Source organism: Amaranthus tricolor, chromosome 13, assembly GCF_026212465.1.
Source record: "Amaranthus tricolor cultivar Red isolate AtriRed21 chromosome 13, ASM2621246v1, whole genome shotgun sequence".
NCBI lineage: Eukaryota > Viridiplantae > Streptophyta > Magnoliopsida > Caryophyllales > Amaranthaceae > Amaranthus > Amaranthus tricolor.
Genome location: NC_080059.1, coordinates 12,355,235 through 12,427,323, shown reverse-complemented (window position 1 = coordinate 12,427,323; position 72,089 = coordinate 12,355,235). Strand labels below are relative to the sequence as shown.

Genomic DNA, 72,089 nt, shown 5'->3' with positions numbered 1-72,089 from the left:
ATGTACTCATGTACATGATAAAGTAGATAGTATTTCTATTGGCATACAAAGACCCAACAAATATATGGTTACATCTAAAGCATAATTAGATGTCGTTTTATGCTCACTGTTGTGTTTGCTTGTTCAAAAATAAGAAAAAAGCTTCGCGGATCCTGATAGAATTTAACCTACTATAATAGTATATCCTTTTATTGTCTAAACCTTTAGAAATCATACAAGGATTTGATTACGAAAGGTGTTTCCTATATTAAGCTCATTTCGATTATTCCTCCTATTAGGTCTATACGAACAACCTCCCCATTATCACAAGCAAAAAAGCTGGTATACATCCCACTCCAATCCCGCCTAAATTGATGAAAGAGCACTATGTTCCAGGGTGCTTAGAAACAAAATCATGCTTGTAATTTATTTATTTTTTTGTTTTTTGAACATGAAAAATCTAAAATCACGTAATGGTCTAGCTGAAAAACAAATACAATTAACCTTGACAAGAAGTCAGTTGTCGGCCAATTCATTCATCTATCTTAATTGATCTTTATTTCATATTTTCTACTTAATTTGAATTTTTAATATATAGTCAAGTTCGCTGTTGTGTTGATTATACTCGTTATATGGTGGAAATATATCATGCTTTATTGACTTTGTTTCTTTAAATCCCTAGCACATGTTACATCTGAAATATATTTGTTAGTTTTTTATCTGCAGTTTTCCCTACCATGGTTTGCGTACATTGAAGTGGAAGAAAATGTTTTCCTAATAATGTTATTTTTGGTGTTGTCATACATGATCAATGATCATCCCAACCACAATTATACTGACTTATGACATAATAACCTCATCTAAAAACAATTTTCTAATTAGATGGTAATTTTATGTGTTTGAATTAGGATTCAATGATTTAGTACCTAATTCTTCCTAAATCTCCTAAAGAAAATAACATTAAATGTATGGCAGCAAAGAAACAATATTGCGTAAGTGTAATGTTATGCATGAAATGAAATGTTACTTATTTGATAAAGTAGATAAGCTTCCACAAATTGAAAAAAGGGAAACTTTACACAAAATGCACTAACCCACGCCCAACAGGAAGCTACCACGTCACAAAGCCCAACTGGCACTACTACTAAAGCAAATAAAAAGTTGTGGGATTGCAGAGGATAAACCAACGGTACACACAAAGGTTAATAAAGGCATTCATACTAATTAGGGTTTCCATTTGCTTGAAGTCAATCGTTTCATAAAATACTTAAAGAATCTCCGCCATCAAAGTACTTTACATTTTACTCTCTAACTCATTTATTGCTACTCAATATCAATTATTTGTGAACAAGCATTTAATGTTATTGCATTTATTCTTGCATTTAAGAATATTTATTAAAGCTTCGCGCCATAAATAAACCTTACCAAGTTCCTCCAAGTGAAAGATCATTGTGCATTTGAAATTTATTCATTTAGAGTGGTCTTACACCAAGATAGCAAAGACAAACCCCTCCCTAGCAACTCTCACTATACACCCTCATGAATCATGATCCTCTATCTTAATCTTTTGCTCTAACAAGCTTAGTAAACTCTTGATTATATTCTGTTCCAGATAGGAACAATTTTGACTGACTAATTGTAATCTAAAGCCAAAGGATGAATGTACTATCAGGAAAGAAGCACTAGATACCATTAAATTAGCTAGGGATCTTAAGTAAATTAAACTCCTGAATCATGAACATATCAGAAGCAATTAAAACAAAAAATTCAATTACTCTTATTTAACTAAACCATGTAATAAATTATCCAGTCAATAAATTCCCTTTTCTTCACAAGAGAACCAACAAATTAAGCAAAACTAAAATTAAAGATTTGAAAGAAAAAAAAAGAAAAAGGAAAAACTAACCTCATCCTCAAGATAATCAAATGAATTGAAAAGAACCCAATCAGCTAGATGGATATTCTTCATATGAGAAATGACCATCCGAATAATTGGATGAATGGATTTCTTGTTAGAATCAGAATCAGGATTGTTGACCTGAATATTGGGTAATCCTGTTTCAAGCTCCTCCGGTTTGGGCACCTTTATAGACAAATGATCCAAACAATTTCGATTAGCAGCAGCAATAACAGGATGATCAACATCATCCTTATACTCTTCCACAAACAATGGATAAAACGACGTCACATAAGCACAAGCTTGAGTAAAAAACGCAGCCGCCAATATCCCATATTGCTTAGCAATATCCAACGCCCATGGCAAATTAGCATCATACACCAACAAACTTGGGGTAGGATTAGTTAAAAGGACACGGGTCAGTTGATGGGTTGCTTCGGTTTCGAATTTTTTCATCCGAGTCAAGAAATTGAGTTGGGTATCATTAGTATCATCATAGATGATCTGTGTTGTTAAAAATTGTTCCATTTTTGTACCGGAAGTTGATTTGATCATCTTTTGAGATGTAGAAAGAGTAGTAGCGAGAGTTATGTGGATTGAACCATTGGCTTTCCAAGCTAAACGTTTGGCGAATTGGAGCATGGCGTTTAAGTGACCTTGCCCATGATAAGGCATTACTATTACCTCCATTTTTGTTTTTGCTTCATCTGGCTTCTGTTTTTGCTGCTCCTGCTGCGGGTTGTTTTCCATGCCTGGAATTTGAAAATTTGTTAGTTTTGATTCAATTTGATTGATTTGTGAAGTAATCTGATGATGTTCACTTGGAATTAACTTGTATTTCTATTTGGTCAAAAATATCCACCGATTCCCTTTCTCAATTTTACACGTGGAACTCGTGGGCAGAGTGGACCACTACTCCACAAGTAATGCTTTTACTCTAGGTTGCACTAAAACAGACACGGACACGGACACGACACGGGTACGGGAAAACGCCAACTTAAAAATGGCGGACACGGGGACACGAAAATGGTAATATAATAAATATATCAAATTAAAGATAATTTTACAATCTTTCATTTGATATTTGTAAATAAACACTTTAAAAATATAAAACTCACATAACATTCAAATAAGTACCAAATAAACAACAGGAGTATTTTAAATAGTCATCTCCAACTTCTTCAATGGCATCATTCAACAAACTAGCAATAAAGTCTTTATCCTTTACCTCTCCTGAGCAATCAACGGCCTTTAAGAATAGAGGACCAACTTCACAAGCTACCATGAGATTAATTAAAGATCTCCTTTGTGGATCACTCCACCCATCACTCACTATACTTACTCCTTTTTCCCTCCAAGTAGCCTTTGTTGGTTCTAAAAGCCTTTCAACATTTTCTTTCTCTCTCTCTAACAAAGTGGTTCTCATTTTATTGTAACCAGGAGGCTTGTAACCAGGAATATTATTTGTGGCAGCATAGTTGTATGAACTAACATAGTAAGGGTTTCGACAAAGGTTAAAAGGCAATCCTCCAGTAAAAAACATCCTTGCTATCTCAGCATCTAAGTTGTTTTGAGCTTGTATATCAAAAGCTTTGGTGATTGGGTTGTCAGATTTTCTTTTCTTGGCATATGAAGTTGGTGAAAGAGAAGTTTCGGAAGACAAAGAATGACTAGGAAGTGGTGGTCTTTTTCGTTGTCTAGATTCTTTATATTGCTCAACTTGTCTTTCTAAGTTTCTCATTTGCATTTTATCCTCATTTGTTACATTAGGACATTGACTAATTCCACCTTTTGCAACTCCCATCAAATGTGCTCTAACTCTAATATATGAACCACTCTTTATTTGTTTGCAAAATTTGCATTGCCAAGTATAATTACCCCCACCTCCACTCATTTTTCCCCTTTAACAACATATTTCCACAAAGGATAATAACAGAAATCACCCTCTTCATTTGTAGCATCACCACTTACATTGCACGAATCAGAGCCACTAGCCCCGCTACTAGACATGATTGAACTCTTCAAATTCAAACAACCACAATTAAAGATTTATAAATCAAGATTAACAAATAACACATTAACAATTTAACATTAACAAATAACATTAACAAACACATTAAAAAAATAAATTCAATCGTCTTTAAATTGAAATCAAATATCCATCACAGTAGGTCAGTAACTTCTTAATTTACAATACAATAGCTTTTCTTAATTTACGAATTCCATCACAGTCCTAAATCCAATAGACCACAATCAAAAAGAACCCACAATCAAGATTTAAAAATAAATGTTAAAACAACAACTCAACAAGATTAAAAATTTAAGATTAACACTAAGATTAAAGATTAGAACAAGATTAATATTAGGATTTAGGATAAAGAGTGAAAATACCTGAAACAAAATCAAAAATATCGATTTTTAGGGATTATTCGAACAACCCGGTGACCCACAGCACTCAGTGAAGCACCACAGCAGCCGTCGAGTGAAGCCGTAGAATTTGTCTGCAATAGAGGACCACTCAGTGAAACCGTCGGTAGCGGTGGCATGGTGGAGGAGCAGCCGTAGAATTTTTAGGGTTAGAGGTAGGGCTGCACACGGTCCGGTCTGGTCTGGTTTGACAGAAAAATCAGACCAGACCAGAAATTCCGGTCTGGAAATTTTTCAGACCAGACCAGACCAGTCAAGAGACCAGACCAGACCGTTCTAGAACAATCTGGTCTGGTCTAGTCTACGGTTTTTTTTAATTTTTTTATTTTTTTAATTGAGTGATACCAACAATCTATTTAGTCTACAAACGAGTAATACCAACATATTAACATTCAACATATCAAACGAGTAATACCAACATATTAACATTCAACATATCAAACGAGTAATACCAACATATTAACATTCAACATATCCAAATCATATATATATAATTTTGATGGAAGCATATAAAACACTTATTACACTATTTTACAAACAACCTAAGAATACCCACAAATATTTAACCTCATTTCACTATTTCATATAATGCTCATTGATCTTCACCATATCTTTCTTGCATATCAAACATTACATGATACATCTCACAATTAATCACACTGTTACATCAAAATTACAACACTTAATCAATATATGATAAGTCAAGATTCATAAACCAATAATCATCAAAACAGAAGATATCCAGTAAATTGTACAATACAAGTTGCAAACTTTATCAGTTGTGGTCATCAAAAAATTACACTTACCCAATATATAAAGACTCAAGATTCAACCAGATAATCATCAAAATAGCATTTATCTAATAAATTAACAATAAAAGATGCAAACTTCATAATTTATAATCATAAAAATTAACATTTATACAATATAAATTATAATTTGTACAAAGTGGGATTTCGATGAAGTCAACTTCCTAACTATTTGTCTGCGGGATTTTAAACAGAAAGGAGTTTGATGGGGTTTGATAGCCATAGGGACACTTATTTTAGTTATGTCGAAGAAGAAATGGAGGATGAAACAAAAACCCTAAAAATCAAAAACTGATAAAAAAAACCCTAAATATCAAAAAAATCAACCAATATACTTACATTACGAGATTCTACACTTGATTCCGTGGTGACTGGTGAGATTGGAGAATGAAGATTGGAGGAGGAGCGTCGAAGCCTCGAAGAACCACAGAAGCAGAGGCGTCTTTGAAGGAGGTCGTTTGTCGATTGGCGTCTGGCGTCTGTCGACTGTCGATGGGTTGAAGCTTGAAGAGTTGAAGCCTTGAAGGAGGCGAGGAAATAGAGAGGATGCGAGGAATCAGACTTCAGAGACTCAGACCTGGGCAGGAGGCGAGGAAGAGAGGAGAATGGGAGAAGGAAACAGCTTTTGCCTTTTCGTAATTTACGGCAGCAGGAATCAGGATAGCCCTAACCCCTAATATTAGAGTTTATTACGGTTTATTAGTCCGGTTTGGTCTACAAATTTAAAAACCGGGATCGGACCGTAAACCGTTTTAAAAATAAAAAACCCGGACCAGACCATTCAGACAATTCGCAAAATATGTACTAATTAAATAATAAAATTAAATCAAATTAATGACAAAAGAAACTAAATATAAATAATAAAAATAAATAAAAATAACTCATATAAAGAGAAAAAATAAAAAACTCACTAACCTCTTCTATTTCTTTAGCTTTCAAAATATACGATGCACAACAATTCGCAGCTTATTTATAGAACAAAATGGCGACAAGACGGCGATTACAAACCCATCGCCACTTTTGAATTCAAATTCAAAAACATGGCGACCAAATAGCTACGAAAGGATCTGTCGCCTACTTTTAAAAAAAATAAAACCAAAAATAAAACCAAACATGGCGACTAAGTGGCGACAAACAGAACCTGTCGCCATGCATCAAAATAAAAATTAAAAAAATTCCGTCTTCCTTGGCGACGAAATGTCGACATGAGAGTCCGTCGCCATGTAGAAAACAAAATTGAAAAATGGCAGTTGGCGACTTCTAGGCGACGACCTTACCCGTCGCCATAGTACTTTTTGCTTTCGCGACCAACTTTTCTCTCGCCTTGCCGTCGCCATGGGCGACGATCACTTCCCCTCACTATTTTTCCATTGCTAAATCAGTTGTTTTTTGTAGTGCCTAGACATCATACATTGAAGGTAAATTTAGCTTATTGTTTTTATTTTCAGTATTTTTTATTTGAATTTCCTTACGGTTATTATAAATAAGTGATGTAAAAGTTTGGAGGAACTAATTTTTAGAAATGGGGAATGGTATACTTTAGAAAGAAAAAAATTGCTTGATTTAGAAAAAGATTTGTAAGAAATTGGTATGTGCTCAACTATTATATGAAGTTTAATATTAAGAAAATCACTTGCAAGTTGCAACTAAAAGAAAAGAGTCACTAGGTGGATCCATTGTCGTTTAGTGAGATAATTATAAAAAAATAAATTATAGGTTTTAATGTAGAAAAAAAAAATTATAGATTTTAGCGAGAAATTTTAAGTGGAATTATGTCCAAAAAAAAACAAAATTCAGTAGAAAAGACTAAAATAGCATATGGGAAAAAGTCGAAGGCACGAAAAGAGTAAATTTTAACAATTGTAATTTTTTGTTGCACAAGATGGTAGGAATATTAGCAACATGTGTTGATGCCTTTGTAATAGTTCGAAATAAAGTGAACTGGATATTCACATGTAAATATGAGTTTCAAGTTACACGTCGGACATTTAAGTTAATTAAACCAGATTCTAGGACCGACAACTTTTTAGTGACAAAGAAATAAATAAATTAAAATTCATCAAAATCATAATAATACATTTAACACATCGGATTACTCAATTACAGGTTCTAGCGTACATGATAACTAATTATAAATCGTAATATGTATAAGTAATAAAAGTTATCTTTTGTAAACTTTCATCGACAATGACTCTAAATAATTAACTACTCCAAATACCATGGTGATAATATAAAACAAAAACTTATTGAGATAATGATTTATAAAACAAAGTAGATAATTAAAACAATAACTTGATAATTCTCTCTAGGCAACATTTTTAATGTCTTACCTTAGGCACGCAATGCTTCTTCTTAGTGCTTGGTAAAATAAGTCTAAGAGATATAAAAAGAGAATTGCTATAGCCTTTAGCCTTAGCCTTAGCCTTAGCCTTAGCCTTAGCCTTAGCCCTAATTTCTCAAACTTTGATGTTTTGCACAAAACAACACTTAATTATTATTTGCAAAATTTTTGAGTCTAGAAAGAATTATGTTTCTTGGTGTGAAATTGGTGATGCCACTCCACATAGTAGGATTTAGCGCTCTTATACAAGGGTATTGGCCCTTCAATACAAGGGAGTTGGCGCTTATTATACAAGGAAGCTAGTTAGGGGCGGACCCAAGATTTCAAGAATGAAATTTTACAATGTTTTTACGTATGTATTTTAAAATCCAATCAAACTAAAATTTAATTTTGTGTCATTCGATAAAGTATGAGATAGAATGATACATCTAAAACAGAAAAAAATAAATAAACTTCACTAACTTACTAGCCATTATCAAATCTCAAAATAAAGAAAGCATTTTGACTCTAAAAGGATTGTGAACGTGATTGTGTTATCAGCTAACTCGCAAAGTTGGAAGCTTGATTGTATTATTGACTTACAATCGTTATCATCAAGTATTAAGGAATCAATAAACAAACACATATACTTGCACACTTGCACGCTAACAACAAATTAAACTTGGAGTCTATCATAAAGAATTAATTAATGATCTTTTTAAAATTACAATTTACAAAATTAAATTATAAATTTCTAAAATTACGTTTCGATTCTAAATTGGGGGAGAAAGGTAAATGAGTAATGCAACTGGTATGGTGGTGGTTGTATCATAAAAGTCTTCAAGGTTGTTGGCCGCCGATATAGGTGCTATAGTGGTGTGGTGCAGGCGAATGGTGGTTAGATGAATATGGGCCAAAGTTGGTCGGAGTCGTGAGAGCCAATGATCAGTGAGTTAGGGTTCGAAATTTTGTTATTATGTCGATTGGATTGCAAGCGTTTCAATTGGGTTTTAATGCAATTAATAATTAATACATGTTATATGTGAAAAATAATATGAGACAGAAATTGGTAGAGAATTAGGGTTTTGTATTCTCTAATTTTCTGAATAATAAACTCAATGTACATAATGGGTTTATATAGTAGTACTGTTACTATATTTACATTACTGTATTCTAGGAATGAATAGTCCTATATATTTGTTTCCCTAATTACAATTATCTTAATAATCTCTAAATATACTCTTAATAATTCCTACACTCCCTCTCAAATTGAGTCGTAAGATCTTCTATACTCAACTTGCTTAATATTTCTGCAAATGGTTTGCTTGCTACTGCTTTTGTCAAGATATCTGCAAATTGATCTTCATATCGAACAAAGGGTTGACAAATTATTCCTACTTCTAGTTTTTCTTTGATAAAATGTCTATCGACCTCTACATGTTTGGTTTTGTTCAAGAGCTTGCATCTCAATTTGCCTTGTATTTGATGGTAAATACTCATCTGTATCCCACTGGTCTTTTCCCGGCTGGTAGTTGACATTTTTCCCATGTTTGATTTTGTTCAAGAGCTTGCATCTCAATTTGCATGGCTACCCTCCATTTTTTTTATCTCTCTGAGCTTCTTCTGGTATGTTGGGAATTCTTTTTGAGTAAACTGCTGCTTTAAAAGCTTGAGCTTTTGAAGAGAGCCTCCCCCTTGTCGAGGTTCATACTCAAGCTCATACCTCTTTGGAGCAACTCCCCTTGTGCTTCGAGGAGGTAATTTATATGATTCATGTGGCTGTTTCTCACTAATAATCTCCTCCTGTATTTCTGAGGCAGCTTCAGCACTGTTATCTTCTTGAACTTTAGGGTTAGTCTCATCATTATTTATAATAATATTCTGTGCACTAACAAAAGGACTAACCTCAAGAATTCGAGATGGAGAGGAAACCAGAGTGTCACCTTTCAAGTTAGACTACACATATGGAGAATTAGGCTCAGTTGGCTCGCCTGATAGCTCTTTTGAGGTACCAATATCAACTTTAGGTAGGATGGTAGCAAACGTAGTGTCAGTCGAGTTAGTATCAATCAATTATAGGGACATATTAACCAGCCTAGTGAGCTCATAGTGTTTTCCCACTGAACACAAGATTGGTGTTTTTAATAGAAATCGATTTTGCAAAAATTACAATCTATAGTGGTGTAGAGACGTGATGTATTAGGATCAAAACATCGAAAACCCTTCTGATGAATTCCATAGCCAACAAAGACACATTTGACAACACAAGAATCAAGTTTGGTTCTTTTTGTTTTAGGAACATGAACATATATTGTACACCCAAAAACCCGAGGTGAGAGATTCAGATTAGCTGGAAGGGTGTGATAACTAGAAAAGATATCAATGGGTGTTTGCAAGTTTAAATTTTTGTGAGAAGTCGATTGATCAAATAGGTGGCAGTAGCCACAACTTCAGGCCAAAAAGAATGCGGTACTTGAGATTCAAGCATAATGGCATGAGTAATGGCAAGAAGAGTTCTATTTTTCTTTCGGCTGTTCCATTTTATTGTGGGGTTATGGGACAAGTAGTCTGATGTATGATACCATATGTGTTGAAATAATTTTTCATATCATCATTGACATACTCACCACCATTTTTCAGATCTCAATATTTTTATGGTTTTATTGTAATGGTTATGAATAAGATTGCAAAAAGATTTGAATTTATCAAACACATCGAATTTCTTTTTTAAAAAATACACCCAAGTCATTCAAGAGCAGTCATCATTAGACAATAAGTAGGAAAAAACATTTTGACCCAATATTTGGTGCTGGACCCCATACATCAGTATGAACTAATAAAAAAAGACTATCAGTTCTAGATTGACAGGGCAAAAAAGATTATTTGTGACTCTTAGCAAGAATACATGTGTAACACCCGAATTTCCTTCCGTCCTTTACGGTTTTGGTTTCGTTGGGATCGGAAATTCGGGTGTTACAACATGTATTGAACTAAGAAAAAATTGGAAATGGTCGATCTAAATACCTTGGTGATGGGTGACCAAGACGACGATGCCACAACCAAAGTTGACGTTCTACTTCCCTGCGAGCTAGCATTGCACTGCCTTGATGAGTCACTTCATCCGCATAGTAGAGCCCTCCTCGTTTAGTGCCATGCCCAATTATTCACCCCGTCCAAACATCATTGAAACAGTTATAAAAGCGTCTTTGTTAAGAATTACTATTTTAATAAGTAAAATTAGTTTGTCATTTTAAAAGTAAAATTTAACTACGATTTTTAGATATCTGATTTATTATTTTTGGGGAAAAAAATAATTTATACGACGAAAAATACGGGAATATTAACCACCTCATATTTGATGAATATGTGTAGGAAGCCATATTACTCTTACTTTGCCACGCGCACCTTATGACTCACCCAAGTAAATTACTCATCATCTCACCTCCAAGATAAAAAAATAAAAAATAGAAATTAGGGTTTTTAAGGTTTTTATTTTTAAGTGAGACTACCTTGCCATACATTTTGGGAAAAACAAAAAACAAAAAAACGCACAAACCCTTCCCTCCTTCCCTTCTTCCCTCCTTTCTTTCCCTTGCCTATTGGACCATCTTCTGCCGGCTGCTGCGTCACCTAGACCACCGGCTGCCGACTGCTTGCTTCCTCCTCCTCCAGCCGCCAGCAGCCACGGCTGAGACAGCTGACTTGTGCAGCCATCAAGCACATCATCACCATGAATTTCACTTGTTTCTTCACCCTCTTCTAATTCCATCTCTATATTGTTGGGGTAGAAGAATCCAAGTAGTCATCACCATCTTTCATCCCTTTTGTGTTAAAGACTTGTTGGTAAATCTTCTTTTGGTGTTTGAAGCTGGATTTTGAATTTTTCCCCAACACACAAAATATTGACCAAACAAATATCACTATAAACCCACAAAAACATATTGCCTATATTAATCAACCTACAAAAAACTTTAACCAACCCAAAATTTCCACCAACCCATAAATTTTTTGGGTCAATCTCAAACCCAAATTAGGTTATCTTGTCATACTAATTCTAACAAACTGATCTCAACGAATATTATGATTTATGACATAAAAGAAATACAAGCTTTTACACCTATACAAAGAACTCATATTCAAACTGCTAATAGTAAAATTATTGATCTTAATAGTGCCGGGACTATTAAAGTGCTTAACCTCAATTTAACAAAAGTCCTCATGATTGCAAAATTATCTCCTCTTGTTTCTCTTAGATCCTTTATGTCTATCCCTCACATTCGCCTTCTACCACCGCGTATCTATAAATGCACATCGTATGTCTATCTATCAAATTAAATCGAAATAAATTAGAGCCTCGAGTTGTTAAGTGTGTTTTTGTTAGGTATGACAATAATTAAAAAGAATATAGATGTTTTGATCCAGTACCCATAATAAAATACTACATACACTACTATGACTTGTTATTTCTTTGAAAATTTCTATTATTATCACCATTTTCGATCTCATAGGGAAAATTCTAGTGATGGTCTGAATTCGATGACATATTTTGTGGAGTTTGTTCAGGATCCTCCAAAACAAATAGGCGACACCTCCGCAATTATCTCTGATAATATAGTACAGTCTTCTTCTCCTTGCCACCCAATTTCAATACCATCTGATGAGTATTCCAACATGGAGATTAAGAAGTAGAAGAGGTTAAATTAATTCCAGAAAATACTAAGAAAAAAGTTATTGAAACTACTAATAATTCAAAAATTCCAGATAATATTGAGGGAAAATTTATTGAAAATACAAAAGCAAGTTGATAATTGAACTTTTGTATCACATTAAAAAAAAAAAAGGGTTTGATTGTGATGCAATATTTTTAATACTTCATCAAAATGTCATCATTCTAAGAGTATTATTTTAATATTTTAATTTTAATTTATGATATTTTGTTATAAGTGTCACCAAATATTTTGATGACATTTGATAAATGACATAATCTTTATTTTTTTATTGTTGTTTCCAAATTTAGTTTCTCTTTTATTTTTACTCTCTTATTTATTTTTTATTTTTTATTTTTATGTTGGTTTGATTATTTCTCTTATTAGTTTGATTTGTTTAAAATACATATTGTGTTAGTATTAAAAAAAAAAACAAATTTGTGTTAAATTAGTTGTAGTAATGTTTAAGTAGAGTCTTTAAATAAGCTTTATAACCCCATTATGATGAAAGATAACTAACTTACAATCTTTTCCCTAATTCATGATTCATGACTCATGACCAAGGTCTAGGTTTTATTATCACTGAGTTGACCACAAAGAGAGGTGATTTAGTGAAGCTTAATGACTCCCGAGTAGTAATTTTGATAGGAATATCTCTTGATAAATTTAATGGTCATGTTTATTTTCCAACAATCTCACTTTGTTCACTAAAATCATTCCAATGCATTACCATTTGAGTAATGACATGATACATATCATAAAAATTTACACTATAAATCATTTTCATTGTCACTAATTAATAGTATTAATCAAACAGGCCGTTGTAATTATGTTTTAGTCATCATTACTTTTATCTTTTGTTCACTTTTGATCAACTCCTAATTGAAACCACTTAATTTACATTACAACATAATTTACTTTTAGTGAGATATATTTAACGATATTTAATTTAAATATAGCTATTTAAAATTTTTAATAGTATATATAGAGGATTTAGCGACATTTATTAAACCTTCTAGTATGATAATAAAAAAATCACACCAAAGCTTTTCGCGACATAGGATCTAGTGGCATTTAAGTGACATTTCTCATAAATGCCACTATACACTATGGTAACAATTATATATGCCACTAAAGACTAAATAAAGTGTCATTAAATCATTTTATAGTGGAACTTAAAAAAAACTAAAAATTATTACACTAAAAATATAAATCAGTGACATTTTTTTAATGCTACTAAATCCAATGTCACAAAAAGTTAAATTTGTCGTATCACATTTTTTTTCTTATTTTCTTCCTATATTTAATTCAATTCACACGACTTTAATATTTCAATCATTTTCTTAATATTTGTATACAAGTACATTGTGTAGTATACTCATGACTATAAATAGAATGAAGAGCTTGAAAACGATGAAAATTGAAAGGTGATCAAGAAAAGAATACTTAGTCTGTTCTAAAATATTTGTTACATTACGATTATTAATATTGTTTAAAATTTAAGCTTATTACTTTATATTGCGACTAATATGTAAGAAAAAATACAGTCAAGTAGAATCGTGTAATTGTATATTTTATATATCAACTCATTATTTAATATATAAATAATTAAAATAACATATTAAATTGTAAAAAAGTAAAATATGAACTGAATAAAGTATGAGATACCAACGACAAACTAGATTCCAAAGAGCACATTAATAACCCCTTAAACTCGTTTAACTAAAAGGACAGTCCATAAAAAAGTAGAGCAAGTAGCCCACACAACACAACTAAAGACGAAACGACTCCAGTATTGAAGCTCGCCTTTCAACCAATTCCACGTGATCTTCTGCCAGTTAATCCAGTCTCTGTCTCCCAACAACACTCTACTCAGATACTCTCTGACTCCCATTACTCCTTCCTTCATCCCCATTCCTTCCTTCCATTGTTCATCAATCACCATTAATGGAGTACTACTACTAAATACTACTCTTCTTACAATGGCTATCTCTACAACAATCCCATTCCTTTTAACACTTTTCTTCATTCCTTTCTTTCTCTCCTTTCATGGAGTCAAATCTTTAACCTCCCACCATAACCATAACCATCTACCTAATGATGCTGAATCTCTTTTAGCTTTTAAACTAAAAGCTGATTTACACAATAATCTCTTGTTTAATTCAACTTCTCATTGTAAATGGGTTGGTATTCAATGTTTTCAACACAGAGTTATTCGCCTTGTGATTGAGTCCCATAATCTTGGAGGCATTTTCACTCCTAACTCGTTAACTCGTTTGGACCAACTCCGAGTTCTGAGTCTACGTAATAACTCACTTACTGGGCCCATCCCAAATCTCTCTTCTCTTTTCAATCTTAAAGCTATTTTCCTTCATCACAATCATTTTTCTGGGTTTTTCCCACCTTCAATTATAACTCTTCATCGTATTAGAACTATTGATTTTTCTTACAATAATCTTACAGGTGAGTTACCAACTGGGTTAACTCGATTAGACCGGTTGTACTATCTTCGTCTTGAGTTTAACCGATTCACGGGAACGATTCCACCTCTTAATCAATCCACTCTTTTAGTGTTTAATGTTTCAAGTAACAATCTTAACGGTCCAATTCCTGTAACACCAATTTTATCTCAGTTTAACCCATCAATTTATTCTAGAAACCCAAATTTATGTGGTGAGATTCTACACAAAGAATGTAACAAAACCCGGTTTTTTGACCCTAATGCGGTTGCCCCTGCGTCCGCACCCGACCCGCAACAACCGCATTTGGTTGATGCAGGTGGGTTCGGGACACAAACAGCGCAACTCCATGGAGTTGCGCTGAATCAACCGACTCGAAAGAGTCATTCAAGTAATGTTATTATATTGGGTTTCACAATAGGGTTGATTGTTCTTATTGTATCAGTTACATGCTTTGCATTAGCTGTAAGAAAACAGAGAAGAGATGGTCATCTTATGGAAGGAACAATGGCGTCTGATTATTCAGCTACGCTTGATGCTGCTGCTGCTGTGATGAGAACAGAGGAGGAGAGGGAAGAGAAAGTTAAGAGTGCCCAACAAGAAGGAATCATGAAGGTATTACTCTTAAATCTGCTTAATTTTCAATTCCATTATATTATTACTACTAAAACGGCTGATAGCGGGATTACTGTAGCCGATTTGATTTGACCAATTGATTTTAACCCGATGTTTCATAGCAATAAGTTGTTCCAATCAGCTAATTTACCAAATATTAGCATTTGATAGTTTGACCCTCCATTTATATCAAAATAAGCCAAATTGCCTAATAACCTATTTGCCAAACATGCCCCTAGTTTTCTTGAAAGGTAATATTTACCCCACACACATAATAATATTTTAAACCTATTTATTCTATGTTTTACAATTTGAAGTCTTAAAACAAGTAATTAAAATATAAAAACGATGTATTCACTCCGTCCCATGAAGATTGCCCCATTGGTGATGGGTGAGGAAATAAAGAAAAGTGAAAAAAGTGGTATTGGAAAGTAAGAAAAATGTGGGGATGAGATGAAAAAGTAAGTTAAATGTGCCGATGAGAATCAAAGGAGCATGGGTCATTACCAAAGAAAAAAATAATGCCAATTTGGTGGGACGGACTAAAAAGAAACTAAGACAAATTTCATGGGATATAGAGTAACTAATATATGAGCCACTTATTGTGCCATTGGAGACCTTGAGCGAGCTTAGAATCACTCCTAATTTGCAGTATTGTATCTGATAGGTAGCCGCAGGAAAAAGTGGGAGTTTAGTATTTTGTGCAGGAGAAACGGAGCTGTATTCATTAGAGCAGCTAATGAGGGCTTCAGCAGAGTTGTTTGGAAGAGGCACGATTGGCACGACGTATAAGGCCGTGCTAGAGAATGGTCTGATCGTGTGTGTGAAAAGGCTGGATAATAGTAAGATCGGTGGAGCAGGGAAAGAGGTGTTTCAACGTCATATGGAATCAGTTGGTGCACTTAGACATCCTAATTTGGTTCCTTTAAGGTGTTATTTTCAAGCCAATGAAGAGAGGTTATTAGTGTATGATTATCAGCCTAATGGGAGTTTGTATTCTCTCATACACGGTTAGTTTTCTTATTCACCTTTGTTTTTATATTTCTCTACTTATGTCATTTGTTTTTGTCAAGTATTTCTAAAATCCTAACGATTTAAGCCATTCCGTTTTTTGCTTCACATGTACTCCTCAGATTGTTCACTTTCCTATTATGTGGTAGTTTTTTAGTAGAAATATACTAAAATGAATCAACACCTACTTCTTCAACATTGAAAGAATAAATTCTAAGTTGAGCTTTGTGTTATTGTTGCTCAATTCACCCTAGTAATTAATTGGTCAAGTAGGAACCTTTCCTATGCGGCTAGACTTCATCTTAGCGCCACAGAATTGCATTGCATAGAGCGACTATTGTGGCTCACCTTAGAGCATAATTAGCGATTGATACCAGGATTAAGTGCGCAGTTCTCTATATAGTTGTTCTTGCAACCTAGGAAGGGTTTGCCCATGAAAATCTTCTAGTACGGATATCTCCAATGTATATGCACTATCGTCCGTGTACATAACTCCAACAATACAAAAAAAAAAAAAACTCCATTTGAAAAATCACTTTTCTTGGCTAGGACCCTAAGATACACTATAAGTTCAGTCTAACTTCAAGACATGATATCCTATACAAGAGTAATTTAAACTTCAGAGTATATGGATATAATTGGCCGATGATTTCTTTGAAGGACTTCAAGTCAATAGAAGTTGTCTTTCAGGCTGTTTTATTTCGGGGCCTCTGTATCAAATTTATGTTACAGACCCTTACAATTTAAAGAAAAAACAAATCAAAATACTAATATATGATAAAATATCTCCATCGATTATGTTAATAATATTAGGCTCTTTATTACTTGGTTACTATCGTGTAAAATAGTATACATGTGTTTGCAGTAACTGAAACAATAAATTAAATAAGTATAAAAATGTATTTTTAGGGTCCCTCTGATAACGGGGCCTTGTGCGATAGACCACTTTGCACGTGCTAATCGACGGCCATGCTTTCAAATATGCATGGTCACATGTCCATGGCTGCCTTAACATCTAAGAAGTTGAATTATGTGTAATTTGAGCCAAATTCCGAAAATATGTTGGCTAAGGGAAAATATTTGACATTTAAAACGTCATATGAGGGAAGACTACGGTGTTGGTGTTCAGATCCCATACAGAGTGAGTTAAGTGTTTGTGATGCTGAATAATGCATCATTGAGACTCAGAGGGTTTGTATTAGTACATCAGCAGAACCTTTTTCATGTCTGATAGTCTCAAACAGAAATAGATTGAAAGGTATCCTTAGTCATTTACTTGGTTACCTTCCGCTCCTTGTTACTGGAATATCAATCCCAGATAAAAGAGAAGCATACATTTGAAAGACTCGTGCCTCTGATTTGTTCGATAGACTCGGTTATTAGTTGAAAAGATTTATTTCTATAGAATCTTCATGTGAAATCATAGTTAATTGTTACATGTTATGTTAGAGCGTGTTTTGGTCGAGATACTTGCAGACTTTTTAAAGACTACAAAGAACTTATTGCTAGATCATTGTTAAACGAGCCTGTCTTTTCTATATGGAGTACCGTGAATGCTTGCAGACCTTAACAGGGTGCCCAACTCTGGACGAAAATTTATGAAAATGCTATCTTTGTTGTTACAGTTTGATGTTATAATGCTTTAAGAGAGCTTGTAATCTCTTGGGATTAGTCCTACCCCCGGCCCTCGTATATGAAGCCTGCTAAAAAAATTTCCTTAAATGTTTATGTGTGTCTTGGGTGGGGGGTGGGGGTAAGGGGGAGCTATGAACTATTCGTCTTTCCTCATTTTGCTACACTGTTTTGGTAGATGATAAATTTTGGTTGGTTGTTACTTGTTTGTGAGAAAATAAGACAAAAGACAAGCAGATAAAAGAAAAGTGTGGACGAAATGGAGAGAGAAATCTAATTTGTAGACGAGATTAGGTCATTAGGAGAGAAGATCTGGATTTATGTCGACAAATAGAAAAGTTTTTTTTAAGTTTTTTTACTTTAATAGAATCCTAAAAGTCCTAGATCCAAGAATTGAAAGGGTCTTTTGAAAAAAGAAGTTTGTAATAGCATAACTTACATCCCCTCCACAAAAAGGCACATTTACTTGAAAAAAATTGGATTTGAACCTTCTGTGCTGTTGCCTTTGTAAGTTAAAAGATTGATAGTTGAATTGTATTAATTAGTTTTATTCTACATATGAAATAGGTTAAATGATCAGTGGACATCAGAAAATTTTAGTTGGATTTGCCAAATTCAGCTTTATTTGGTTAATATAGAAGTTTTAGAATCAGTAAAAGGATTTAACACCTGAGAAAATATGCTTAAGTAACCAAGTCTACATTTCCATGCAGTATTCTGCTCCTCAATATTTCATTCGAATTGATTGAGTCCATTGACTAATATCAGCTTCTCTTCAAGATCTGCACCTTGCTGAACGATTCGTTTTTGATAAAATTATAAAATTAATCTCACAAAGAGTGAAAGTAGAACTTTATCAAGTATACATATGCTGATGTGCAAGATTGGCTCATATAAAGGGGATGTTTAGTAAATAGCTTTCAGTTGGCATTTTTGTTGGCTTTTGGCAATTATCTTGATGTTTGGTTAAAAAGCGAAAAATAGCGTTTTGGTAAATGATAAAGCTAGTTTAACTTGTTTCACGGGCTTTTGGCTCGTTGGCCCACTTTTCGAGTCAGCTTAAGTCTCTGGACCCAAAACTCTTCAAGTTCCTTCACTCATTTCATCCGAGTTGCAGAATTGGTATTCAATGAATACCCCATACAAACCCAAATGCCTATCCATGAATACTAAGACTCAAGGTAGAACACTTTAACAATGTCCACCTTGACCTATGCCACAACTCTTTACCTACCATATCTCCAACCACACAACACAAAACTTCGAAACATCATCAAGAGCTAATATGGTGTATAACTCTCATATACATCAAAGGTGTGTATATCTCATACACTATTCTTCTTGAGATATTCACATTCTTCTTCATTGTACAAATCACATGCACTTCCTTAAAAAGTAACTCACATTATTCCACCTATGTCAAATCTCATGCACCTTCTTAAAGAGTCACTCACATACTCCACCTATGGACAACTCTCATGCACCTTCTCTCATGTAAATCGCATTCACAGCTAACACCTTTACTTAAGTAAATCACGTACTCATCTCCAACGTAACTTTCCAAGAGTATCAACGTCCAAAAGGTGAAAGTCTGACCAAGTCAACACAAAAGCTTAAACTTGTTGGTTGGCAAAGTCTTTGTCATCATACATACCGGATTTTCATCCATAGCTTTCTTCGCCTAATTCAATTATTCCATCTCATAACCATCCCGAATGAAGAGATATTTGATGGCAAGCTCTCAGGTTGCCTTTTTTAGTTGTGTTACTTCTCATTTGTTATTGTGTTGAAAAGTTTCATGGCTCTTATTGAAGCTATGCTTAGGATTATTAGCTTAGCTTGGCATTACCCATTTCTCCGTGTTTTGAAATGTCCGCATTTTAAAAGATATATCTCGACTCATGTTCAAAACACCCGCTCTATTGGATTTATTTCTTATGTTCTTTCCTAGTATTTGAGGAAGGCAACAGATATCAAATCATGTGTGGTCATTTGTGTTGAAGTGTATAGAATGCCCCAAATGGATGTTCGTTCTAATTGTCTCAGCTTGTGACCCGATAATGATTTAGTTAACAAAGTGTATTCTTTAAGCTATCCTTAGAAAGCAACATTTGTTCCACAGATTTTTTGTAAGAGAGATTTATTAATGTAAACAATTATCTTTAAATTGTTTATGTATTCTTATCAATGTATATTGATATTCAACGGCCCCTTGTGATTTTGCAATATAATTATCGCTTGATCATATTATTATCTACATTTCCTGTCCTCAATTAGTAGTCTAATGGTACTAGAATCATCATCATACACCAATGAAGTTCTTGGAGTCTGATAACTCAATGCTGCAATGATGCTAAGTGATGTGTACTTCTATAGTTGTAGCAGGAGGTACATTTAATCTAATATTTTAGTTTGATATTTGCATCGGTTCATTTCGGAATCATCATTAACGAAAAAAGTTTAATTATCCATACAGGAACTAAATCAGCTAGGGCGAAGCCTCTACACTGGACATCATGCTTGAAAATCGCGGAGGACGTAGCACAAGGCCTTTCTTATATTCATCAAGCTTGGAGATTAGTCCATGGCAATCTCAAGTCCTCGAATGTCCTTCTAGGATCCGACTTTGAGGCCTGTATTACAGACTATTGCTTAAGCGTCTTGACGGATTCCTCATTAGCCGAAGATGACCCTAGCTTGTGGGCATATAAAGCGCCAGAAATTCGTAAAGCAGATAGTGAAGCAACATCAAAATCAGACGTTTATGCGTTTGGAGTACTACTACTTGAGCTCTTGACAGGAAAACCGCCTTCTCAGCATCCGTATTTGACACCAAACGACATAGTACACTGGGTAAGATCGGCAAGAGATGTTACAGATGGTGGTAGCGATGAGAACAGGCTTGTGATGCTTCTCGAGGTGGCCATAGCTTGTAGTGTGGCGTCCCCTGAGCAGAGGCCGAACATGTGGCAAGTTTTGAAAATGTTGCAGGAAATAAAGGAGGCTGCTTTGATGGAAGAAGACGTTGAATTACATCCGGGTGAGAGAATGTCTTAGTCCTTGGAAACTAGGCTAATCGTTGTTGCGTTAGATATACGTCTATTAATCAGTTTTCTAGTACTCAGATTACGAAATACCAATTGAATGTATTGTAAATAAGATAGTTTTGGGGTATTTAGACGGTGCTCGCTCTTACTGGAGCACTCTCCTAAGATCGAAAACTAGCTAGAGATGGAGACTGGACAACGGGTGTGCTCCCTTTGGTGGGGAGTAGTGCTTGCTTTCATGCTCCGGTGGCTTCTCGGTTCCTGAACGTTTTTCATTTATTGCCCATTTATCTCATTCGATCGTTGAGTAACGTTCCATTTCAGATTAGCATGAGCTCATGAGTGATATGCATATAATTTCTGGTTTTATTGCTCATTATATTTGAGATTCATGATTTCATGAATAACAAAATCACGAACAGACCTATTAGAGAAGCTCTAAAAAGACTTTTCTTGCTCATCAAACACTTGCAATTTCTTCCTGATTTTTCTTTATATATCTCATCGCTTATACAAGAGTTGGGTTGTATATTAACCTTTGGGTTTTTCAAAGCAAGATTCCTTCTTGATGCAGTTGGGGGAACCTTTAGATTTCAAGGGCCTAGGGAAAAAAAAAATTATGGGCCCTAATTATAAAATACATATTTTTAATTACAAAAGCCATAATATTAATCTCAAAAAATAAAATAGAAAAGTCATAACATCAAAAAATTGTTACACTCCAGTAATAGAGCTTAATGTTATTCGCTTTTGTTTGATAATGGTGCATTTATAATTCTACAATCAATAAATAGTCAATAAGATAATAATTATCCTTAATAACACTTTAACTCGGTGGTTAGATGCACAATTTAATCACACAAACTCTCAAGATTGATGCATATAAAGACAAAATTTATGTACTTTTTTCAAGGGCTCTGGGCACAGTCCCTTCTTGCCCTTGCTTTGGGTGAACCCTAAATGCAGCAAGAGTCAATTGCATCTTTTGAATCTTCTTTGTTCTTCGATTTTCTTTATTTTTCTTAATTTTCAGTTTTGTCCATATTTGTTTGTAGCGGAATTCTTCATTCTTCATTGGAATCTATGTAGTTTAATCAAAAAATATTTACGTAGGATTATTAAAGGATCCCATGAGATAATTTCTTGTATTTAAGTATAGTAAAGGCATTATCAAGTAAGTCTCAGAAAAGAGTATATGTTTGAGGTATAAAGAAGTATATTAAAGATGTACATATGTAACACGTTTTACATGATAAGTTTTAGGTTCCTTTACATTTTACTCTATATTTTGATAATATATTTAGAAGGAAAGGAAAGAAAAGAAAGGAGATAAAAGGAAAGAGAAAGGACGAAAAGGGAACGAAGGGGAGAGGAGGGAATATAGGTAGATGTGTTTATGGGCGGATTTGAGTGGATAGCAGACCAGTCATCCTTATAAAAAATTTGTCTCTGGACTTGAATGTTCAAAAGTCTGCCCACCATAGCGGACCTAATTAATTTTTGTCGCTATTCGTCATTTTTCTTAGCAGGCGGGACCCGAGAGTAAACAGACATGACCAATATAAAAAATTAAAAATAAAATCTGAAAAATCCAAACAAATATTCTACTCAAGAAATATAATCACAATACAAATTCTAAAGCTAAGCCTTAAGATCAATGAAAATATAATCACAATCACAATTAATAAATTTTAAAAGAAGGAATAGTGCATATTAAAATTACACTAGTTTAAAATAAGCTAGTGCTTGGATTCATTGCTTTCATTTCTTTTTTTAAATCTTAGTTCTATATTTTCCATACCCAAGTTTCAAATTCATTTGTTGGGCAAAACTTCAAAATTTTAAATTCACAATTCCAATCATGAAATATGGATAATGGTGGTAGTCTACCGGCAGAAATATAGTATTTAGAAGGGGATAGGTATGAGATTCTTGAGGAATGAGTTGGAGAGCTAGGAATTCAAATGATGACTTATTAATATAAAATATATAAAAAATATAATATTATAATATGATACAAATATACATTATTGTAATCAAATTACCAATATGACTTTTTAAACCAAATAATAATTACTGTCATTTTTTCAAAATTATTTATCAGCTATATGATTTTTTTTTTCATTCATTCAAACATATTAAATTATCAATTAAGTAAATAGAATTGCTATAATAAATCATATAAATAATTTATCTAATTTATTTCTAATTTTAAACAAATAAATATCAGTATCTAATTTAGGTAAATAGAATTGCATATAATCAACAATCATCCACTAAAATAATTTTATTTGTCAAAGACTCTAAAAAGAGCTACATTTATCATTTTTCAATATTTTTATTAGTATGTATGATATGATTACTAGTGTTGCATCTACAACAAGAATAGCGTCAGAGTTTTATCCCAAAAGATTATATGCTCGACTATACAAACTAATATTTAAGTTCCAATTGTTGTTTACACGAATTCTCTATCTCCATTCATTTTGATTTCTACCATCTCAAATTCAAAAACTAAAATTTTATATCTTTTTCTACTCCTACCCTACACTTCATCTTCAGTCATTCTCACCCCTTGTTTTTAATCTTCTAAATTCCAACTTTCTACTTTTCAATCCTCTTTCAACTTATACCCTCAATAGTTGTGATATCTTCTTCTTTTTTTTTATGCCTTTGTCACTAATTATATCCCTCGAAACATATCCATTCATTCTTTTCATCATTTGCATTTTTGCTACTTGTACTTTCCTTCAATTACCGTTTCTAAAAACCCAATATTATGATCAATAACGTGATGTTTGTTTAATAGACATTCAATAAAACTTTAGGAACATACCTCAATCACATAGTGATTGCTCTCTATTATTTTTGCTATTTGCACTTAATATTATAGATCATATTCTCATAGATATCTCCACTATTATGAATATGAGCCCTATCAGAGCATATAACATAAAACGATTTCTTTCTCTTTAAGCTTTATAGTATCTCTTAATCCGTCATTTGTATAAAAATTAGTACATTTGGAATAATTCATCTTATTATTATATAATCAAATATATTTACCATATAAGTATCAGCTACTACAACCGTGTTTCAAATTATCATATTTTGAAACCTCATACAAACAATGATCCTTTAATTACTTACCCTAGACCCACACCAACCAAAGGAGAAAAGAAAGTTAAATTGATTCAAACGAAAAAGGAGGATATTTTACCAAACATTGGCCAAGGCATTAGTATTAGCAACAATGGGACCCTTTTTTAAGTTTTCAAAGACATCATAATGTTCTTGTGTATTGGGAACATGTGTCCCAAATTGATGTTATTTTCCTTTCATAGAATTCAATTTGTTTACTATTTTTTTAAAAAAATGTTGACTTAGTGGATTTATTGGTTGTGGGACTCATTGCATTATAAACTATTTATACAAGGAAAGGAAAGGAAGAAAATGGAAGAGGAGAATAAAGTGGAAGAGTGCACATTTTTTATTTAGAAGGGATGGAAAGGAAAAAGGAGGAAATAACTGTAGTCTCTTCATATATTTTTATTTTAAGAGATATTATATTTTTAACAAAGTTTGTATATGTTTTCCCTTTAAATTGCTTCCCTCACTCTTTTTATAATCCAAAAGGGATCATTCATCTTTCCAAATTCCTTCACTTTATTTCTTTTCTTTTCTCTCTATCCAAACACAGTGTAAGATTATCTTTTATAAATGTATTATGCTTCTAGGTAATAATGATAGATTGATTGTTTTTACAATAAATATAATACCTAATTCTAACCATACATATATAACTACTCTCTTCGTTCTTATTTGTTCTTCCCATTTTCCTGATTAGTGCAAATATTTGCACTTATTTATATCATTTTACACTCTTTAATGATGGTCGTTGTTAGTAATTTCGTGCTTATTTTAAAGATCTATACTATTTTACTCGTTTTTGGTTATTCATGTTGATTTTGAGTGGTTTTGATTGTTTTAAGCATAATTCTTATGGTTTTAATAATGACGAAGTTTAATAACGAGATTTTAGCTCGGGTGAAGATGTTCTACAAAGAAAATGAGCAAAAGAGTAGAAGAGTGTTTATAATGCAAAAGTTTTGAGGTGAAATTTAATACATGTCTACTCTTTTAGTTATAAATTTTGATAGGAAGATTGCATTAATGCAAGGTTTTCAGCATTAGAAACTAGACTTCAAGATCTTTCCAACGGTATATTATTGCCCAATTTCGATAACAAAGCAAGAAATGACGATCATTTGAAGTTTGTTGAAATTGTTAGCCAAAAAAGCTGACTCGGCTTCCTTGTTGTGGAGATGGCTGTCGACTAGGCTTTTTCTTTTGGATTTCGGGCAGCGTTTTTTCGTCACTTTAATTGTGTATTATTTTATTTTATCTTTAATTTAATTAACTTCTTAGGATTTATTTAGGGGTTGATGAGGAGCACTTAGGTTAAGCCTCCTTTAAGGAGCACAAGGAGGGAGACTAAAACCCTCTTCTCCTTCTTCCTACGTCATCTTCCTCTCCATTTGAACACCATTTTTAATACTTATAAGCTTTAAATTTTTTGCCTTTGATTTACTTTCTGATTATTAGTTTAATCTTTCTTTATCAAATTTGTATTAGTTTAATTGTTATACTTTAATTGTTTTCTTAGAAATTGTCATTTAATAAAAGTAGTATTGTTCTTCTTATTTTTGTCTCTTGGATCTTTAATTGTGTGTCTCATAGTTTAATTATTGTTTTTCCTTGCAAATTTCATTATTATCATCTTTTATCATGCTTATCTTCATTCTAGGGTTCGTGTTCATTGTTTCCACCACGAATCGTGAGTAGATCAATTTTCTAGGGTTAAGGTTTGAACCTATAATTCAAGTATGATTTTATTATTGAAAGTGTCTATGAAATTAGGATTAATGTGGTTAAATTGTGCTAATAACCCTAAATTAAATATGCTTTGTTGGACTAGTCAATAGAACTAGAGTGTGAGATTGGAATCAACTTTGCTTTAGGGTAAATTTTAGTTAAATTCTTATTAATTCATTCAATAAAACTAGCGTGTGAGAATCAAATTAGTAGGGTCTAAATCTAATAGTTAATCAACAAAGCGAGAGTATAAGATTAAGAAGATCATGTTTAACCACGTAATTCATCCAACATTTCATAGACACTAATGAGAGTTTGATCATACAAGAATTTTGGGGATTCTCGACACCCTAGATCTTTCATTATATAGCTTCAATCACATTTTCTTATTGCATTTTTAATTTGTTAGAAAACAACCAAACAAATATTTTTTTCTTAGAGCAATATAATTAATAGAAATTAGCAAGTTCCTTGTCCTAGCTTCCTTGTGTTTGACCCGCGACTACACGTACACTATGCGCTTGCGGTTAAATTAAATTTGCACATCATTTCCCCAAAAAGAAATTTCACAAATCTCTTTTCATTATGAATCTTTCTCTTTTGGGACATTTTTATGAATAAAAATAACCTCACGTGTCTAACACATTTTACTAAAGACCATCATATATTTACAATTTTTAACCTTAAAAAATCATTCGATTCTTTTATATTAATGATATCTTTCCCCTCATTATAACTCTCTCTTTTTACTAAAGATCTCACTCTTTTTTATGATTTGAAGTAATATTAATCATTATTTATTTCAATACATAATGACTTTTAATGGAGTAGTATCTTTCATTAGTACTCTACTTGATATCTTCTTACAAATAGAAAGAACAAAAAAAAGATTAGAAAGAGTATTTTTTTTAGTGGACTCCAAATTAAGTGAGATTGATACAATATTGTAAGATTTTGCACCTTATGAAGAAAAAAATAGACATCGATTCTAATATACTTTCTTTGTTATGTGCTATATATGTTGCTAAATATAGAAAAATTTCTATATGTAAATTAAAAGAAAATTATGGAATTAGGTTAAAAAAATCAAACTTACCGCATAAGTAGAAAAATCATATAAATAAGGTAAAATATAAAGGATAGTAAATAAAAAAAACCAAGAGGTGGAGTATTTAAGTATAAAACTTAAAAATAACAAAGTAAGCTTTATTAAATATAATACCATAATTAACAATAATTGAGTAAAGTTTTCCATTAGAAATATCCATGACAAATTAAACCTAAAAATACAAAAACAAAAAAAAACAAGCGAAATCAAGAACACCTATATCTACATAGACAGGCTTGTGTCAAGCCTTGTATCAGTTGGAGCATGTATTACTTTTTCCGAGGAAGCAGGATAAATTTAGGATTTGTTTGTCGTTGCCCCTATGCCCTATTCCTCACTTCCCCTCCCCTTATCCTACCTTTTACACATCGACGGTGATTACATTTATAATAAAAACCCAAAAAAATAAAAATATGTACATTAAAGAAAAACAAGCTATGATATGTAAGACTGAAATTTAAGGGAAGGGAGGCTTACAAGGAATGATTTTAAAGGTCTGAGAGAAAGGACAAATCCTTGGAAGTGCAAAAAAAGCAGTACACTCAAACACAGATCTTTGGAAAGGCAAACCAGGTATACAATTGTTACTCACATCCAAAACACCTTTCCTTATTAAGCTCCTACAAACTGGACCAACTTGTGTGAAATAATTATCAGACAAACTCAACCTTTCCAAATATGGTAACTGACAAATCATATCAGGAACCATTCCATAGAACAGATTATCTGATAGATCAAGCACAGCCACTGATTGTAAACAAGCCAATGAGAATGGTAAGGGCCCAGTCAAAAGATTATGACTAATATCAAACACATTAACTTTGTTAAGAAAACCAATTTCGTAAGGTAAACACCCAGTTAACTGATTGTTCATTAACAAAACTTGTGTTAATGCTGCTAATTCTTTGGCAATGTCGCGAGGAAGTGGACCGGTTAACTTGTTATCGGCTAAGGTTAGGTATAATATCCGGGTTTTTCCAAGTGATTCGGGTAAAGATGACACGAAATTGTTGTCATTTAGGAATAGGACATTCAGATTTAGGGTGAAAATCGCGGGTGGGATTGATCCGGTTAACAGATTAAATCGAATGTCTAAGAAACTTAAGCTGTCCATTCCTAGTACAGCTTGTGGGAATGGACCTGAAAATCTGTTATTACTAAGGTCTAATTCATAAAGGTAGCTAAGTTTGGCTATGTTTGAGGATATTGTGCCACTAAATAGGTTTGAATTGGCATGGAACAGAGCTAAATCAGGGAACTGATCTATGAACCCGTCTAGTGTTGGAGCGGAAAGTCCATACCCGTTAAAGTCTATGGATGCTACTACTATTGCACTCGTATTGTTTGGGGGTGTATCACAGAAGAACCCTTGGTAAGTACATATATCAGAACCTACCCATGTTTTGGTGATGCCTAATGGGTCTGATGTGATTGTTTTTTTGAAGTTTTGGATGATTGGGTAGACTAATGCGAGCCTTTGATCCGCGAACACAAGCTGAGTCGGGATTGAGGGTAGTGGTGGGACCGGAAGTAGGGAAGATGGCGGTGGTAGGATCGGAATTGGTGGTGGTTTAGTTGGTGTTTGAGGCTGAGAGCAGTGACTAAATGGCCAAAATGGTAAGCAAAAGTTGTGGTGGTTATGCCAAGGCCACATGTTTTTACTAGTGTTTAGTGAATTGTGATCATGATGATGACTTGATACTAAATTAAGGTGAAATCTTGGTGTTATTGTAAGGAGTAGAATGATTTTGAAGAATGATATTCTTAGCATTTTGAATTTGGTGAATGATTTTGAGTATTGAGATGATGGTTATTAGTGTTGATTTTGTAAGTTGAATGATGGAGATTGAAGACAAATAAGAATAAAGGTAGGTAGAAATTTTTTTAATGGAAAGCTAGTGTGCATTATAACTTATAATATGGTCCTGTCCTCAAGCACTACACTTAGGAGTGAGTATTCATTATGATTACAATTTTAAAGCCATTTAAAAGGGTTTCTTTTTAAGTATAAAGATTAGTGTTTTGACTTTACTTACCTCATGTATATTATAGATTAGATTTCAATGTATATGTAATTTATTTTGATAGGAATAGTTTTTGGTTTCGATATATAATAGACTATTTTTAATTAGATTATGTGCATTTCTTATTTACTTGAAATTACAGATGATATTTACTATAATTAGTCATTTGGAAACAACCTATTTGTTATCACTAACAAGTAGAGGCGTTCGTTTGGGTTATCGAGTTGATTTCAAGTCTTTTGTGTTGGATCGGTTCAAAATCGGGTCTTGTGTCTGATTCATATTGATTTTAACATAATTTTAAATTCATTTTAAAATCGGTTCAAAGTCAAGTTCGGTTATAATGTCGGATCATAAGGTTTGTTTTGTGCACCTCTTTATTATCACTAATAAGGATAAGGTTGTACATATTGACCTCCAAAGCCTGCTCTACTGTCTAGGTGAGACCTAATTAATAATATAGAAAATATAAAATATTGATGTAATTAATTATAATATTTTTTTGACAGAATTAATTATAATTTCTAAAAAGCTTGCTTAATATAATTACAAACTTTTTGGTACATCGCCAACCCATTTGTATTAAAATAGTGGTAGAAGTACTTCTTGGTTGTGTATTTTATCTATTGTCATAGTGGTTTTTACCTATAAACTATTTGTAATCCAAGTGTCACCGTTTGGAGGAAGATAAGTAATTGGACAGAATAATGAATGGAATATAATGGAAAAGGCAGAAGCCAATAAGAATACCGGAGAAGATGTTTATGGAAATATCATTTTGTAAGGCACGAGTCCGCAGTGTCAAACCCACTTACAAATTATCACCTACCACTGCCACTAATGGGAAATATTAAGGGGTGTTTGGCAATGTGGTAATTGGGAGGTGGGATTGGATTTTATAATCCTATTCATAAGAAATCTCATGTTTGGTTACAAGTCTTCGTTACGCTTATCGGATTAATTTTGGATAGATGTCATCGATTCGTATGAATTTTAGATCGGTCATTTTCAGTTACGTGTCATGACGGTCATAATTGGATCGAATTGGTTAGTTACGTGTTGATTCAAAACCAATTATTTGATTTATCGGGTTAGTACTTGTTCGATACCGGTTGAAGTTCACGTCGAATGTCTATCGGGCTCAAGTTGTCATTGATCAATCAATTATTTTGAGTCAGTAAGGACTACTATCATTTGGGTCTATTTCGAATTAAGTTGATAATCGATTTTCAACGTGATGTATGATTGAACTCTCTTCATTTAGCCAAAAAAAAGGTGGTCAAGGACATAATTAAGTTGATAATCGATTTTCAAAAAATAAAAATAATTGACTGGTATTAATTTTATAGATCAATTTTTAGGTTGTATTGCAAATTTATCAAGTGTACACAACTAGTACTCATATTCTCGCAGACGGTGACATCTTGTATTGTGAGATCTACCTCTTTTATCGACTAAAAGTTTTTTTAGATCACTTATTCAAATATAATATAGAAGGGGGTGTTGATTGGAGTAGATTTGTTTCTTAAATTTTTGCTATTGTTATGATCATTTGAATAAACTTGTCAAAATCTTTGCCCTCTCAAAATGTGTTGATTATCTTTAAATTAAAAGTGCCGAAATAAAGAAAACAGATTAAAAGCTTTTCCAATAAGCCTGCGTCTCCACCCATGAGTTCTCTAATCTCTTAGAATTTTTTCAAGTTTCGTTTTTTTAGGAAAAATTGTTTCTAAAAGCCAACTTTTTGACCATTTGCAAATAAAGGGTTAACGTTTCATTTATTCAATAAAAATACAACCTTTGTCTCATTTTTGCAAATAAAGAGATATTTTACTGGTAACCAGTTTAACATTTATTTCATATACCAACCCATTCATAGTTGTCTCTGTCATTACTTTATTTCAAAATTCACCATCTTCTTCAACTTTCATTTGCTAATACACGACAATTGAACTTCCTGCTTTAACCCAAATTTTTCGCACCATTCCACATTGCTCAATGGCTGAACAAATCGAATTTTAGGGCAAATATGATTTTCAGTAAAACATCACAACACAAGTAAGTTTTTAACTCTACGTTTTTACAATTGATGTCTCATTATTGATAATTGTTGAAATTTGCTTAGAAATTAGGTTTTACTCTTTTATGGTGGAATTTGGTTAAACACATTAGAAATTAGAATTTGTTTGTAATTTGTGAACATAATGAATGAAAATATGTCTATTAGAATTTGGTTTGGGGGTAAATTCAAGGAAGCCAAAGGTGGTATTAGTTATGTTGGAGGTTTTGGTAGAATAATGGAGGTAGATCCATATGATTTGTCCATGGATTACTTGATGAGTTTAGCTAATAAGTGCAATGGAGATAGAGGGATACAAGGGCTTTTTTACTTGCTTCTAGGTTACACTCTAAAGTATGGGTTAAGAAAGATAGATGGGGAAAATGTTGTTATTGAGTTACATAATGCAGTAATTCAGATGAGCATAGTGAATGTGAATGTGTATGTGCTTCATAAATATCCAACTCCAGCACTCCCTGTAACTGATCTTAATAAAGGACCACTTAAAAATGTAAGAACAACAACTAAATATACAAATATAATTAATTAACCAACTAGCGAATTTGGGCAAACATAGAATTTCCCTCCTGCGTTTGGTCCCTTATGAACAGTTTTCAATTTAGCTTCCAATTTGTGATACATTTAACATTACCTGAGTTTGCATTGTGCCCACGAGAAGAAGAACCACACTTACTCATTTGAGCTTCAAGGAATAGGGAGATTGGAGAGAGAGAGAGAGAAGTAGGGAAAGAGATTGAATGAAGATTACAGGTAAGATGAAAAATTTATTAGGTTAAGAAATTAAATTTTTTTTTAAATTACTAGAGTTAACCGGTCATTGTAGGTTTTCTTTGTCTGAAATCTCTTTATTTGCAAAAATAAGTCAAATGTTGTATTTTTATTGAATAAATGAAACGTTAACCCTTTATTTGCAGATGGCTAAAAAGTTAGCTTTTTAGAAATAATTTTTGTTTTATTTACTTTCTTTAGATCCTAAATTACAACCTATTTGGAAGAAGGTCAGAGTTATCTTTGAATAATAACCATAGCCAGCAATTGCCAATTCCTGACAAATCTAGCTAGCTAACTAAAATGGAAACTAAACCAACTCCAAATACTAAAAGGTATTTATATTACACTCTCTTGAATAACTTGTACTTTATAATTTAGCACAAGTGTCCTTACAATGTAAACTCAAGCAACTTATAATATTTTAGCCTTCAAATAACTTTTCAGGCCCGTCAACATAACATTATCATCATATCCAATGTTTCATTCGAAAGCAGGGTCTGATCCGACAACATAACAACAACACAATATTTCAATTATCCAATGCTATTAAGTAACTTTCATATATGTTGGGGTTTGAATAGACCGAATATATTCAATCTTACCCTTGTTTGTGATAACACTAATAAAAATATTTTGTTCAATTGACCCTTTGGTACCAAACATTATGTGACTAAATAATGAGTATATTACATAATTTAATAAATTAATTATAATATAATTTACTATAGCTAATTTACTATAGGTCAATTTATTACGGTCCATTATAATCGTCTCAAGATGGTGATAAATATGAAAAACAGTAGAGCCATAGAAAAGCATGAATGATTGTGAGGTAGAGATGGAATGACCAATCTTACTAATTTGCTAAATTAAAGCCCAATAATGACTTAAGCCAAAGATGCTGGTTGCTAACTATCAAACGATCTAACTAAGGTGATGTTGAAGTTTATGGCTTGATTTTTGGTATTCATGGATATGCATTTGGGTTTGTAAGAGAGATTGTTTGAGAATTAATTTAAATGCAAATAAATAAATAAATTTGGAGTGCTTTTGGGTACAGAGACTTAAGCCAAGTCATCTTTATTCAGAGGAGGGCCAAAAGTCAAATCGATTTGCTTTGTGTTGAAAAATATTTTACACAGAGGTTTAAGTCAATCCGACTTTTCTAGGAGACCTAAAGAAAGATGAATCTGCTTCATGTGCTAGACACGTTTTTCTCTTTCTCTATTTTTTATGAATAGGTAAATACCTTATTACAAAATAATTAGCCTTTTGAAAAAAAGGCATTCACTATTATGTCTTCTCTCTTTGTATTCCTCTCTCAACCACTCATTCTCTCTTCTCCAACTCTCTTTAAAATCTCCATTATAGTTCTCCATTGAAGCTTTAAAAAAGCATGTTCTTGACATTATTATAACACCTAAGCTAGGGATCGGAGGATATAACCCACATAAGGTGAACATCATTAATAAAAATAGGAAACCTAGACCCATAACTTGAAAATCCATAATGTAAAATATAACCTTATATTATAACAAAGGAAATTTTAAACAAGAATGCATTTTATACAGCAATATATTACAGGTAATCTGTCCTGATAAATCTTCATCTTTGTCCTAGCTAGGGAAGTTGGAATACTTCCCTAACTAACGACATATAAACTTGGTCTTTAACAGAATTGGATCTTAACATAAATTTTACAATGAATATTAGTAAAAATTATGAATCATCAATATAAACAGGAACATAGCAGTTCATAAGTTATGCATCATAAGAACATAGCAACTAGCTCATATGCTAATCAGACACTGATCAATCAAGTCCCAAGTGTGTTAAGCCCAATATGAACTTAAGAACTGCTCTTCCCGATTCCAGTAACTGCCCGATAAGATTTTGCAGGTGTGCGCCTCAGTGCGGGTATTCCGAGTGGATTATTCTTGCCCTGCACCATTCAATCAACACAGTCACACATGCATCAACAAGCATATATTGGCATGAACATATTCTCTGCTAATACAGAGTAAGAGTCATCAACCTAGTATCCAGCATAAGTCAGGGTCTGGGAGGAGGAGGGTAGTGAAAATATTCGTTAAATTGAGCTGGACTTATTGAGAATGCCAGCAAATAATCGGGAAAACACAAGGTGCATACACTTTATAAGTCAAGAAGATATATATATTATCCCAAAACCATATGACAATGAAAAGAACGGCTCTAATAATTATAAATTGTGTACACCATCTTTAAGTTGTCGATGTGGGATGAACCATCCTAACACTGGGATGGTTCATCCCACATCAAGATCATGTCCGCCACACTCTAAGTAAAGGACAAGGAGAAATACGCGGACTCTTAAAGTAGAAGTTCTCACCATCTGACAAGTACCCTGATAGATATTGCAAATAGGGTAATCATGAGGACAGCAACTGTAATGATCTTCACAACAAACAGCAGCTTCAAGAGGACAACAACCCCATGAAAAGCAGTAGTTACCAATATCATACACACAGCAGCAAGTTGTAGCTTCTGGGCATGAATAATAGCTATCACAAACAGATGGAGGCAGTACTGGTGAAGGAGGAGATGGCCCTGGATTGGGTGGATTCTTTCCCTTTTTAACTGGGTATGAAGCTTCCATTGCTATACCACATAGACCAGTTCTAGATTTCGTGTTTCGCTCCATTCTAATGTAGCCATCTTCTCCCCAAGATTCTCCCCATGAATTCTTCACAATCCAGTAATCTAGTCCATTTTCTGTCCCATATCCTATTGCTGTAACTCCATGGTCTAAAGATGTTCCACAATGACCGGTGAATATACCCTACACACAAATAAATAAGTGATAATCATAACCGTGGATTAGCAATGGGAAAGTGGGCTACCGGCTACCGCCCACAGCCTTAAATTTTTTAGGGTCCAAAAATTTTAGGTAGATATTAATTCAAACTAAATTTAGATATAATTTATATTTTTTGCTAAGTTATATGAGTTATTTGCGTTTTTTTGATAGATTAATTCAAATATCAACAATAAAAAAGAATGCAGTACTATATATTACGATTTAAGTATTTATGGGTCTTTTTATCTTTTCACTCTGAGGTTTAAAATGAACGGAACGCCCCTGGTGACTATCAAACTTAATTGAAGAAATTGTTACTTGCTTCCATTGAAACAAGATTGGAATCTCATTGTAATTTGTAGATGTGTAGAGATAATAGTCATGTTATAAATTACAAAAACTGTTGTACATGGAGGTTAAAATAAAGCATCTTACATACCGAATCATAAAATTGGAAGTCTCTACCACCACCTTCAATGGCAACACTTACTGGTTGAGTTGCCACGGCTATTTGCAACTCCTTCTCATCATTTACAGCCACATTCTTGTAGCTATCAATTGTCACCACCTTGGCATTTTTCTATACAAATAATATAAATTGAAATGAAAAACATTTTAATAATTAACTAAAAAAGAGAAAAGACTTGTTTACAAGAAAAAAAAATAAATACGAAATAAATTAGTTTTTTAAAATAAAAAATTATGAAGTACACGTGTTTTTTGAAACTATTACCAAAATAAGTATTTTCTTGTCCAAGCTTTTTATTAAGTCTTTTATATTTTTAATAATCAACGCCATTTTAAAGAGAAAAATAAAAATTAAAAAATTATGTACTTGTTCATTAATACCAATTGTGAACGCGTAATAAATAATTGTTATTTTTTTGACTTTTTTAGTAATCAGCGTCTTAATGTACGGATTATTAATATTAATTTTTTATAATTTTTAATTAAAAATAATCATAGATATCAATGGTTGAAATGGTGCTTCGACAAGTGTGAAAAAATAAATAAGACTACTAAGTTGAATAGAAGGGAATATATAATAAAGACTTGTTCATTATTGGTATTTGGTAATAACAAACAAAATTTTTCTTAAACTTTTTAACCAATTTTTCTCTTATTCACCTATAACAGCAAACAAGACATGACCTAAGTTTCAAATAAGAAGACACTTATTTATTTCAAATTTCGCCACTTTAGAACTAGACTTTCTTTGGGCCTATAAAAGGGGTTGTCCAAACCAAGTTCTTAAAATTGTAACATGATATCAGATCAACTTGATGTTGGACTTTTATTATTGTGTATTCAATCAAATCACTAGTTAAGGGAGTACTATTTAAGAAAATTTGAAATAGATAAGCTAAATTATTAAAAAAGATCATAAAATAAGATTGAAATCAACTTATTCTCAAAAGTAAGCGCCTAATTTCTAAACCTGAGGTATAGGTCTGCTCGCACTTACTAACTGCGAACAAAGGGTTTGATTCAAAAAAAAAAGCTACAGGAGTTGTTCGCACTTACTAACTGGGAACAGAGCTGTTGGCTTTTTTTTTACCAAATCAGTTGTTCGCAGTTACTAATTGCGAACACCTTGGTTGATTTTTTTGATCAGTTTGCCTCTGTTCGCAGTTAACAACACCGAACCTGAGGTGTGGGGCTAGAGGCGCTTACTTTTGGAAATAAGTTGATTTTGATCTTATTTTATGATTTTTTTTAATAATTTGGGTTATCCATTTCAAATTTTCACTATTTAATTGCATGTCTCAATCTCCTTTGGACTTGTAAGTGGTCAGCTTATATCATAGATAATACCTCACATGTATTTCTCAATTTCAACTTTTTGTTTTACTTTTATTTTGGTCCAATGGTTTTACACTATTTCTTTTACTAAAATAATTTCATTCTCGTTATTTTAATTTTATCCACAAATTTATATTCTCAATTCATTTATCTTAACCATATTTTTTCACCTATTTATTTTTTATCTCATTCTCCAACCTGACCTGTTGTGCGACAACAGAAGCAAGTTCATTGAATAATAATGAAACAATAAGAAAATTCAATGCAAAATAAGAAATTGACACGAGAGATTTGACGTGGTTCACTATCAATGTGATAGCTACATTCACTGGCACCAAAATCAAATAATTTCACTATGATCACAAAGAATTACAAAATAAATCTCAATCACACTCACAAATTAATGGCTCTCTTGTGATCTCTCTCAATTTTGTAAATCATCATATATTAATCCTAAAATGGGAGTTTATAAACTAATGCCCAATAAAAGGAAGTTATTACATAATAAGCACAAAGTAACCGTCCCAAAAGACACCTCCTGTGAAAAGAAATCGCCATTTCGCGAGCCGTGTACAACTACGCGAGCCGCGAAATGGAGACAGAACGCACTCCGCGCCCCGCGGACTGAGGCAGCAACTTCTCCGCGCCCCGCGGACCTCCTCTTTGATCCATACTCATCTTCTTCAATGGTGCTTGCTAGTTTGAGTCACCATTAACAACAATCTCCACCTTGACGAAAACTCGTATTCAGCAAACGATCTCATCAACACAAAGTGAACATATCTCAAACCAAAACCCGATGTAAAGCTCATGCGAAAGCCGTACATCCCGATAAGTCTTCAACCAAGACTCATCCCGACGAGTCTCCAACCAAGACCTATCACATACTTGTCACCAAGTATAACAACTCATAATGCTCCACCTGCATCACAAGGCCCGGGCAAGCTCCACCTTAAGGCCAACATGCCTACAACAGAAGCTCCCTAACACCGCCCCTAAGGGCCTACTACATCACATAGTAATCAATATTTAGCAAGTCTAAGCATTGTTTAAACTTACTAAATGGAACAGACTTAATAAAGAAATCATCTGGGTTGTCAGCGGTCCCAATCTTCTTTACCTTTACTCTCTTGTCAGTACGCAAGAAATGATACCTGACATAAATGTGCTTGGCCCGATCATGGTGTACTTGGTCTTTAGCTAAGCAAATGGCACTTAGACTATCACAATACACTGTAGCAAAATCCTGTGCAATACCGAGTTCACCTACTAGGCCTTTGAGCCATATGGACTCCTTAGTTGTAGAAGTTAAAGCCATGTACTCAGCTTCAGTAGTAGACAACGTAACCGAAGACTGCAATGCAGACTTCAAACTAAGCACAGAACCACCCAAAGTAAACACATACCCGGTCACCGACCTCCTGGTATCCACATCAGCTACATAATCAGAATCACTATATCCAGTTACCAAACACTCCTTACCATTCCCATACACAAGACCAATATCAGTTGTCCCTCTTAAATAACGAAAAATCCTTTTCACCCCCTGTCAGTGCTCTCTTCCAGGTCGAGCCATGAACCTACTCACAACACTAACAGCGTGCGCAATATTCGGCCTAGTACAGACCATAGCATACATCAAACAACCAACAGCGTTGGCATAAGGGACTCTAGACATATACGCCAACTTCTCCTCAGTTTGAGGTGACATAGACAAAGACAATTTGCAAGTCACAGATGTTGGTGTACTTATAGGCTTCGACTTCTCCATCCCAAAACGAGATAAAATCTTTTCGATGTAACTTATTTGAGTCAAGAAAAGCTTACCTCTAGCCCGATCCCTATAGTTCTCCATACCCAAAATCTTCTTAGCTGGACCCAAATCTTTCATGTCAAATTCCGAGCTAAGCAACTCTTTAAGTCTAGAAACATCCGATTTATTCTTTGTGGCAACAAGCATGTCATCAACATATAACAACAAATAAATCATGGAACTGTCATCCAACTTACTATGATACACACAGCAATCATACGTGTTCCTATCAAAACCATGCGAAACCATAAAAGAATCAAACCTCTTGTACCACTGCCGAGGGGATTTCTTAAGTCTATACAACGACTTTAGCAATCTGCATGCATAGTGCTCTTTCCCTGGGATCTCGAATCCCCTCGGGCTGCTTCATCAAAATCTCCTCCTCCAAATCGCCATGAAGGAAAGCCGTCTTAACATCCAGCTGCTCTAGTTCAAGGTCAAAATGTGCTACAATCGACAATAGCACACGAATAGAAGTATGTCGAACCACTGGTGAGAATATGTCCACGAAGTCAACCCCTTCTACCTGACTGAACCCCTTTGCAACTAGCCTAGCCTTAAAATGAACTTTCTCAGATTTAGATGATCCTTCTTTCTTCTTAAAAATACACTTGCACCCTACAAGCTTTCTCCCCTCTGGTACCATCACAAGTTCCCACACTCTGTTCTTGTAAAGAGACTGCATCTCTTCTCCCATTGCAGCAAGCCATGACTTACTACAACTAATTGCTTGTTTATACGTGGCGGGTTCATATGACTCTACATCATCAGCTACACTCAATGTATAACCTGTTAAATTCTCAACAAAGCAATTTCTTCTTTCCATCTCTTCAATCAACCTAACAGGCTTCTTGATAACTCGTCTAGGTCTCTCAAGAATGGTGTTAGATTGACTAGATGACCCGTGATTATACTGCTCCACCTCCTCCCTAAAGTTAGGAGAGGATGGAACAACCTCAGGTTCAGGAGTACTCGGCATTGTAGCCTCAACATCATCATCAATAAATTGCACTCGAGGTAAATTAGCAATGGATGACTGATGTACCTCAACACCCTTTCTTCGCTCGTGAATCCAGCTTACCCTCACTATCATGATAATAAGCAACACAAGCAATGATCTTCAAGTTAAGAGACATTAGGCAATTACCACTCCAAATCTCAAACGAAATTCCAAAATCAATTCCCGAATGCGGACCCCCATTGATGATATAACAAGCTGTCATCACAGCTTCACTCCAATACCTCCTCCAAAGCCCTGCATTAGAGAGCATGCATCGAACTCTCTCAAGCAGTGTCTGATTAACCCGCTCTGCTGTGGTGTCATCCTGACGGTATGATGCCGACAAATACCTTCATCTGCACAAAACTGATTAAACTCTTCTTTGCTAAACTCTAGCCCATTGTCTGTTCGTAGCTTCTTGATCCTTCTACCCTGTCGATTCTCCACCAAAGCTTTCCATTGCTTAAAAGCTTTGAAGGCCTCATCCTTTGACTTAAGCAACCTAAGCCATGTGTATCGAGATTTGTCATCTACAAATAACACAAAATAGCGGAAACCTCCCATACCTTCAACCCTAGATGGACCCCGGCAATCTGAATTGATATAATCGAGCACTTCATCAGTAATGTGAGCACCCTTGCTGAACTTTGACCTGTGTTTCTTCCCAAACACACAATGCTCACAAAATTCAAGGTTGGCAACCTTGATTCCGGATAGTAGACCCCTCTTAGACAATAGCTGCATCCCCTTCTCCCCTATATGACCAAGCCTCATGTGTCAAATCTTGGTCATCTCCTGGTGAGACGCCGATACCCTTAAGTACCAACTCCGAACCTCGGTAAATGGACAACTCCCCGTCCAAAAACACTCCATTGTACCCCAAATCATCCAAGGTACCTAATGAAATCAGATTCTTCCTCAAAGCGGGGACATCCCGCACTCTAGTCAATGTCATCTTTCACCCATCACTAGTTCTTAATCTCATGGACCAAATACCCGTAATCTTACAAGATGCATTGTTACCTACAATAACTTTACCCCTATTGCAAGACTCATACGTGTCAAACCAATCTCGACACGAGAGAAATCAAGTTCGTTGAACAATAATAAAACAATAAGAAAAATTCAATGCAAAATAAGAAATTGACACGAGAGATTTAACGTGGTTCACTATCAATGTGATAACTACATCCACTGGCACCAAGATCAAATAATTTCACTATGATTGCAAAGAATTACAGATGAATCTCAATCACACTCACAAATTAATGGCTCTCTTGTGATCTCTCTCAATTTTGTGAATCATCATATATTAATCCTAAAATGGGAGTTTATATACTAATGCCTAATGAAAGGAAGTTATTACATAATAAACACAAAGTAACAGTCCCAAAAGACACCTCTCGTGAAAAGAAACAGCCATTTCGCGAGCCGTGTACAACTACGCGAGCCGTGAAATGGAAACAGAATGCACTCCGCGCCCCGCGACCTCCTCTTTGACCCATACTCATCTTCTTCAATGGTGCTTGCTAGTTTGAGTCACCATTAACAACATGACCTTTCTAATACGTTAATCATTTGTAACTTGTGCAAGATAAAAGGGAAAGAGAGACTAAATACGTAGTGGACTCACCCTGTAAGTATCGCATCTGGAATCACGAGCCAAATAAGGATAATCTTCCTCAGAATCAATGCCACCATTTTCTATTATAAACTCAAAGGCATATTCCATAAGACCGCCGTTACATCCGTCATTATAAAAAGTGTCACAATCAACAAGCTCTTGCTCAGAAAGTGAGATTAACTCTCCAGTTACTATCTGGTTTATCCCTTCTACTGCTGCTATGGTTGAAAATGCCCAACAACTCCCTATTCAAATGTATAATTTTTTTTAAATCAAGTATTTGTAGATAAAAATCCTAATTATTACAACCAATGTTATATTTATTCAAATTAAATACATTAATAACAGAATATATAATATATTATAAAGTATAAATAAATATTTAAGTTGAAATTCAATCGCCCCAAATATCGCCCCGTAGTACACCATTATGGATTAGAATTGTGGTTGCAGTAAGTTTTTTGACGGTAAATTATTTAATTTTTTGCGTAAATCTAATAAAAAAAGTTAAAGGGTAAAAGACACTTCTAGTATTCCGCATAAGGCAGGGTCTGGGTGGGGAGTTTTCTTTTTCCTGAAAGATGCGAACAAATCATACTCGTTCCCCTAAAAAGGGAGTAAAGAGAGATGCGCGCAGTCAAAAAACCCTCCAATTAATACCTATGCCAAGTAGAAAACATTTTGCGTAAATCTAATAGGAAAAATTTTTACAAATTTTAATCTCGTATTACAAAGTAATAACGCTACAGTTTAAATGATAATTACAATTGTAGCTACGGTCGTGTTTGGCGACGGATCTTCACAAACTTAATCAAACTTCAAGAAATAAAAGATATTATATAGTGTTTGGGAATAAGTATTTCATTTCAAATTATGAATTTCAATAATAATTTCATAAATAAAGAATTTGAGAATGACAAAGTTTGGGTAGTCATTCTCAAATTCTCAGCTTTAACTGCTTTAAAAACAATGGTGAAATTTGATCCAAATTCAAATTTGAAAATTTTTTATTTGCCAATTCCAAATTTTCAAATAAAATCATCATTCCCAAATAGGGCATAAAAATTGTAGAAATGAAGTTCTGTTTAAATACAATTAAGTCAACTGGAAACTTGATATAGGTTAAAGGTGCTTGAACTTTTCTTTTATGTTATTTCTCTCATATAGATACTAGTATGTAATGTATATAGCAGACACAATTAATCTCATTACACTCTTAGTACTATAATTTAATCTGAATAATTTTATGTTCGAATAAATTAAGAAATTAGAAATACAGAGCAAAGAGATTGCATTTTTCATTCTTGTATTATGTGTATGAGAAGTCAAAACGAATGATTCTAATTCATAACCTCAAGGCTCGATAAATGCTTTTATATATAGAGAAATATATGTAACCATCCCCATCATACGTGCATAACATATGTACAAAGATAAAAAGTTGCATATGAAAGCCCATGTCTCTACTAAATAAAGTGTAACATCACGAATGGACGCACATGTTTGAATGGGCTTGAACATACACAACATCATAATTAATAATAAAAAATTTTACCACATAAAAAAAATTAGAGTTAGAATAAGCGGCCAGTGCTCGAGCGAGCATGTTGTGTGCTCGAATGAGCACTACACTCTTGCAGCTCTACTGCCTTGTTTCTTTTTTTTTTTATCTTGACTAAGCAAACTTTGAACTCTTAAATCTTAAGCTATCGTCTCACTATATTATAATTTCTCGAATAAAATTTAATTATCTTATTTGCTTTTTTAGCACTATTTATCATAATTCAGTCAATATTTAATTTTTAATTAATAAGTTAATACATAATCAAGTGAAATATTATTTGATTCATCAGACTAAAATACATCAAAGTGTAAAAAATAAATGTAAGAGTTAAAGTGGATGGGAGGGAATAATATTTAGGGATGTTCCTAATAAAACTTAGCTATAGAATTGAAAACTATCAAGTATCAAGTGTGTGAACATTTAATTAATTGGAATCTTGTGATAATGACATTTTCTTAAGAAATGTTATGAAAGAGATTATTCGATCAATAAGATTGAATACTACTTGTGGAAGCAAAAAGGAAAAATGAATCAATACTTTTATTTTATGTTGTTTGGATAATCCGTTCGTCACTTTCGAAACCCTTCTCGCATAGACGTATTCTTCTCTCACGTCATTCATTAAATAAGTATGATAATTTTGTCATTACTAAAACTTGCATGAGACTGTCTCATTTATGAGATGTATCTTATCAGGTCAGCCCAATTATAATATATTTTTTTACTAATTTTATAAATTAAAATGTCAATTTCAAGAGTTAAAATACCAACTTAAAGACTTAAACGACCAAATTCAAAGATTTGAAATTGACATTTTAAGTTATAGAATTTGAAAGTTGTAAGACTTAAAAGATCAATTTCAATACTTAAAAGATCAATTACAATACTTAAAAAATTAATTTTAAGACTTAAAAGATCAATTGCAGGACATTAAATTCTCACTTCAACTTTAAAATAAGATGACTTAAATATTAAAGTTGATATTAAAAACTTTTAAATTGACCTTTTAAGTCTTAAAATTTTAAGTCTTAAAATTGGATTTTTAAGTCTTAAAATTAGTCATCATCATCATATCCAGTGTATCTCGCCCATAGAAACTATGGTTAGGATTTGGGGAGGGAAAGAAGGCGGCAATTCATACCCGGTCTGGGTCAATTGCACGGCTAAGACTGTCTCACAGGAGAGTAACTGTTTTGTATAAAAAATACAAAGGTAAACTTTATATATTTTCTTTTATAAAACTCTCATATAATTTTGTTGTTTGTTTATAATTTACTAAATATTTTTTTATTTTATAATTTTTTTTATCATTTAAAGAAAATTTCAACTTTATTTTTTTTATTTATATTTTTTTCTTTGTTTTAATCCAACTTCATAAAAGTAAAAAAGAGTTAAAGCAAAATATTGAGAACGAAAGAATTTTAACACGAGGTGCAATCTAACATCAAATCATCAATGCACGATTATTTAGCCACAGATAACCGATATGTTTCTCCTTCCAATATTCAACTACCTTTATTTCTATGAGATTAGTAATTTTTTATAGGGTAATTTGCAAAGAAACACCTTTTAAAACTCTTTTTTTGTAAAGAAACACCTTTTATAATTTTTTTTTGTAAAAAAACACTTTTTAAGAGACTTTTTTTTTAAAAAAACACCTTAAATCAGTTTCCGGTGACTTTTGTCAACTTTCCGGCGTTGACTATGCCAGTCAACGCCGGAAAGTTGACAAAAGTCACCGGCAACTGATTTAAGGTGTTTTTTTTAAAAAAAGTCTCTTAAAAGGTGTTTTTTTACAAAAAAAATTATAAAAGTTGTTTCTTTACAAAATAAAATTTTAAAAAAATTATTATTTTTTTATTTTGTTTTTATTATTATTATTATTATTATTATTATTATTATTATTGTTAATTTTTTTAAAATTTTTTTTAAATTTCTTTTTATATAGTAATAAAAATAAAAAATTTTTTAAAAAATAATATTAATAATGAAAATAAAAATAAAAATAAAAATAAAAACAAAAATTTTAAAAATAGTTAAAAAAATTAAAAAAAATTAATAATAATAAAAAAAAATAAAAAGTATAAAAAATATAAAATAACAATAATAATAATTATAAAAAATAATAATAATAATAAAATTAAAAATAAATATAAAATTTAAAAAATATTTTTTTTTTAAAAAAAAGAATAAAAATATTTATTATTATTATTATTATTATTATTATTATTATTATTTTTTTTATAAAAAAAAAATTTTATTTTGTTTTTATTTTTAATTTTATTATTATTATTATTTTTTAATTATTATTATTGTTATTTTATATTTTTTTATACTTTTTATTTTTTTTATTATTATTAATTTTTTTTAATTTTTTTAACTTTTTTTAAAATTTTTGTTTTTATTTTTATTATTAATATTATTTTTTGAAAAATTTTTTTATTTTTATTATAATATAAAAAAAAATTTTTTTTAAAAATTAATAATAATAATAATAATAATAAAAACAAAAATAAAAAAAATAATAATTTAAAATTTTTTTTTTTATTATTTAAAAGAAACACCTTTTGAAACCCATTTTTTGTAAAGAAACACCTTTTATAATTTATTTCTTAAAAAAACACCTTTTAAGAGATTTTTTTTTAAAAAAAAAAAACACCTTAAATCAGTTTCCGGTGACTTTTGTCAACTTTCCGGCGTTGACTGGCATAGTCAACGCCGGAAAGTTGACAAAAGTCACCGGAAACTGATTTAAGGTGTTTTTTTTTTAAAAAAAGTCTCTTAAAAGGTGTTTTTTTACAAAAAAAATTATAAAAGGTGTTTCTTTACATAAAAGGGGTTTTAAAAGGTGTTTCTTTGCAAATTTCCCTTTTTTATATTTTTTTAAGATCTCTTAGAGGTTGCATGCTTTGTATAAATCGTTCATTGGCAAAAAAATAATTAAAAATTTTAAAATATTAATTAAGGATCAAATAAATGTGGTCCACCAATCATTAGTTAAGACTATGGAGAGTATTTCTACAAATTTTATCCACCAAAACATTCAATCCAATATATTAGTATTTCTGTTAAGTAAATTTATTTCTATTTACCTCACAATTTATTTGAATAAATATTTGGATTGAATACCCGAAATATCCAATGTCAATGAGTATTCATTAAAAAAATTCAAATTGGATATTCAAATATCCATTATCCAACTTCCAAATATATAGTCAAAATGATTATTATTTAAAAAAATTATTTACATTAATATTGATTATCCAAATTTAGTTATAATACGCATATATTCGATATCTAATTATTTGAAATCATGTCGGCTATCTGATATCCAAATCCAAATATTAAAAAATATAAGATATCTTAGAATTCCAATTAGCATTAGAAGATAATAAAAGCTTACCACAACTGCCTTGATCTTTAACAGGAACCACGGCACCTTTTTGTCGCCAATCAATACTCTTAGGTAGGTTATCACCTTCCAGCCTATACGCATAACGGCTACTCTTAGACCGGTTGGATCGGTGGCGATTTGTATTAAGCCGGGTTCCCAAGTACATAGACCTGTACTCTTGGTTTGTCAAATCAGCAAACCGGTTCAGCCCGAGCTTATAGCTCCGGTTTTCAGAGTTTTGTTGATCTATGAACCGCAGGTTATCTTTAAATACTTGAAACCGGCGCTCCTTTTCACCAATACCGTTATAGTTTTTACCGTATTTAACAAGCCACGACTCGTATAAATCCTTAACTTCATCTTCGGTTCGACCGGCCGGTTCATTAACATTCTTTTGTTGGTTTTTTGAAATTATGGACATATCCAAAGCTGATGCAAATACCAACAGCATGGATAATAGGAAGAATATTGATAAAGGAGAAAAGGCCATTTTTGGTTTTTTTTTTTATTACAATATTTGTTTAAGATTCTTGTAGTTAATTTTAAAATTTGGTGATGGAGTAATATGAGATGAGTTTGTGAAAAGAGTAGTAGAAAGGTGGAATTATATAAGCATGGTAACCAAGACTGAAGTGCAACGATCCAATGTGTTGTACTTGTTGGATTACCAAAGTCCACAGAGTGATACATGACGAGGAGTGTTCATTCGGGTGATCAAGTTAATTTCGCGCTAGTTTATAGGGTCTGTTTAAAATTGGTTTTTGTGTCCATATTGATTTTAACATAATTCTAAATTCAGTTTTGAGATCAAGTCAAAACGGATTTAGTTTTAAGATCGAGTATAAATCAGATAATCGAATTTGTTTTGAACATATCTAATAATAAGGGTCGTCATCATCATTATCATACTGAGTGTACCCCGCTCATAGAAATTCTATAAGCAGGGACTACAGGATCTTGGAAGGGTCTGAAGAAAAAAGAAAGCTGACAACCTATACCCAAAGGTAAAGCTACCAAAGAGTTTTTTTTACAAGTACCCGTAAACATACATCTTACATCATAAACTTGACCCAAAAAATAACTAACAAAAGAATCTAAACAAATATATATATAAATAAAAGTATACACAAGTATGGTGATAAGGGTAGTTGGCTAATATAAACAACTTGGAAAAGAGGCAGCAATTTTGGTATTAGACGACACTAGTAGGGTAATAAAGAAAATGAATTGCTACAAAACGATAACAAAAGTATATACAAGTCAATTTAGAATCCAACCTAAAATATCTAATCATATTTAATCGGATAGATTAGAGCTAAAGATATTTACTTCACTCAGTTTTTGTCTTAAACAAGGGTGAATGGTATTAGTGAAACTTATAATTTGAATCACGTTAGAGAAGAGTAATGTTTATTATATGTGTTCAAGTATCATTGTCCACGTATTTAAGTATAACTTTACTCAATATAATTCCTGAAGTTGAATGCAATTGAATATAGTTAAAGGTGTGATTAAAGACTTCAAATAGACCTTATTTGATTAAAATGTTTTGTAAGTAATTAGGGTTGTTGACTCTTCAGTAATATTTAAAATGACCAAATTTACTTTACAAATTGATAATTGATAAAACAGATTGATATCTGATTACTGAGCTTAGCTATTTCATTGATTACATTTGACTTGGCTTCATTGAGTCATAGAATTTCATTTACTAAGTTATTAGGACCAATTAATATTGATACTTTGGACCCAAAATACTAAACCTAAGCACATAGGGCATTGATGTAGAACAATAATTAACGAAATATGTGCGGAATTTTTATAATAAATAACCTCCAACAATTAATTATAACATTAGAGTGGATAACATTAACTTGAGAATTCGCAAGTTTTAAAATGATCAATTACAACTTTAAGACTTATAGTACTAAATTATAAGTCATCACATGTATAGTGGCCAATTATAACATATAATCTTAATTAAGTTCATTATAACGTTAAAAGCATTAATTATAAAATTTATAATCTTAAAGCGGTCATAAAGGCATCAATTTTTATTTAAAGGTATCAAGTATAACATTAAATTAATCAATTTAGTAATCATGTATAGTAAAAAAATAAAATTGGGCCGGTTGAGCTACTATTCTATATATATATATATATATATATATATATATATATATATATATATATATATATATATATATATATATATATATATATAGAAAGAGAATGGGTCGAACCTCAACAATGGTAAAATATGATGTAGAAGTTGAGTGAAAAACACAGCAATAAACAAGAAACACAACAAACAACAATGTGCTTATAAGGTATCAATGGATACCTCCCCTCAAATAAAGTATCTTATCATTAATATAATCACAATTACACTAATGACTCAACTTACAATAGTTAAGAGTTTACTCTTAACACATAAAGGTTTCACCTTTAATGGTGAAACTCCACAAATGGCACTAATACAAAGAGAATACTCTAATTGCCAATGACCTAGCTTCCCTAATGTATTTACCTCTCCTCTTTTCTCTAGTGATGTTCTAAGGTTGTCTTCTATAGCCTATCACATATTAGAAGCCTTAGGACTAATGGCTTAAAGTCCAAACAAATCACGCACAAAAACAGAATACACACCAGTTTTGGGCATGATGCTAGGTCGATCGAGCGCCTCCTACTTGACCAGTAGAGCGCCAAGACATAACCCACTGATCCTCTACTGATGAGCTGCTCGGCCGAGCCAACCCTGCTCGACCGGTCGAGCAACTCAGCTCATACCCTACTGCCTCGCTTTTGTTCTTCGTTGCACCTTCATCACGTCACCCCGAAGACCCTCCACATGAGAATGATTTGGCGCTTGCTTTAAAATATATATATATATATATATATATATATATATATATATATATATATATATATATATATATATATATATATATATATATATATATATGTATATATATATATATGTATATATGTATATATGTATATATGGAGCAAATTAGGAATGAAAGAACAAGTTGCAACTCTCTGAGGACTTGACAAGGGATAAAACTAGTTAGAAACGTATTTATGTCCTTGAAATTGAATAGTCACTTATGCCTACACATAAGTCATATATACCTTGTATGTATATTATTCCGGCCTTTAGAAGTACTTTTATATTTCTTTGATCATGTTATTAGCCATAATATTTATCTTGCATTACTTTGACGTATTTTTTTTATCTTGTCTTGTTTTTCTTTGTTTTCTTTTGCAGGTCTTTCTCAAATAGAGGAACTTCTTTTTTGCAGGTATAGTTTGTAGTTTTTCATTTCTCCTTAAGCGTTGATTATAATTTTTATGAGCGAAATAATATCCTCAATATGACATCTCACTGAATAGATATATAGATATTTCCCTCCAACTAAAAGAATAATAGTTTATTGTAATTTAGTTAAATTCCTTTTAAAATAAAAACAAAAAGAAAAGCAACATAGTTAGTAAAGCCGCAATATTTGACGTCACAACTCATTGAGAGAGACCTAAGGCTGAGGTTGTTTCTTGTGGGATACTACCACTGCCATTAGACTAATTCACTATCTCTAATCTCTTATCTTTTCACATGTCCAACAACACTACTCCATGTTTTAAATTGTAAATTCAAATTAAGTTCACTATCATATTTACTGTCATTCAGCTACATATTATTCAGCCCTTATTTGCTTAAATATATTTTTTAAATATGATAGAATTTTGAGTAATAAATTAATTTTTAACTATTTTTATATGAGACTATTTTACTATAAAATGAGTCCATATGATTAGTTAATTTTTCTAATTGATCACTTGAGTATTTTACTAGATATAGTGCCCGTGCCATGCACGATTTTCTTTAATTGTTTGACATATTCGTATAAACTAAAAAATTAAAGTTTATTGAAATAAATTTTACGTTATAATTATATTTCATTTCACTCTAAACAATTGTATACATTACCTACATTGTATGATATTTTGCATTGTGTGCGCAGGTGATTGCGAAAATTTAGTTCATGACAAATAAATTACGACAAAAGACAAAAAAAATATGTTTAAATCATCTCAAAATATCAAATACATCAAATAATAAATAAAGTTGAAAAGATTTTATAAACAATTGGAAAAAATAAAATAAAATATATGATTCTCTACACATTAAATAATGATATCTAGAAAATAAAAAATAAAAATTAGATTTTAGTAAGTCAAAGATATAAAAATAGTCATAATAACAATGACATCGTCATTGAAATTTAAATAGGAAACTTTTAATGAGAAAGTGACACGTAAGCAATTTCTTAAAATGATGATGTCAACAGTGTTTTGTTTTAGTAATAGTTATTGAAGTGATCACTTAAAAGTTAAAAGTTAAAAGTAATCACTCTAAAACTATAAAAATTAATAAAAACACTTTAAAACTGTAAGTGATCATTTTAAGACATTAAGTGTACATTGGATCTAGGGGCGGAGCAAATATTTTGAAGGCCCTATTTATTTTTACGATGTCTTTCAAAATGAGATCCTTCATTATATCAAAAGATTAAAAAATTTCCAATTCAAAAAAATTCAAGACAAAATGTATTTTAACATTATATTCTAAAATTACTTCAAATATAAAAAATTTACAAACAAATCACTTAAAATGTGTTGCTCAGAACCGAGCATGAATAGCACCATTTAATATTTGAGGGCCTTAAGCAGTCGTCTATCCCGTATATGATAAGATTAAGAACCAACCTTGATTAGGTCATTCCAATAAAAATGATCTTATCAAAAAATCTGTCACCTAAGAATTTGTTATGAACTTTTTAGTTGTGATTATAAAACAAATTATAAATTCAACGTTCTTTAAAATCTATATAGGATATTTAATGAAATAATATTTACCATAATGCATTAATACTAGAAGACCCTTTTTTTCAACTTCAAACCCTAATATTTAAATTTAAGCAAACTCACGTATGACACCATTTTATAGTAAAATATACTCATACAAGAAAGTTCAAATTAAAAAAATAAATGTTTTAATATTTTAAGTCTCAATTTTCTTTAAAATGGCAAATCAAACTTTAAACAATTAAAAGGAATTATTTATAGTAATAAAGAAATTATTTTAACTAATTTAATTGATTTATTTAGCCCAATTAAAAACTATCTCACAATTAACCGATCTAAATGAGAATTTGTACACTATGTTTATCTTTACTCTTGAATCCATAAAATAAAATTATACTATTATTTATACTCTTACACGTTAAATAACAAGTGGAGAGAGGATCCTTACAGGATTTTTGCTAAAATTATTATTCCTACTTAAGTAAAGTTAAAGAGTAAACTAGTAAAAGAAAATAAAATATAAAATAGTATAATTTATTTTTACATGTAATTAATTACAAATACGATTCAACATTTAAAATATTTTTTATTATTTAACTATTCAAATAATTGATTTATATTTCTTAAAAGAAAAAAGATTTATATCGTCATTAACAAACATCCCAAAGACGTTAGTTAGGATAATCCATATAACTTATCATATTACAAAGTAACAAAATAAAACTAATCTATATTTCATCAATTCATCATCATTTTTTATTTCGGTTAAAAAGACATCTATTTCATATAATTTTTTTAAAAAAATCGATACGTTTTATTAATAAAAAAAAGTCCCTAATTCTAATTCATATTATTAGTTTTATTAAAACGTCAAAACCAAGAAAACTAAATCGTTTTTCTGTAAAAGAAATTTGTAGTGATTTTTTTAATAATAATATTTCGAAAAATTCGGTATTTATTAGATAATTATGACGAACTGGAAAAACAATAATTTTCTCATAATCATTTCCATGTAGGTACCATATTGGTGTGGCTTGCTCAAATTGTCCACTTGTACAAGTATATGAATTGATAAAAGTAAAGAATAAGACATTCAACAAGATTCTATTTTCTAATTTGATTGATTATTGACATCGAAACATACCAAGATGCAAGATTACTACACAATCTCTTGTCACTAGAGATGGACGTGGGTCCAAAGATCCATTGGTGTAATCAGATTCAACTCTAATTTCAGGTTGGGACCCTTTTTTACCCAATGAATTAGACACGGACCTGACTCTTTCATGTTATGAATTGTGTTCGAGTTTGAGTTTAAGTTATGTAGACCAAAATTTAATCTAAATTCGATCTTAAACCCTGAACTAAAAAATGTATATATAATGAAATTGCAAATTACTCACATAATAACTTAATTGGTTGATCTTAATTTTATTACACAATTCAATATTTTGAAACCCAATTATTGGAAAGTAGTGTACCATTATTATTTATAAATATTTTATTATAATTGTTGTAAAAATATATGTGGATCCAAATTTAGATGTTGGATCCACCATGTCTATTATTATCCAATAGGTCGTAGGAGTATTTCTTATGTTCGGCCACTTTTTTTATTTTTTGGTTGTGGCTTTTTTTATAAAATTTTTTTTATTTTACTCATTTTCACCAAAAGCTCTCACATTTTATGAATTAAAAAGAATAATACACGAAATTATTAAAGAGAAGGAAATGTTCCTTAGCATATGAATCACTACATATACTTCATTTTCAGCTCCAGTTTAAATTGGAGATAAAAATAAATAATATATGATCTTATTATACATGTTTACGGTCAAAAATACGGTATTAAGTCCAAAAAACAATAGCATATAAGGTGTTTCTATCTCTCATGTGAGAATTCAGGGAGAGTTTAGGAATTTCTAAGAAATTAAGAGGTGATGGAGGAGCTCAATACTCTTACAATCCATTTGGTTAGTGGTATAAAATAATGGTAATGGGAATAATCTATAGTGTGAAATTTCATCAAAAGTTCCATATCATTCTCATGGTAATGAAACTTTAATCACAAAAGGTATTTTTGTGTACAAATCTCAATTACCATCTAATACTATCTCTCCTAATGATAATGCATTAAAATGAATTTTATGAAGAAAATGAGATGATTATGAAGAAATAAATAATGCAAAAAATGGGTTTTGAATACTGTCTGTATTAATTTGATTAAAGCTAATACATCCTCTATTTATACATAAAAAAAGCTATTCTAATAAGGTAACAAAATAAATTACAATAATCACATAATATTCAGTGAATAATTCACAGAGTAATATCAACCTAATTTTAGCACTTTCCTACAGTCCCCCTCAAGTTAGGTCGTATGGTTCACTAAGGCTTAACTTGCATATTGCGTTATCAAATGCTTCAGGTGTTACCGCCTTAGTGAGGATATCTGTCAACTGATCCTTTGATCGAACAAAAGAAAGGCTAATAATTTTCTTCTTGAGTTTTTCTCTTATGAAATGACGATCAATCTCGACATGTTTGGTTCGGTCATGCTGAACTGGATTCCCATAAATGCTGATTGTTGCTTTGTTATCACAATAAAGGTCGCATACCCCCTTTAGTGGGAAGTTCAATTCCCCTTGTAGTTTCCCAATCCACAAGATTTTTGTAATAATCTTGGCAATTCCTTGAAATTCAGCCTCAGCACTTCAGAGAGCTACAACTTTTTACTTCTTGCTTTTCCAAGTGACTAAATTACCCCCTACTAAAGTAAAGTATCGAGAAGTAGACTTTCTATCATCTCTATCTCTTTCCCAATCTGCATCTGTGTAGGCTAGAAGATCTATATTATCATTTTTCCCAAAGAGAAGTCTCTACTACTAGTACCCTTTAAATACCTCATAATTCTCATCACGGCTGTCATGTGTTATATCTGAGGCATATGCATGAATCTGCTTACTACACCAACAGCATACGCAATGTCTAGTCTTGTATGTGAGAGGTATATGAGTTTCCCTACCATTCTTCGATATTGATCTTTATCTGCCTGTTTTGCCCCGTCAATCGTCTGGAGCCCATGATTAGCCATGATAGGAGTTTCGTTTGGTTTACAGTCAAGCATGTTGGTCTTTGGTAAAAGATCAAGAATATACTTCCTCTGACTAATGAAGATTCCCTTTTTCGATCTCAAAACTTCGATGCCAATGAAATACTTAAGGTTGCCCAAATCTTTCATATCAAACTCCAGGGATAGTTTCTTCTTTAAATCACAAATCTCCTCTGCATCATTCTCATCAATAAAAATAATCAAGCATGCGATTCGATCCTTTCTCTTCTTGAGAAACAGTGTTGTCGGAGTTACTTTGCTCACAGCCGAACTTCTTCATAGCTGTAGTAAACCTTTCAAACCATGCTCTTGGAGATTGTTTCAGCCCGTATAGAGCATTCTTGAGCTTGCATCCTTCTCCTGAATTGTACTCTTCTGAGAAGTCAGGAGGTGCTTTCATATAGACCTCTTCCTCGATTTCACTATGCAAAAAGACATTTTTCACATCAAATTGGTGAAAAGGTCAATCTTTATTTGCAGCAATTGAGAACAGAACACAGATTGTATCGATCTTGGCTACTAGAGAGAAAGTTTTAGAGTAGTCTACTCCATAGGTCTGTGTGTAGCCTTTGGCCACAAGTCGAGCTTTGTAGCGCTCAATGGAACCATCTGCATGATATTTGATTGTGAATACCCATCTACACCCCCACAGTTTTCTTTTCTTTTCGTAGTTGACACGTCTCCCATGCTTCATTCTTCTTGAGGACGGATATTTTTTCCTCCATCGCTTTCCTCCAATTAGGATCCTAAAGTGCCTCTTCAGCATTTTTAGGCAAAGCATTAAAATATAAAGATGTATTAAAGGCCATGGCTATTCAAGATAATGATTTATTGTTGCTTTGGTTAATGGGATACCGAGATCGATGGGCCTCATATTCAGGATCATATCTTTTTGGTGGAACACCTCGTGTACTCCTCTGGGGTAACTCATATCTGCGAGGTAACTCAACACTAGAAACATCATTAGCAATACCAACCAAAGGTTCAGATTTTACGTCTTGTTCGGATTGTTTTCTGGATACTTCAGACAGGAAAGGAGTAGTCTGAGGAGGAGAAAGTAGTATATCTTCAGTGGCAACAGCTGTGGGATCACCGATTACCTACTTGCTCTGTAGGATCATGATTAATTATAGGATCTAGATTGATAAATGTAGGATGTATTAGCCAACTTAAGTCATCATCACTCACAGTCTCCCCCTAGGGACTAAGCTGGGGGTAGTAGTATGAATCCTCAAAGAAATCACAGTCCACGGTGGTATAGAGTTTGTTTTGGATTGGATCAAAATATCGATAGCCTTTTTTGAGTCACCCCATACCCAATAAAAACACATTTTACAGCACGAGGTTCAAGTTTGCTCCAAGCTTGTTTGGGAAGGTGAACATATTTAACACAACCAAATACTCGAGGAGGTAAGGAATGAGAAGATGAAATAGTAGTATGGGTTTGAAGTGTTTCCAAGTGAGTTTTGAAGTGGAGAGCTTTTGTGGGAAGACGATTAGTCAGGTAAGTGGCAGTGGCAACTGCTTCTAGCCAAAAATGATTTGGGACATGAGATTCAAATATAAGTACTCGGGTTATCTCAAGGAGTATGCGATTTTTTTGCTCAACAACCCCATTCTATTGTGGAGTGTTTGGGCAAGTGGTCTGATGAATTAAGCCATGAGTAGAAATGAATTTTTTCATGGCAAAGTTTATATATACCCCAGTGAAAGATGACCTAGACGTCGATGCCACATCCATAATTGATGATCAGGAGACCAATGAGCAAGCAAAGTGTGACCCTTGTGAGTTCATCCACAAAGTACAAGCCTCCCCTTTCAGTACCACGCCCAATGATCTTCCCTGTCCGAGCATCCTGCACAATACAATCAATAGAAGACATGAGAACAGTGCAATTAAGCTCTTTAGTCAATTGACTAACAGATAATAACTTATGAGATGGACTAGGAATGAGGAGACAATTTTTTAAATGCATCGATGAAGAAATATCAACAATGTCAGCCTTAGTTACACCAATACACTCCCCATTAGCACTTTGCATATGGGTACGTTTAATAGGAACAACGGAGATAAGATCAAAAGAGTCATTTTGTAATCACCGGAAGCTAACCCGCTGATTAAACAAGATTAATTTAAACTAATGCGAAAGCCTAACACTCATATCGGGCTATTACGTTGATAATATAATCAATTACTAAAATGATTATATTATCTACTAGACATCTATCAAGAATTTAAATATTAGCGTTTACAATCTTTGAAAGATGTAAAGAAATTAAATTATAAGAATCATTTAAAACAATTTAAAATATATAATTTTAGAAGAAAATCCGGCATAGTTCTGTTTGTAAATTAGATAATCCAAAATTTTTCTGTTGGCTTAAAGTCAACTTGCAATTTCAAAACCAACATTTCAAAATAGCAACCAGCCAATGGCACTTGCGCCAAACATTTCAAAATCACATCACCTCGTAAGGTGGAACCTTTTTTTTTCCAATGATCAAAATAAGTATTAAAATAATTTTAAAGAAATGATTTGCTTTACTTACACTCTTTTATATGATTGGTTGAAATTACTTTGTTGCTTACAAATCTTTACGCTTTCAGCTGCCGTTGACATCACCAATATCAATCTTCTCAATATCTGTCCCCCACCAGGGTAGGTTCAAAGAACAAAACTACATGGTCAGCTTATGCTGAGTACACATTTTACATAGCTTAATGTAATTTCTCTCACAACCCAGCCAAAATACTAATTATACATAAAACTATAACGGAAAGGAAATCTTGAAACTATTTACACAAAATGAGTGGACGTTGCTTTCGGACTATACTCCAACTTTAACCTTCATGTAGGTCATTTATCGGTATGTAGTATTGCCAAACATGTTGAATCAGATGTCATGTTATGAATCCAAATACATATGCAGGTAGGATACATTAATTACATCCTACAAATCATTTTCTTTTACAAACAAACTACTTTATCAATATCATATAAAATCTTTTTCTTATTTCTCTGTTTTTTTTTTAAAAAAAAAATCAAATACTTTTCTCATTTTTTTTGCTAAAACATTTCCTTCAAAATCTTAATTATCAATCTATAAAATGGATAGATCTTTCTTTTCTATTTTCTTTACTAAATCTTTCCTTTCAAAATCTTTAAATCATAAATCTATGAAATGGAACGAACTTTCTTTTCCATCAGACTAGCTAGGCCCTCCGGATAACTATTAGACAAAGATCTCTAGTGTGCACACCCTACAAATGGCCAAATCGTAGTAGAAGATCTAAGTCCTAGGTACTAATCAACATACCCCCAACTATTAAAAAGTGTCGAGATAATCCCGACGAAGTTCCAATTCCTTGAGATACCACAGAGGTAATCCCAACCGTTTCAAAATATCAACCATCTCTATTTTATTTCTATTACTATTCTATAATTTCAAGGTTCAAAAAAACAACTTTCTATATTAGGAAGAACATCTCTCTGTATTCAAACCAATCCCACCTAAAGGAAATGCATACCTTTATAATCTTTTCTCGTAACTATTAAAGGTTTGAGTAAAAAAATTTAACCTTTTCGATTAAGAAATCCAACCTTTTCGATTACAACAAGCCAACAAGCTTAGTCGATACAATTTCTCTATGATTTCAAAATCTTCTATGCTTAATAACTAACAATAAATTTAGCTGAACTAGCTAATGAACTTTTAACTTTGATTTTATGAAACAGCTATTTTTTTTTTCTGAAATTCATAATCACTTCACACTTGACCCTCATGTAATAATTTTTAATCAATTTACTCTACCTAATCTCAGGTCGAACTATTTTTTTTTTTTTTTGAGGACAAAAGAATATTTAAAAGTATAATAAGCTCATAGGACATGATTTCATACTCATTTATTCAAGCTATAAGTTATATTCACGCTTAATTATGAGTTCTTATCTCTAAATTACGCTCTAACTATTAATCCAAATTATAGAATCAATGCCAAAACCAACTTTGCAATCCAATTCACAAAATTCATTCATATTAAACTTGACACATTAAACCCATATTCCCTTCGACATAATCGATTCCCAATTCAAACTCGTGATCTCATTCCCATGCATAAAACTAATCGACATACTAACTTATATACTATAGTTCATACTCAAACTCCATATTCAATATCATGTCATCAAATTACACAATTGTATTATAATTCATACTTAATTACTCCGTCAAAATAAACATATCAAAACACATATTGTATATTATTTTCGCACTCCAATTCATTTTTACATCCACCCCTTAGCAAAGTCACCCAACTTTCTACTACATTCATAATCAACTTATTGAATATCAAATCCTATTCAAACATATGTTCATACTCTTAGCTAAAACTCAACTTATCAAGTATCACTTCTCATCCCAATTTATATCCATATAATCAATTTATACAATCTCAATTTCATATTAATATTCCCAATCAATATATCAACTACAACTCTCCTTTTCGACTCCTTTTCATATCTAAGACAAAACATAATCAAATATCTTTCGAAGTTCATACTCAAGTTCCACTTTTAATTTCATATATAGTTTATCCATATCAAGCTCACATTCACAACTCCAACTCATATACATAATAAATACATAGAACGAATTCACCCTATAATATGGCTTAATAATGCCAATACCAATATGCCTCAATTCATAATAATAATCTGAATGCAAAAATCTTCATTTACAGCTAAGTCAATTTAACACCAGGAAATAATATCCCATATCAGTATACCTAAACTTGAATTCTAATTCATCACAATCTCATAAACAACTAAATAAACATAACCGATCCTTAAATTTCGCCATCCTTTTCATTTTATCGCCACCCCCCTCCAAATGAAATTACGAATTTGCCCCTGATTTTTAAAAAATTACAATTTTGCCACTCATTTCAAATTTCTTATTTATAATAATAATAATAATAATAATAATAATAATAATAATAATATTATTATTATTATTATTATTATTATTATTATTATTATTAATAATAATATTAATAATAATAATAATAATAATAATATTATTATTATTATTATTATTATTATTAATATTAATAATAATAATAATAATAATAATAATAATTATTATTATTATTATTATTATTATTATTATTATTATAATTATTATTATTATTATTATTATATCAATAACAATAATAATAATAATTAACTTTTTTATATTCTTCAAAAAGAATATAAATAAAATTAATAATAATAATAATAATAATAATAATAATAATAATAACAACAATAATAAAATTAAATAATAATAACTATTATTCAAAAAAAAAAAATTTCAATCGCCCAAAACCGGGCGATTGGACCCCGGTTCAGTCGCCTAGAATCGGGCGATTGGACCCCGGTTCAGTCGCCCAGATCCGGGTGACTGGACCCCGGTTCAATCACCTAATTTTGGGTGATTCACTTTTTTTTTTCTTTTTGGAAAATTTATAATAATAATAATAATAATAATAATAATAATAATAATAATAATAATAATATTAATATTAATAACAACAATAATAATATTATTAACTTTTTTATATTCTTTTAAATAATAATAATAATAATAATAACCGTAATAATAATAATAATAATAATAATCATAATTTTAATAATAATAATATTAATAATAATAATCGTAATAATAATAATAATAATAATAATAATAATAATAATAATAAAAGTAATAATAATAATAATAATAATAATAATAATAATAATAATAATAATAATAATAATAATAATAATAATAATAATAATAACCGTGATAATAATAATAATAATAATAATAATAATAATAATAATAATAATAATAATAATAATAATAATAATAATAATAATAATAATAATAATAATAACCGTGATAATAATAATAATAATAATAATAATAATAACAATAATAATAATAATAATAATAATAATAATAATAAATAATCAATCAAAAACTTTAAAATTACCGTTTCATTCTCTTGATCTTCCATTTTTCTTTTTTTTCTTTTTGCTTTGATTTTTCACCACTAATTGTTGAAGATTGGATTATGTTGATATATATAATAAGAAAAGCTTGAGTTTCATGGAGAATTCCAACAACCCATTTATTAATTGAGCTTTTTTAAGCATTGTAAATGTAAATTAATTAATTATAATCAATTCACCATATGGGAAAACTAAAAGTCTTATTTGAATCTGCATGGAATTTTTAATCATTATTATTATTATTATTATTATTATTATTATTATTATTATTATTATTATTATTATTATTATTATTATTATTATTCTGTATTTTTAATCATTATTATTATTATTATTATTATTATTATTATTATTATTATTATTATTATTATTATTATTATTATTATTATTAGTTGAGCCTTTTTAAGCATTGTAAATGTAAATTAATTAATTGTAATCAATTCACCATATGGGAAAACTAAAAGTCTTAATTTGAATCTGCATGGATTTTTTAATCATTATTATTATTATTATTATTATTATTATTATAAATTTTCCAAAAAAAATAAAAAAAAAATGGAATCGCCCAAAAATGGGCGATTGGACCCCGGTTCAATCGCCTATTTTTGGGCGATTCAAATATATATATTTTTTTTTTGAAAAATTTATAATAATAATAATAACAACAACAACAATAACCGTCATAATAATAATAATAATAATAATAATTTATAGATTATTAAATAATGGCTTGTGCAGGTCTCGAACCTGTGACCTTCACATTATTAGTACAACGCTCTAACCAACTGAGCTAATAAGCCACATTAATCTATAAATTATTATTATTATTATTATTATTATTATTATTATCCAAAAAAAAAAAGTGAGTCGCCCAAAATTGGGCGATTGAACCATGGTTCAATCGCCCAATTTTGAGCGTCTCACCCACGGTTCAATCGCCTAATTCTGGGCGATTCAATTTTTTTTTTTTGAATAATAATTATTAATTTAAATTTTATTATTGTTGTTATTATTATTATTATTATTATTATTATTATTATTATTATTATTATTATTATTACTGTTATTATTATTAATTTTATTTATATTCTTTTTTAAGAATATAAAAAGTTAATTATTATTATTATTATTATTATTATTATTATTATTATTATTATTATAAATAAGAAATTTGTAAGGAGTGGCAATTTTGTAATTTTTTAAACTTCAGGGGCAAATACGTAATTTCGTAAGAGGGGGTGGCGATAAAATGAAAAGTTGTGGCGAAATTTAGTAAGTCCCTAAACATATTCACTCAAATATCAATTTCTCCTCTTTAGATTCAATTTACCAATTGCTAATTTAACTCATGTCTTCATCTTCAATCTAATCAACTAAAATCCAACAATTAATGATTAACCTAATTTTATAATTTCCACAAAATTCAAATATAAAACATAAAATTTCACTTATTAAAGATTTAAATCAAGCAATTGAATTTGTTTGAGTGGGAGTGTACCTTAAACATAAAACTATTTCAATTTCCATGACTAATTTCTTCACACCATCTTCTTCCTTTCATTCTATTCTCAAGAAACAAAAAAAATTAAAACCCAAATCCAAATAAATTAAACTAGATTGAAAATTCCATTTTAATGGGTATACCTTATTAATGGAGAAGAGGACCAACATTTGTGTGTTGGTCGAGTAAGGAAGCCACGGCTAGGGCACGGTTGACAATTGGCGGCAGTGGGTGGTGCAGATCGCGGTGGTTGAGCTGAGGGTGCTTGGGGTTTCATAAGTTTTGAGAATCTTTTCCCATTATAATGTTAAAAATAAAATTATTTCCTAGGGAAAAAAAATTTCTCAGATTACTGTCCACGTAGGATGGCTGGGAGAAATTTTTTTTTTCCTTTTTTTTAATATAACTGCTATCTCACTTAGCGGTTTGCTTAGGAATTTTAAAATAACCGCTTTCTCACTTAGCGTTTTGCATTAAATGATGTTTTTTTTTATAAAAAAATAATAATTTCCATAAAACCGCCATCTCAAGTGGCGGTTTTGTAGCTGTACAAAACGTCACTGCTTGTTGTTTTGTTCATTGCATCTCATTTCTTCTCCTCATTTAATTGTTGCCAGTTCTCTAAAAAAAATTCTACGCTCCTCATTTACTTCATACTCACAATTCCTCCCATTCAACTAAATTAATCAACTACATTGCCATCTTCTCCCTCTTTACTTGTTCATTTTCATCCTCATTTAAGGTTTGAATATAACCCTAATTTTTTTCAATTTGCAAATTGATTTTTTGTTCATTATTATTGTCATTTGAAGTTATAAATACATTGATTGTTTGTTACATTCTCTTGATTTCATGATTTAAGCTTACATTTTACACATTTGAAGTTGAATATTATGATTTGGTTTGTATGCATATAAAGTGTTTGATGAAATGCTTCAATGAAAGTTTACTACTTTGTAGGGTTACTTTAATGGTTTTGGTATATATTCATAGTATTGTTAGCTTTATATTTGAATTGAATCTTCTAATAAGTGTTGTAATAGTTTAATATTACACATTCTTGTATTCACATTTACACTTCCCTTACTCACAATCAAAAATAAAGTGTATGTGAAATCACATGAAAAACATGCTTGTGTTTGCAGAATATGAATCATTATCCCGTTATAGTGTATTGGGGTGGGGAAGTAAGTTATATTGGATCCGATGTTGTGTATAATGGAGGATTAAATACAGTGATGTTTATCCATCGTCGGAATACTAATTTTGAGGTGTTTCATAGCAAAGTCTGTGATGTAATTGGTTTTGATCGCAACTCTATTATGTTAAAAATGGAGATGAAATATCCGGTGACTGGGAAAAATGTGTTAGTCCCGATTAAGAATGATGAAAGCATAAATGCTCTTGCTTATGCGGTATCACAAGCCCCTGAAACGGCAATGGAGATTTATGTTGAATTGGTTGCAAATTTGGGTAATGCGAGAGAAGTCATGACTAGCATGGAACTTCCAGAATCAGGTCCTAATGTATGCCATGATACATTCACAAAAATTTTAAGTAATCCAAATTACGTTAATGAGCACTTGGATGAGTTTATCTCTCCAACTCATTCACGTGGCATTGGTGGTGGTGTAATGAACACCTTTTCCACGAGTCACTTGGGTAGGCGTAATGCGAACGAGGTTGACTCTTTAGATCAGGAGGATGAGCATGGAACTTCCAGAATCAGGTCCTAATGTATGCCATGATACATTCACAAAGATTGTGCGATATAAGGGTCATAATCAAGATTGCTCAGCACATTACAGTGACGACCATCCCCTCCTTACTTCTGATTTTGTTGCTGATCTTATCGTGGATATGATCGTCCAACCGATAATGGATCCTACCAGAGTGATGTTTTAGAGAATTTTTTGGACATTTGGACCATCCATTAAGGGTTTTCCCTACTGTCATCCCCTTATTTCTATAGATGGTACACATTTGTACGGAAAGTATAGAGGCACACTTATGATTGTTATGGCGATAGATGCAAATTCTCAGTTGTTTCCACTTGCCTTTGTCATTGTGGAGGGAGAGAGCAACGACACATGGAGTTGGTTCTTGGATTGTATAAGGCATTATGTCACTAAGAGGGACGGCTTATGTGTTATATCTGATCGTCACAAGGGAATTTTGTATGCAATGAATAGAGTTGAAAAAGGTTTGGAAGAGCCATATGCATTCCATCGGTTCTGTAAACGTCATCTTGTTTCAAACGTGCATAAGAAGTTCAAAAACATAGCAGTTAAAAACTTATTTGGTAAAGCTTCTGAACAGACAAAGATTCGAAAATATAATTTCTATATGAATCGCCTTAAAGAGCTTAATGAGGACGCGTACAAGTACTTAGCGGATGGTTCTATTCCTGAGCGCCAATGGACTTTGATTCATGATGGTGGGCATCAATATGGAGTGAAAACTACAAACATGTCTGAAGCGTTCAATGGTGTAATGAAGGGGGCCAGGTGTCTCCCAGTCACTTCATTAGTCAGGATGACATTCTTCCGGGTTAACGAATACTTTGCTACAAGGAGGGATTTAGGGAGAAACAGATTAGAGAATGGACATTTGTATGCCAAGAAACCAATTGATATGATTGATAAGAATGCTGAAAATGCACGTCTTCATGATGTTAGGATATATGACACATTATGTGGGATATTTGAGGTCACCACTGGTTGTGGCAACAGGATAGCAAGAAAAGGTGGAAAATGCTACATGGTTGACCTCACAGCAACATCATGCTCCTGTCAGAAACCAACCATGTTCAAGTTACTGTGCTCACATGTTCTTGCAGTATGTCGAGCTCGTAACATTTCATATGATGCTTTTGAGGACCCTTCGTTTCGCACTACAAAATACGTATCTACATATAAGAAGACCTTTATGCCTGCTCAAGACATGTTCACCTATGATTCTTGGAATGGTCTTACAATTGTTCCAGATCCCTCAACTAAATGTGGAAAGGATCGTTCGCAATCAACTCGTATACGGAACGAAATGGATGCACCGTTGACGCGTCCTCGTAACACATGTAACATTTGTGGATTTAGTGATCATAATAAGAAAACATGTCCTCGAAGGTCAACAAAGTAATTTTTTTCAATATTTTGTAATCATGTTGAGTCTGATAATATTTTGTGAATTTTATAACACTTATGTATGTAACAGCGATAATGGCGATGTCGGGCCTAGTTGATCCATCATTACTTACGCTTCAGGCAACACACAGGAGCTCAGCTGCCTGGGAGGGCTCTACTACCCAGTTGGTTACTCGTTAGCACTACCAAGCGAGTACGTTACATTGGAAGGTCGATGACAAAGTATTAGAGGTAGTGGTATTAGCTGGTTTTAGTTACATTCACAGTTTGTTGGGCAAGGGTTTAGAGCTCGATCGAGCTCTTAGCACTGCATTAGTGAAGAGGTAGAGGCCGGAGACTCATATCTTCCACTTAACGGTTGGCGAGGCAACGATCACGTTGCAAGACGTGGCAGTTATAATGGGACTTCCCATCGAAGGACAAGCAGTGATAGGTCATGGAGAGGAAAATTGGCCAGCATTAGTTCATGAGCTACTAGGGGTTTGGCCAGAAAACCCTCAAGACCCCACACAGCCGAAGATCTCACTGGATCCTCGTTGAAGTTGACTTGGCTTAGAGAGCATTTCAGTGTGCTAGAGGATGATGCGGTGATATTACAGTGGATAGACATGCGTGAGCGTACATGTTGTACCTGTTTGGATGCATCTTGTTTCCAGATAAGAGCGGTGACTCGGTGCAGTTGATCTATCTCCCTCTTCTAGGAGACTTGGAGCGGGGAGATGAGTATAGTTGGGGAAGTGCTACCCTAGCGTATCTGTATCGTAATTTATGTCAAGCATCTCGTAAGGGAGCCAAAGACATTGGAGGCTGCTTGTTATTGTTACAGATATGGTCGTGGGAGCTTATTTATATAAGGTGGCCTATAATTCGGACGATTCGACCCGCTGGGCAACATGATCAGGAAGATGACGCAGAGGATTTTGAACCGGTGTTAGGTTCACATCATCGTCGTGGGATGAATCCTTTGGCGGTGAGGTAGCAACATTCAATTCACTATTCAAATTCAAATTTTCACAATTTTATGATACATGAAAATATTAAACAATGTTTGTTTGTTTGCAGCTAGCTTTGCGTATATCTTTCGAGGTCCTACTCCCCACATACTCTCGTCTACTACAGAGACACACTTGATCGACAACGGGACGAGCAGGTTATTAACATTTACTATTTGTATTAGTTATGAATAAATTGTATTATTACTGAGTATATTGATTTCTATAACAGATGACATGGTAGCCTTACACAATGCCTAAGATGGACGCTTTGCCATACATATGTAGATTGGGCCACGAGATTTGGAGATCGCGTTGTCCACTTATTTGCTTTGACATCGTCGAGCTACATCTCCCGAATCGTGTCATGCATCAATTCGGTTTGGAGTAGGTTATTCCGCATGCCTGTGACACCCAACCTCAATTTCATGCGATTGATCGGAGGACTGGGGACAAGAACTACGTCGTACGACATAGATCGCAGGTAGATGCGTGGAATGACCGAGCATCTCGATTGGTTCGAGGAGATAACTACACCGGTCATTGCTCTGGTGCGTCATGAATTGGTACAGGCGTATCTCCATATTACGCCTAACGAACACCACATTTGCGCAGCCAGGTTGTAACATCTCGGAATAACTCGGGTCGTTCGAAAAGAGAAGATGACCTTTTAAAAACGAGGCAACTATAATCCGAGTCAAACCGGGATGTTAGAAACAGTTTAAAACGGTTTTGAAGTTAAGGAAAACGTGCGGATCGAGTTCTATTAGCGTTATTAAGAACTACTAGATAATAAGAAATTCTTAGCAGCGAATAATAACGAATAGTTAAATCTACTTATTACAACTTGAGAACGAAAATCGCCTCATAAAAACCAAATGTTCTTCTAACTTAACTAGAAATTCTAATGATTTATTTCTTATAAAACTTCTATATTCTAAAGATTTATTTCTTCGAGGGTCAATCCTCACTCCCCAGACCTGCAACTTAACTTACTGCTAGTCATTGCCCAGATAGGAAACAACATCATCGCAGGGTCGTTAAGACCAAAAGTACACGTCAGCAAACGTCGCATACCAGATAAATAATAACACAAGAGAAAGTTTTAATTTATTAGCTGACAATTCACAGAACCTTACGCTTCGATCATGCTTATTAAGAATAATTATTTTCATGTAAAGGTTAGTCAGCCATACTGCTGTACTATCCAGCCATACTGCCGGTACACTCCAAACTCCATAAGTGAGACAATACATTAGGGGGAGCTAACCCCTAAGCAAGTCTCTACCATAGACACTCGCCTTACTTCGGTGCCTATGGTTAAGTATGCATACCCCCGCGGTGGCTCATAATGCCCTCATAAACCGCGAGTAATTCTTTTCCACCAATTGACGTCATACTACGTCCACTTTAAAGTTAGTGAGGTCATACTACCTCTGCTTATCAAAAGATTGTATAAAAATTACTGATTCGAAAGATAATATTATTCGTACTATATATCCCTGCTTTACTTTTGTATATCATTATTATATGATACATCGGACTAGTGCGAACCACGCTGCGTGTACATACCTTAAGCAAGATAATCAACTCACAAGCGTCTTAATCAATTCCCGGTCACGAATCGACTTCCTACAAGGTTCAATCGTATTCGGGAAATAAGCACACATACACATTTTTCTCAAATCATCTATAACACACATATACAATCACATCCATACCTAGAATACTACACACAACATGAACATCCATCACATACTATAACATGGTAAATACACAAAACAGGACAGCCTATACAATCTGTCCAGAAACTCAACATAAAACTGTCAAATTAAAAATCCGACTTCACCGTTGTGTCCGGAAGGCGTCAAAACCCCCGGGTACCAATTTTCATAATTTATAACATAGTATAAGTATTTTTAACTTAATTTCAAAGCCAAAAATGTTCCAAAAACACATTTTTTTCACCATTTTCAAAACCTACGGGATTTCATTTTTTTTCATCACAAAAATATAAATTTCAATGCTTTATTTCCTATTAAATCTAAACAATAAAATTTACATAATTTTCATGATCACATACAAAATAAATTTTAATTAATTATATATTTTTTCTCAAAAATAGTTCTTTTTACACAAATGTACCCACACAAACACATCACATATATACATGTATATTTCTGTACCAACATTATAAATTTCTTCTATTAATCAATAAAAAATAAAAATAAATTTCCATCACCACATACATTTTTTTATATGAGCAACCATTTTTTATGTATATATATATTTTTTTTCAATCATTCATCAAACAATTCTTCACACACATGTAAACATATCTAAAACCCTAAAAACCATACATTAATTTAGATAGAAAAACATCATACTTCCACACATGAATTTTAAATCATGAACAAATCATAAACTATAAAATAACACACATAAAAATCATAGAAATTTAAATTAAAACTTAAAAATAAAACTAGGTTAAGAATTACTCACAATTGCACAAGGACAAAACACCAAAATTGATGAACCAAAGGGGTGATTAGGCGTGAGGATTAGAGCATTTGGGAGTGTTTTCTTTACTTGCAAATGATTTTGAAATGAAAGGATGTAAGGTAAGGAATTAATTAAGGAATTATGGGATTTAATTGTGATAATTTCCTTAACCATTCAATTGCCAAAATGGAAGTTACAATCTTCCCCAAATCCTTCATGTGGCCCGCCAAACCCATACACATTCCCACTTTTTTTTTTTTTTTTTTTGAAATTAAAGATAAATTAGGAAAAAGGTTTGGACTTAAAATGGTTTTAATTGCCTTAAAAGTTGAAGTCTCATGATTTAATCTACTAACAAAATAAATAATAAAAAGAAATATATTTTTCTAAAAAGAATAATAATAATAAAAATAATAATATTACTAGCAAATCTTTTAATATATCAGGAAAATATCGGGGTGTTACAGACTACCCCCCTTAAAAAGGTTTTGACCCCAAAACCTCAACGTACAAACACAAACACACAACAATCAAACACAAAACACACAACAATCACACACATAAAAACGACAAAACAAGCACACAACAAAAGAAATAGATCAAAATAAACCTCAAAGCGCGCAAAATTCTACCGCTTCCTACCCCCCTTAAAAAGTTACGTCCCCGTAACTTACTAACCTGAGGAAAAAGATGCAGATACTTCTCTCGCATTGAAGCTTCTGTTTCCCAAGTTGCCTCTTGTGACCGATGATTTGACCATAGAACCTTAACCATTGCAACATCTTTTCGCCGAGTACTGCGAACCTTTCTATCTAAAATCTGAACAGGTTGCTCTTCATAGGTGAGGCTTTCATCAAGTTCTAACGGTTCCGGGTCTAAGACATGCGAAGAAGCCGCAACATAACGTTTTAACTGGGAGATATGAAAAACGTCATGAACTTTACCCAACGCATTAGGTAACGCTAACCGGTAAGCTAACTTCCCAATCCGCTCCACAATATCATAGGGACCAATGAAACGCGGGCGTAACTTCCCACGAGCACCAAAACGAACCACACCTCTCATCGGAGACACACGGAGTAGAACTTTGTCACCCACTTCGTACTCATCAGGCCGACGTCGGTGATCGGCGTACGATTTTTGTCTATCCTGGGCTGCCTTCATTTTATCGCGAATTAACTTTACTTTCTAAGTCATTTGCACAAGCATATCAGGTCCTAAGGTGACAGATTCAGTAAAATCATCCCAACATACAGGACTACGGCACTTACGACCATAAAGTGCTTCAAACGGAGCCATTTGAATTGTTGCCTGATAACTGTTATTATAAGAGAATTCCACTAAATCCAAATGTTCATCCCATGAACCTTGCCATTCCATGGCTATTGCTCTCAACATGTCTTCTAGTATCTGATTGACACGTTCAGTCTGACCATCCGTCATAGGGTGAAAAGACGTACTATGAAGAAGAGTGGTTCCCAAAGCCTGCTGTAATGATTTCCAAAAATGTGATAAGTATCGAGTATCACGATCGGAGACAATAGTACGAGGTATTCCGTGATATCGAACAACGTATCTAATATAGGCACGAGCAAGTTGTTCCATATCCCACTTACAGTTCATCGGAATAAACCTTGCAGACTTAGTAAGCCTATCCACAATCACCCAAAGAGTATCATTACCAGCCTTAGTTCGTGGCAACCCTAACACGAAATCCATAGATATGTCATCCCACTTCCAGACCGGGACTTCCAGAGGTTGCAGTAACCCAGCTGGTCTTCGATGTTCACTCTTAACCTTTTGACACGTTAAACACTTGGAAACAAAATCAGCAATATTCTTTTTCATACCAGACCACCAAAACATGCATTTTAAATCTTGATACATCTTATCCCCACCAGGATGAACCGAGTATCTAGAATAATGAGCTTCGTTCAATAATTTTTCCTTCAAGGAGTCACACCCATCCGGCACACACCACCGTCCTTTAAAACGAAGACTACCGTCCTCATGAATTGTAAATCCTTCAGCTTTCCCTTCACTGATCTGCTCCCGAAGTTTAATGAACTTTGGGTCTTCCAGTTGCTTAGCCATAATCTCTTCGAAAAAGTTAGGTTGAATAGACAAGGCACTCAACTTGGCTTCCAATTCCCCTTCTTGGATTATCTCCAAGTTCATTCTCCCAAACTCCTTACACAACTCCTCAGAGGTTAGTAACGCTGAGACGGAATGCCTCGATTTCCTACTCAAAGCATCAGCGACTACATTTGCACGGCCTTCGTGATAGGAAATCTCCAAATCATAATCACTGATAAGTTCTAACCAACGTCGTTGGCGCAAATTCAACTCGGATTGAGTGAACAAAAATTGCAAACTTTTATGATCCGTAAAGACCTTGCATTTGACACCATAAAGGTAATGTCGCCAGATTTTCAATGCGAAAACCACAGCAGCTAACTCCAAGTCATGTGTTGGATAATTCACCTCATGAGTCCTTAGTTGACGTGAAGCATACGCCACCACCTTTCTATCTTGCATTAAAACACAACCTAATCCATGTTTGGAAGCGTCACTGTAGACAGAGTATTCCGAGGATGGATCAGGTAAGGTCAACACAGGGGCGGTAGTTAACTTCTCCTTCAATAACTGAAATGCCTTCTCACACTCCTCAGTCCATTCGAACTTCTTTTCCTTCTTCATCAAGGCTGTCAGTGGACGAGCGATGCGAGAAAAGTCCTTCACAAAACGACGATAGTATCCTGCTAATCCCAAGAAACTCTGGATATCTGTAACATTCCGAGGTGTAGACCAATCTCGAACAGCTGCTACTTTTGCTGGATCAACGGAAATTCCTTCCTTAGAAACAATGTGACCCAGAAAAGCCACTTGCTCTAACCAAAATTCACACTTCGAAAACTTAGCATACAACTGATTCTCTCGCAGAATCTGCAAGACTATCCTTAAATGCTCTTGATGTTCTTCTTGGCTCTTGGAATATACCAAAATATCATCAATGAACACCACCACACACTTATCGAGGTACGCGTTAAAAACCCGATTCATCAACCCCATAAATGCTGCAGGTGCGTTGGTCAACCCAAAAGGCATCACGGTAAATTCGAAGTGTCCGTATCTGGTTCTAAAAGCTGATTTACTAATATCCTCCTCCTTGATACGTAACTGATGATATCCGGACCGCAGATCAATCTTGGAAAAGACTCCTGCCCCTTGCAACTGATCAAAAAGATCATCGATCCGTGGTAAAGGGTACTTATTCTTAATAGTGGCCTTATTAAGTTCTCTGTAATCAATACAGAGACGCATCGTTCCGTCCTTTTTCCTTACAAACAACACTGGGGCTCCCAAAGGCGACACACTAGGTCTTATATAACCCTTCTCTAACAACTCCTCCAATTGGACTTTCAATTCCTCCATCTCCTTTGGGGCCATTCGGTAAGGAGCTTTTGAAATTGGCCCTATCCCAGGGATTAAATCAATCGAGAAATCCACATCCCTTCTTGGCGGCATACCAGGAAGTTCTTCTGGAAAAACATCTCTAAAATCACAGACTACTGGAATGTTCTCAAGCTGCAACTCCCGCTCCCCTACTTTACTTATACTACACAGAAACCACGGTTGCCCTTGCTTGATTAACTTCCTGACCTTCAATGACGATACAATTTTTATCCTCGGTCCCTTAGGAAAACTCCTATATTTAACCTTCTCCCCCCTAGGTCCACTTAAAGTCACTGACTGTTCTTCACAATCTATTATCGCTTTTTATCTACTTAGCCAATCCATCCCAAGTATTACATTTAGATCATCCATTTCTAGAGAAAATAAATTACTTGAAAATTTTACTTTCCCTGTCTTAACCGGCACTTCACGGAACCAACGTATTACAATGAAAAGTCTCTCCAGAAGGAGTGGAGACTGAAAAAGATGTTTCCTCGGGGTTCTCCAATTCTAAATCCTTAACTCTAGACTTTGAAACAAACGAGTACGATGCACCAGAATCAAAAAGTACTTTAACGGATTTTGTATTAATACAGAACGTACCTATGACCACATCCGACGCCTGCGCTGCCTCCCTCGAGTTAACTGCCGAAAGCCTGCCGTCGTTCTGGGTAGAAGTAGT

At 32.7% G+C, this 72,089-nt stretch overlaps 4 protein-coding genes and 1 non-coding gene across 5 annotated transcripts in view; 1 reads left to right on the top strand and 4 right to left on the bottom strand.

Moving 5' to 3' along the window:
* The window catches only part of LOC130798057 (UDP-glycosyltransferase 74E1-like), a 16,268-nt gene extending 10,369 nt beyond the window's left edge, over positions 1-5,899 (bottom strand). Inside the window, exons 1-3 of the mRNA XM_057660913.1 lie at positions 5,452-5,899; positions 4,268-4,377; positions 1,886-2,628 (exon numbers count right to left, since the gene is read on the bottom strand). Coding sequence (XP_057516896.1) covers positions 1,886-2,626 — 741 coding nt within the window. The 5' untranslated portion in view covers positions 2,627-2,628; positions 4,268-4,377; positions 5,452-5,899. The remainder of the gene's footprint in view (positions 1-1,885; positions 2,629-4,267; positions 4,378-5,451) is intronic.
* Positions 5,900-13,898: 7,999 nt separating this feature from the next.
* Positions 13,899-21,529, top strand: LOC130798056 (probable inactive receptor kinase At5g67200). The gene is made up of 3 exons (XM_057660912.1): positions 13,899-15,212; positions 15,880-16,222; positions 20,332-21,529. Exons 1-3 carry the CDS (start codon positions 14,121-14,123, stop codon positions 20,910-20,912), a joined length of 2,016 nt encoding a protein of 671 aa, XP_057516895.1. The 5' UTR covers positions 13,899-14,120; the 3' UTR covers positions 20,913-21,529.
* Positions 21,530-26,961: 5,432 nt separating this feature from the next.
* LOC130798055 (uncharacterized protein At4g06744-like) lies at positions 26,962-28,798 on the bottom strand. Its single transcript, XM_057660911.1, has one exon. It carries the CDS (start codon positions 28,654-28,656, stop codon positions 27,343-27,345), a length of 1,314 nt encoding a protein of 437 aa, XP_057516894.1. The 5' UTR covers positions 28,657-28,798; the 3' UTR covers positions 26,962-27,342.
* A 4,504-nt stretch (positions 28,799-33,302) lies between these two features.
* Positions 33,303-46,414, bottom strand: LOC130798054 (cysteine proteinase mucunain-like). The gene is made up of 5 exons (XM_057660910.1): positions 45,807-46,414; positions 40,849-41,084; positions 35,039-35,179; positions 34,132-34,581; positions 33,303-33,702 (listed from the first exon to the last, which is right to left on the bottom strand). The coding sequence occupies exons 1-5, from the start codon at positions 46,285-46,287 to the stop codon at positions 33,610-33,612; spliced, it is 1,401 nt and encodes a 466-aa protein (XP_057516893.1). The 5' UTR covers positions 46,288-46,414; the 3' UTR covers positions 33,303-33,609.
* A 14,125-nt stretch (positions 46,415-60,539) lies between these two features.
* On the bottom strand, positions 60,540-60,613 carry TRNAI-AAU (transfer RNA isoleucine (anticodon AAU)). The gene has a single exon. It is a non-coding gene; the product is annotated as a tRNA-Ile (tRNA).
* Positions 60,614-72,089: the final 11,476 nt, after the last annotated feature.

Bases quoted from the DNA above. Each gene is read 5' to 3' on its own strand.
- LOC130798056 (XM_057660912.1), top strand. From the start codon at position 14,121: ATGGCTATCTCTACAACAATCCCATTCCTTTTAACACTTTTCTTCATT. The intron at 15,213-15,879 runs GTATTACTCTTA...TGTATCTGATAG, and splicing joins AACAAGAAGGAATCATGAAG to GTAGCCGCAGGAAAAAGTGG. The intron at 16,223-20,331 runs GTTAGTTTTCTT...TTATCCATACAG, and splicing joins TTTGTATTCTCTCATACACG to GAACTAAATCAGCTAGGGCG.
- LOC130798055 (XM_057660911.1), bottom strand. From the start codon at position 28,656: ATGCTAAGAATATCATTCTTCAAAATCATTCTACTCCTTACAATAACA.
- LOC130798054 (XM_057660910.1), bottom strand. From the start codon at position 46,287: ATGGCCTTTTCTCCTTTATCAATATTCTTCCTATTATCCATGCTGTTG. The intron at 41,085-45,806 runs GTAAGCTTTTAT...ACATTTGAATAG, and splicing joins TAAAGATCAAGGCAGTTGTG to GGAGTTGTTGGGCATTTTCA. The intron at 34,582-35,038 runs GTATGTAAGATG...ATTTGTGTGTAG, and splicing joins ACTTCCAATTTTATGATTCG to GGTATATTCACCGGTCATTG.